We start from the raw sequence: 72089 nt of genomic DNA, 5'->3' as shown, positions 1-72089 counted from the left end.
TATTCAGCTAGCTAAGCCACAGCTCCCAGTTGAGAGGTCAGGGATGTTCTGATCATCTTCACAGCAGTGTAAGGAATTGAATGAGAATATATGTTTATAATGTCAGTGCCGGAACCAATGCTGGGAAATTATAGTTCTATCTCTTAGCAAGATCTTAGCTCCATTTTTTGGCATGCCTGTCTGGAGTATTCAGAAAGTCAAGCTGCTGCCCTGGGGGTGGCACATGACTCAGGGCAGCCCTGACTGGTTTGGTGTTCCCAGCACAAGCCAGACTTTACATTTATTGCTCTATGGGAAGGAACAGGAGATGGTTCTGGATCACTGGCTGGGGAAAGATGTTTCCACCAGGCTAACCCCCAATGAATGAGGCAGTGAGTCCAGGAACTGCTGGAGGGAGACTACTCCCCAGGGAACTCACAGGGGATTTGCAGAGGCCCAGAGAGACTGGGGATCAGTGGTACGGAAGTAACATCCTCCTCAAGGTCACAGGCAGCCCTTAAGGTTCCCTGTGTCACCACAGCTTTGCAGGGAGAACAGGCCACAGCAGCACCTCCCCCTGCCAGTTTTCCTGGTGTTGTGCCTGATGAGCAGAAGGCTCCTATGTCCTCAGCTACTGAAAAGCAGGAACTTTAGAGTTCCAGGACAGGTGGAGCACCAGAGCCTTGAAGTTTATTATTTTCAGAAGCCTTTGGTTCTACTTGAATTTGCAACTAGATAGTGAGCTATTTTCTTTTGGAAGCATCCTTAACTGAGTACCCTCTCACAGCAGAACACAAGCTATATGGCACAGGGCTCCAGAGTACATATGAAAAGTGAGAAACCTACTGCCAATCGAATGACCACAAGCTCGGTGGTCATACAGACTGACTGAAGATGTCAGTCTGTAAAATGACAATATTGCAAATAGACACCTGATGCAAATGAATGGCTATGGGTGAGGTACAAATTAATGTTAGATCATCCACGAATGTCACTGATATAGTTGGTGCAATAGGTGTATTATTAATCTAGCCACAAGACAAGCAAAGACAACAAAATGCAAATTTTCAAGGCTAGAAATTATGAAGAATTAGGGAGCACAAGCTCCAAAGCATATATTTGGGACAGATGGCCATACTGTGGCCATTGTGTTACCGATAAAAGTCACTTAGCTCCAAGGGGCCTCAGCTTTAGAACTGCAATTTAATGAGAAGAATTTTAAACTTAGTTATCATATGGCTCAGGGGTGTTGGTGATAATTTCATTCATTCCACAAATATTTTTACTGCCTACCATGTGCAAAAGTTTTCAAAATAAAATAACTGACACATTCAGGCTAGTGTGGTACACGTAATTTTTCGTCAAAAGATTGAAATCATATGAGGTAAACTGAAGGAGGCAGTTTCCCCTGTGCAATTTCCCCTTTCTTGTTCCAGGGTACCCCCTGCTCCCCGTGTCTCAGACCCATCAGCCTGTATACCAGTCCTTAGTTGCTTACAGTCTCTCCTTCCTGATGCAAGATGAAAACTCTTCCCCGTGTTATCTTTGGTTTATTTCCTCAGTGTCATCTCATGGGAGGAATTGAACCAGGAGGCTTTGTTTCATATTATATTGAGTTATCAAGTTGAAATGTGAATCATTCCAGAAATAGTTGCAATATTAAAAGGTTTATTTGGGAACCCAACACCTTGGCCCAATGAACGGCATTTAATAAGATTTCAGGTACTCAGGAAGATACATCTATTTTTTACTCTGACACCCCCCACCACAAAAAGATGAAAGAAAGAAAGTGAAGACTGTCCAGGAAGAACAATGAGCCAGATCCTGGCTTGCTAGAAGGAAATATGGAAATGAAAACTGAGAGATTTTAAACAGAAAAATGGTAGGGGATTTGGAAAGTGCCAAGACACCCAAAGTTTCTCACTCCAGGGAGGGATTTTCATTACTTTATGATTGTGACATTATCTTGACATCCTTCCCCTCTTTTGAATCACCTGTGCTAGTTGACATGTTGGCTTGCTTCATTTCACTAGGCAATTTTTTTTTTTTTTTGGTGGTGGTACTGGGGATTGAACTCAGACCCTTTGGACTGAGCTACATCCACACCTTCCTTTGTTGGCTTTCTTTTTCTTTTCTTTCTCTCTTTTTATTATATATACATATAATAAAAACCCCATATATATGGGGGTTTTTTGAGGCAAAGTCCCCATAAACTATTGAGTGGCCCAAGTTGTGCTCACACTTTGTGATCTTAGCCTCCAGTGTATACAGTCACTCTGCCTGCCCAGGCAGACTCGAAAAGAGAATTTGTGATTGTGTCAGTCAATACAATGCGTCTGTTTAGTGATCAATCCTTAACTTTGTTTTCCTGACTCCTGGAAACATATCAGGCTGAGTCCTTAAGCCAAATCATGCCAAGAAGGTTTCACAGGTGAACATCAATTTTTATTAGAATGTATTGTTTGCAGTCACAATCTGAAGTCAAAAGATTTTGTTCCTAGGGAAATTACTTTGAAATCATAATGCATATAGCAAGTTTGATTTACTAGAAAATGTTAATTTTATTTACAAATACATAGAAAGGTGCCTAAGGGTAATAATTTGAAGTTGTTTGATAAACATTTTTATAACCCGTGTGAATTAAAATTTAGGAGATCGGATTTCTTTTATGTTAACCTGATGCCCTCTGGAATGTTGAATTTAACATTGGTGTCTTTGAGGGCAGAAGCCAGTGCTCTTGTATATTACCTTCTCTTGACATGAATTCATAGCCATAAACTATTAGGAAAGAATGCTTTAGTGCAGTTACCCATGGCCCGTGGCTGATCATGGTGTCCATAAATTCCCCCAAAATATGTGCTGGAAGCCAAGTAAGTGTGCTTTTCTTTATAAAGAAGTATTGTCGTTTTCATCAGCTTTTCAAAGTTGCATAAATTCTTCGCCATATTAAGAACACAGCTACCTCATTTTGGCAACTGGGGAGCTATCTGCAGGTTCCTCCTGAACTTGAATGGTGAGGCAAGTTACCCCATTCTCTGAAAGTGCCATTTAGGCCTGCCAGACAGACAAGAGCATAAGAGCCATCTCCACAACACCGTGATGCTCTGGGTCTTCCAGGCAAGCAGCAGATACCAAGTTTAGTTTTCAAAATTATGCTGTCACCACCATAAATGGACCCTTGATACTGAGGAGTGGGAACTTTGCAGGGGAAGCACTGCATCTCTGAGCTCATCACCCTAATTTGGCTCTGACCTGTGGCAGGTGCTGCAGTGAGCTGTGTTTCTAGAAAAACACTCTCATACCCAGCCCCGTTTTCTGGAACCTCAAACCCAAGTTCTCTTTCCCTGGGTCTCTTAAAGAGGAGGCATTTGTGTGTCAATGCTGCAGACATTACAGACTGGATAAGATTTCATAGATGAGGAGAGTGAGTGTGAGTGGAAATCTGCAAAGGTTTTTCATCCTCTTCTCCCTACATCGCAGTCTGTCAGTGGCATGATTGCCTGCATACGTAACTACACATTGCAGTCCATCAAAATTAGTGTGAGTGCTCCCGCAATGAATATTTATTTTGCATACACAATGTATAAACTGCTTTGCTTAGGTGAAGGTAAATGACGTTGGCTCTGAAAGGTTAAGCTATTTTCAGTGACTGAGTGATTGTGGTTCCATTCACTGCCAAACCTGGGAAATTCATCCATTGTAGTGCTTCCCTAACAACTTGTTTAATATTCTTAACTCTGGGAATTGACTCAATCATTCTATCTCAGCACATGTGTATTTTTCCCAGTGATTTCTCTTATAAATGGAATTTTCACTTAGATGATTCAGTCTCTTCTTCTCACTATCAGGCAATTTACTGGCTGTCAGAGTGACTGTTAAACATGGCTTGTTTCTTGCTGTTTTAGGTGTTGTTTGGGAGTCAGGACACCTTGCTTCCTTATTTGTGTTGTGAAAGGTTTTGTGTTAAGTCTTCATTTCAGCTCAAGCCAACAGTAGAGTCTGAGCCTTTTCTGTGCACTCCCATTGATTATCCAGAACTCATGGCTGAAGCAAGCAGTCTTTGCTACTAATTTTAACACACAGCAGCAAAACAATTTCATGCTGAAAAAAGCCACTCAATGATATGTTATGACAGCCCAGAGAGCAATTATATTTAGGACCATCAGGAAAATCTCCAGAAAGAGGGATGCATTTGAGCCCAATGTTGTCCATAGCAATCGTTTATTGACTGCTTTCCACCAAGCTTAGAACTTTCATATGGATTTTCTCATTTCATACTCACAAAGATCTACACATTAGACACTGTGATTCTCACTGCTTTACAACCGGGTGAGCCCAGACTTAGAGTTCAAACAATGCTTGCTGCCAAAGGCAGTTCTGGCTGAGTCCAGAATCCGCCTCTCCCCACACCACCACATCTGCTTGCTGGAGTTGGTTTTCAACAGCTCTAGCAGGCAGGAGGTGGATAGCTTTCTAGACTCACTGGATGAGCAATGCAGATTACAGAGCACAGGATGGTAGAAGCCCAGAAGAACTGCAGAGGATGCCTCTCTGCTGCCCGGCTGGTACTGCCGCCCCTCAGACACAGCCATCCCATAACCTGCATAATAATCTTCAGAACTGGGAATTGTTACCCTAATTTTTATAACTGAGGCAGCTCAGATTAAATTTACTTGCTTAATTTTGGAGAAAACAAGACATTATAATAGCTAGTGCCGATTTAGTATCATCTTGTTTTGAAGTCCCATCAAACATGTATTCTTCTGTTTCCATCGGTCTTAAAAGGTTGTATCTTATTGGATTTTATTATATATGACAAGATGAGTAAAAACTTTTACAGCCAAGGAGATGATACAGAAACCATTGTTCATTTTCTGTTAATTGGTTCTAAATACCCTGTAATAATGTCATTCTCTTGAATGGTTTTATAGTGTCTTGATATGTTTGGTGCTACAGTATACAAAGTTATACTCAAAGATTTCAAGGAAAGAGACACTATGGTAACTATTTTTATGTCAGGATATCTTGTGGTGAAACACTCTTTTGCTTAAATGGTTATGTTTTGACATGCGCTGTTCTGTTGTTATGCCCTCTTTTATCTCAATCCCTTTTTTTAAATTATTTACTTTTTTCTTTTGATCTTTTGAATTAAGGGAAAAATAAATAAAAAATAGCAGGATACATTATAGTAACCTACTTTGATTTCCTATTAACTTGATTTGAAATCCTGTATTGCCCTCACCATCTTGTTTTGATTGATTTTCCCCTATTCTGCTTTGCTTGATAGTACCAAGTTCAAAAGTATAGGCAAAACTGTGAAGACAATAAGATTCATTATGACACCCATTCCGGTTGGCTATTACCTTCTTCTAAAGTCCTGTAATGTCTCCAATGCTTTGGTTTTATTCTTTACTGTTTTGTTCAATTTTATTATAACTGGCAATTCTTCTTAAAACAGCAAGAGGCAGTATGGTAACTATTGTTGATCACCTTGTATTTTGTTTTTACATTATCTATTACGTCCATCCTTTTGATTTGATTGACTCTGTTCTGATACGTCGCATTTGGTTTTACTCTCTTCAAAAAAGTAATAAGAACTGTGGGAGTAATAAAACCCAAAATGTATAATTGTCATTGTACAAAAGAAAAGAAAAGAAAGTGCTCTAAAGGTTATAACTGCATATATGTTTAAGTGTATAAGATAGATAACCATATTACTGAGTTTTTTTAGATCATTGAACAAAACTGTTTGCACTCTCACTGTTTGAAAGTCCACTTTATATGCTTCAATTTTGTAACTTGAACAACTATTTCTAAGATGAGAATATGTAATCTATTAGCTAGTGATTTCTCACTGTTTATTTTTTAAATTTTGTATTACTTGTACCCTTTTTCTTCTTTTTTTCTTTTTCTCCTTAAATAAAAAAAATAGGAAAACAAAAAAGAATATTATTGAAGAATAAGTGACTGACATAAAGTCCAGCTGATTTCTTTCCTACTTGTGTAATCCATTACAGAAGGAGAGGACTTGTACAAACTCAATTTAAAGACTTCCTGGATTTTAAAATATAATGATATCTTCACTTCCTTCCTTTCTCCAGCAAGGACTCAAAGGGAGGGGAAGGAAGGAAGGAAGGAAGGAAGGAAGGAAGGAAGGAAGGAGAGAAGGAAGGAAGGAAGGAGAGAAGGAAGGAAGGAAGGAAGGAAGGAAGGAAAAGAAAAGAAAAGAAAAAAAAAGAATCCTAGATCCTTGCCATCAAATTGTCTTTGTGGAATTAGCTGGAATTTAGCAGTTGAATTACAAACTGGCATAAGAATTAAATGGAAGTGCAGTCATTCTCCCTGTGACCTCTCAGGATAAGTAATGCTGCCTACATGTTATAAATTTAAAAAGTTATATTCAGTGAATAAAGAACCTTTGCTAAAATCAGTCAGCAATTAAGCAAAAGAGATAAATGAAACATTGGTTAATAGTCTCAGAGATTACCAATAAGACAACACGTTCTATTCAGATATTGCTTCTGGCCTGCTGTGAATGAGTCTTTTAAAGGATTTAGAGTCAATATTTGTAGATGAGCCTCTGTTCTCAGGCTTTGGATCTGAGGCTGTTGTAGTTGTTATGGAGTTCTGGGGAACCTTGTATTAGGCTTGCCATAGGACAACAAATGCTCCTTTAGCATTTCTTATGAAGTGTCCTGGTCTCCACGCAGGCTGATCCAGAATACTCCATTAAAGAATGCTAAAAAAGCAGTCAATAAATGATTCCTTGTGACTATTTTGGGCAATAAGAGCTCAACTTTGGTATTATTAACCCTTAAAGCTATTTGATCCCATGACTCCAGGTCATGGAGAGACTGCACAAAATGCACTTCCTTCTCCATCCCAGAAAAGTGAAAACTGCCTACTTCTTGGATGCCCATAGCGTGATGCCCAAACCTCTACTGACCAACCTGACCATTATCATTTATAGAGCAGCTCTCAATTACAGTTAACACGCAGAAGAACCACTAACAGCCATGAATGTCACAGAGTTTCTCAGAGGTCACATGTTGCTACTGAGCCATGCAGGTGCTCCTAAATTGCTCAGAGTTTAGCATTCTTCTACAACAGCAACAGTGGCTAGTAAGCATCTATTAGGAGCCAGATCCTCTGCTACAAATCAGCTTGAAGGGTGAATAGCATAATATTTCCACCTCAAGAGACCCTACACTCTAGAAGAAGCTTCTAGAAAGCAAGCCACAAATGCAATAAAGCTTAGGAAGTGGTCTAATAGGAACACTTGGAACAAGGACTCACAGGAAGGGTGCTGTGTTCCTGGAAGGTGAGGTAAGGATGTTAGGACTATCATCCAAGCTGAAGTCTGCAGGTGAATTGGAGTGAGTCAGGCAGATGGGAAAGGAGGACACGAAGTGTGTTCTGTGCTATGGGAAGCTGGACACAGGCCACAAAGGAAGGATGATCATGGAATTTTAGGTACCTGAAAGTATTGAATTATAACCCTAGGGAAGAACCAGGGGCAGACCTCAGAGGAAAGCTCCGCATCCTTCTCAGTAACTGATTCTCCTCCATGACCAATAATTTAATGGTGACTTCAAAGTTTCAGGTTGACTTTGCCAACACTAACAAAGCACTTATTTTTCAAGAATACATTTTGCATATAGAATTTGTGAGTGTTAAGCATTAGAAAGGTCTTCTTGCCTAATTCAATCCTTTTGTTGATCAAACAAGGAAATTGAAGCTTAGAAAGGTTTTGTGATTTATCCAAGATATTCAGCAAGCTTTAATAAATGTTTTTACTTTAATAAATGTATCCCTGAAAATATATACATTATTATACATTATAGAAACATATACATTATACATTATACAATATAGAAATATATACATTATAGAAAAATATACATTATTAAAGAGATGACGTTTTTCCTAATCCAGGTATAGGATTCACACAACTGTAATTAAAGTGGAAACAGTATTATTTGTAAACAATGCAATAAATCACTTTAGGAATTAGTAACATTTTAGTGTCCAAGCCATTTAGAGTGTTTTTATATTTCATAGAAAATTCTAGATTCTCCCTAGCACTTGAGGTTTAATATGTTACATCTCACTTTTAATGAGCATAAAAGCATTTTAAGCATACACTTTCCAGAGGAAATATTCTTATATTTAACCCTATTCATCAGTTTGACAGGTGGCCTGCAAGTTGACTCCAAGCACAGAGACAAGTCTGCACTGAGAGGAAGCCTGCTCAGGCATTGTAGCTATTTGGTGCAAAGCCTTCCACCCCCGCCCCCAAAATACCTGCTGCCCTAGCTCTTCTTTCCAACTGCAATAATAATTAATGCTTATATAAAGTCCTTTATCCTGGAGATTTAAGGGATTTACTAACGTTACAGTGCTTGGTTCCTTTCTGATTAGCCATGGAAAATGTCAGGTCTTACTGTGCAGGAAAGTCTTGCCCTTCCTGTGGAGAGTGCCACACATCCTAGCTTTCCATTCTCCGCTGGGAGAGGGTTATGCCTGTGCCAAAGGGCAAACAGAGGCCTAATGCACCTAGGAGGTGCATTGCCAGGGAGCTAGGGCCTTCTGCTGCTGGGATGGCAGTGTTTATGCAAGGCTTGGACCTCTCGGGTGAGCAGGGTTGGGAATGCACTGTGTGCAGGGAGCCTCTCTCGGACTGCTGTCTCTGGTCTTCAAAGATATGCTTTATTTTACTTTATATTGCAGGTACAAGCCATGGACTTCCTGAAAATCACCTTATGATGCATCATAGGCCTACTGCCAGTGTGTCTGTGTGCATATGTGTGTGTGTATGTGAGAGAGAGAGAGAGAGAGAGAGAGAGAGAGAGAGAGAAAGAGAGAGAGAGAGACTCAGTGGGCTGAGGAATGGCAGAACGTAGCACACCCCTTTTCAGAACTCTGCACTCTCACCTGTAGATATTGATGTAATGAGAGAAAACAGAGTGTTTCTATAGGAAAATAAGCATGTATATCTACTTCTGAACCTTACATCTTCATAATAAGCATATAGTTTTATGATCAGGTGGGATGAGAGGGTGACTTTAGAGTCAGAGTTCTTAAATTCAAATCCCACGACCTTAGAAAATTACCTAATTTTTTCTGTGACACTTTTCTTAATTTTAAAATGTATATATCCCATCTCAGATGATTGTCTTGATGATTAAATATGATAAGGAACAGAAAGACCGTAGGATGGTGTTCAGCATGCAACCATGTGTATGACAACTTTCGATATATCCATAAAGCACTTGCTGTGCTGGATTTGCTCGCTGAATTAAACCGACTACCCATCTGACTTCACCAAAGTGTCAGCAGAGAACTGAATATGGTGGTGCACACCTGTAATCCCAGCTGAGGCTGAACAATCACAAGTTTGAGCCTAGCCTTGGTAATCAAGTGACTTAATGAGAACTTGTTCCCCACCCTCAAAAAGCGGGGCTGGAAATGTTGCTCAGTGTGAAGGACCTAGGTTCAATCCCCGATACTGCTTGGAAAATATCTGTTATGGTAATCAGGATTTTTTTGAAAAACAAGTTCATGAATAGAGGACTTGTGAAACCATATATGCTTTCTTAAGCCCTTTTACACTAATCATTTTCCCATATTCTCTTTTTTTATTTTTCCATAGTCTGTAATTACAGCATTTACATGATTATCAGATTATTTTAACAGATGAGAATTTAATGAGAATTCTCATTAAAATTTGGTTTCAAAACTAAAATCTCTTTATAGCATGTAAAATTAACAGTATTTATCACTTATGCCTGGAATTTTTCAAATATTTTAACTATTTTGACTTATTTAATTTCTCACAATGTATGAGGTTAAAACTGAATTTTCCCATTCTACAGAGGGGGAAACTGAGGCACAGAGACATTAATTAATTTGCTCAGGTGTTACTACTCATTCTTCCAAGATGTGCTTAACAGAGCCTCTAGCAAGGGTTAGGGGTTAAGGCTGCTTTGGGGAGATACAAAACCAAGAAGAAAGAGACTAAGGAGAGGACAGATACGAGGTTTCCATTATTTATTATTTCTAGATTGATGTGTCCTTCTCGCCACCCCAAGGGTTTTCTGACCTCACTGTCAGGGTTTATTTATCGTGATCTCTCAGCTCAGTGACTGCTCCGGAAGCTGCTGCTGCGATAGTCCACCTAGTCCATGCGTGTGCTGGCAGGACGTGGTCACAGAGAGAAGAAGGCAGTGCAGGGAAATTAAACAGCGTGGCAATAACTGAGTCTTGGTGTAATCAGGAGTAACTGTGAGGGTGATTGTCACTACAGTGGCAGAACCCCGAAAAGCCCCAATGAATCTGATTTATAGGGCAACCGTAACAAATTACCACGAACCTGGTGGTGTCACACAACAGAAATGTATTCTGTCACCATTCTGGAGGCCAAAGTCCAATGTCAAGATGTCATCAAGATCATGCTCCCTCCAAATTCTCTAGGCAAGAATCCACCCCAACCTCTTCCTGTCTTCTCGAAGCCCTTGGATTTTTGCCTCGCTCCTGTCTCTGCCTCTGTCCTCTCGTCCTTTCCTGTGTATTTCTGTATGTGCTCTCTTCTTTTTATAAGGACATTGTCAACTAATTGTATTTGGTAAGATCATTATTCTAAATTCTATCTACATTCTTTGTACAGAGAAATTATGGGGGACACTGGCCCAAACTTACTATACCACCAGATTTAGGAAACCATCAGGACTATTGGCTATGGGGAAATAAGTAGCCATTCTTGTCTGAGGGAGCAAGGACCATTAGGTGCTTCCCTAAAACGTCGGGTAGAAATTCCTGAATCCAAAATCTCTCAGTATGTAATGATAATTTGGTATACTGAGCTTTTCAGAGTAAAGTCACCACTATCTATGAAGGATTATCAGTGATAGTGAGTTCCCAGTGGGTTGCCCAGCTGAAATGAGCTGTCTGATTTAATCATACTGTCACACAAATTCATACTTTGATGTAGATTATAAATGCATCTGTATAAATACACATATCTATAAACAGAGGAAGAGATCATAAGTTTTGCATGATATTATTCATGGTGTTATTATATGCATAGAGTCAAAAAGACCATAAGTTTGCATTTTTGTGCAACTAGATGCTTTTCTTTAGTTGAAGCTCTTGGTTACCATGGCTTGCAAAGCATGATACTGCTTGCACTTTTGTCCCTGTGTTCCATGAGTTGCATTTTCCTCCCTGAAGCCATTTCATTTTGGTTATTGCCACGTGATGCACTCTTCACTGTGATCCCTTTCTCTGTAATGTCACTAGCCAGAAGTCCACATTATTTCAAATCTTGCTTCAGTGACTCCTAAAAGCATTCCTGAGGAGAAAGGAAGAGTAGAAAGAGGCTTCGCTCTCTTAATATTGGCCTATTTCAACTCATCCATGAAGAAGAAGATGATCTAGCCTCCATCTGCAGTGCCCCTGTCCCTGAACTGGGCACTGGGGATACCTCAGGGCACACGGCAGGGTGTCCCCTTGCTTTCAGATGGCTCATCATCTAACTCAATGGATAACAGCTGCTGAGCGTCCCTGGGGTCATCTGTCATTGAATGATATGTCAGAAAAATTGCTTTCTGAGCTACTTGTTGATCTGAATGTCATTTCTTAGGAGGCATCAAACATAATTTGCTCCTTGCTCCTGAAAGTAAATAGTACTCAGAGTCAAAAGACTGAATGTGACCTCAGAGGCCATTTGGTCCAGGCTCTTAAAGGAAAGATCAGCCAAATGTACCAGGAACAAAACTGTACCCTAAAGAAACAACGGTGTGTAAAAATTGGCAGAGGACGGGCCCTCAAGGAACTGGTGGTCTAGTGTGTAGAGTCAGATGTAAGCAAATAGCTATACAAATATCTATCAGCTTTGGACGTTGAGGAAGTTTATGCAGAGTTTATGAGATGTGGAATTTTCCAAGTCAGGAAGGTAAAGAAGGCTTCCCAAAACCTGAGATTGAAAGGAGAAGGAAGTTTTCCAAGGCAGTGAGGAAGGACAGATATTTCAGAGAGAGAGAACGGGGTAATTCACTGCATTTCTTACTTTCCAGGCCCTCTAAGAACAGAAATGTTTACGCCTCAAATCAGACCTGCTCCACCAGGGTGACTTTGGAAAGGTTTCCCTGTAAGCATCAGTAATCTTATGAGTAAAGACAAGAGAATACACTGTGCCCCTTAAAGAATATAAAGATGACACTGAAGACAGCAAGTATTAAAGTGTGTGCCACAGTTAGACACACTGCCATAAGCAAACAGGCCAGTGGGATTTTAAGTTTCCTTCACTCAGGAAGGTCCCCAGGTTGACAGGAACTGTTTGGAGCAAGGACCCTCATGCAAGGAAAAATCAGAAAGCTCTGCACATATTTTTTCAAGAAACACATGACTTCTTGAAGAGAAAACATTACAAAGGTCAGTAGCAGTGGGGACATGATGTGCAAATTGACCATTAATTACAGGTTGTCTTGTGGTGAAATACTATGTTGCTTACATTATTCTGTTCTGATCTGCTTTGTTATGTATTCTTTTGTCTTAAACTCTTTAAAATAAAAAAAAAACTTAAAAAAGGTAAACAGCCCAAGCTAATCACATCTGTAGACCACTGGGTCCCCTACCCTCACGGCCTAAAGGGCAGAACAAGGAAATAGAATTCCTGGGGCACACAGAAGCACCCACCTCAGAAGAGGCGCTAGACAACAAAAGCCAGAGTTACATGGGCAAGAACACTGCTGCTGCCTCGTGAGGTGGTGGGCCAAAAAAATAAGGTGAATGTTAAATCATTTTTAATTATTACAGCAAAGGAAACATGGCCCGTGATCTTCCCTCAATAACCCTGCTTACTTTGAATGCACTTATCTCTTCATTCTTGGCTTTTTCTAAAGCAGTCCTGAAATCCTCTTTTGTGTCTTGATTGCATGTCCTGAACTGATTGAAAGCATTCACCTTTCACGGTCAATTTTACTTTAGGGAAGAGCCAGAATTCACACAGCACCAGATTCAGTGAATAAAGTGAGTGAGGATGCATCGTAATCTTTTTATTTGACAGAAATGAAAACTATTGATCAATGACACGTTATTAAAACATATAGTGAATGTTTAAATTAAAAATGCGAGAGTCACATTGCTGTTAACCACCTCAAGATGCACAAAATACCGCCCCACTCTTTGGCACACGTATCTCATTGTTCTTGGCAATGTGTTTTTTACTCTAAGTCTTTTAAAATTTAAACATTCTCCGTATGTTCCCAGTTACCCCTTGTATTATGACCCTCATACTATGACTGCTTTCCTCTTCTTCTTCTTTGTGCTCCCAGTGCCCCCATTGGCCACGCCCAGCGGAGCCACGGGACAAAGAGCAGGTCAAGGGACACATAACGACTCTGGGGGCACCAAGTAAGAAAAAAAGGAGATTCAGAAAATTCAAAGACACCTTAGCCTGCAAAATCACGTAAAATACCTCTTTTTTAAAAAATGGCAGCTCTATTCTAGGCACTGTACATATATTGTATCATTTAATTTTCACAGTAAATTAGAAATATGCACGTGTGTATAAGTGAATGTTTGTATACTTAAGAGCGAGTGGATGCACACATACACACACACACTGCAGGGTTGGAAATGCAGCAGAAATGCTACAGCCTGTTAATACTTCTGTTCAGGTGCAGAAAGCTCACTGACGCAGAGTGGAATTATTTTGGTAGGTGTTAGTAGTACAGCATTTTAAAAAGCTGAGGTAGAAAATAGACGTAATCAGTGTGCTGTGTGCTGAGCTCCCGGCTGCTCACAGGGTGGAGGAGGCTGAGCAGCCGCCTGTGCTGCAGCCCTGATTCTGCTCTGTCACTGTCTGTGTGGGTGGTGTGGGAGCAGAAGGCAGGTGGCCGCTCTGTGAAAATGCAATTGGAGAGCAAAGTCCTGGCTATGGCCAACATGCCAAGGAGCCACAGGGCCACCTGCTCTCTGAACAACAGCTGGAGCACTGGAAGAGGCACCTGCCTGCATCTTCCTCATACTGGGGGGAGAATACAAAATCAGAAATAGTCTTAGCAAAGAAGCATGCATCATCTTATCCTGAGTCCTTTGCAATACATGAAGATCACAGCAGTGCTTATTAAAAAGGCAGATCCAGGACTCCACTTCCAGGATGCCACATCAGTAGGGCTGATCAGGGACCTAGGACTCTGTTTTCAGTGTGTTCCTCCATGATATGATGGATGCAGGTGGTTTGTGGACCTCACATTTGTTCATACTTTTCTTTGTGGTACTGGGGATTGCACCAAGGATCCTTGCTTTGAGGTACATCTCTAACCATTTAAAATTTTTTTTAAAAAAATTTTTGTTTTAAATTTTGTGACACAGTCTTACTCAGTTGTTCAGGTTATAGTAGAACTTGTGATCCTCATGCTTCAGCCGCTCAGAGTACTGGAATTACAGGTATAGACCACCATGCCTTGCTACATGTGTCAATACTTTGGAATGAGTGTGAATTTCCAGAAGTGGCAGACACAATAGGCTTCTCAAGTGACCAAGTCCAACATCAGAAACCCATTGATATGAAGTACAGTGTAAAGGACGCATGAATGTACAGCTACAGGAATGGAAAAATACAAATGCATACGATTAAGGGATACTGAACCTGAGTATGAATCTTAGGTAAAGCTTACATGAGCATAAGTCTTGGTTAAATAACAAACCAGCTGTGAACAGAAGTTGCAGAAAAATCTTTGAGATGATTGAAAGAGTGGAAAGTTACTGTTATAGAGCTCACTTCTCCTCCTGCGTCCTAGAGCCCATCCTTTAAGCACTCTAGGCTGGGTCACTTTGCCTTTTTAAAAGACATGTCCAACAAATCCCAAGAGGGAAAAGACCTCTGAGAGACCAGCAGTCTCCCTGATTGACTGTTGGAGCAAGATGGGCTGCAGATCCTGACGGGGAACTGGGTGGCTTCCAAAGTAGAGACCTTGCCACCCAGCATCCTCTGACTGTACGTCACTCTCTCTCTCAAAACCTGTTTCTAAATTGATGAAATGGAAATAATAAGCTAGTTTTACTGTCACTATTAGTGCAAAGATGAACTGAGATCATGTTGAACACATGAAAGTGGAAAAGAATACTTATTAAATTCCTTCAAGTTGTGGGATTATATCATTTATCTGTTACCCAAATGAAAGACAATGTTATTTTTCATCAGCTTCAGGATTAAACACCTAGAAAGAGGATTCCACATTAGAAAGTTGACCATGGAATCACATAAACAGTTTCAGACTGAATTCTGTTCTCTGTTTTTCTTTGCCCATATTTTATATCCAAATCTCCTCCCCAACAGGGCATTCTTTTAGGTTGTTCTCTAGCAGGTGCGATAGGTGGCACGGTCTCCATTACTCCCCTTCTGAGAACATTCTCCAGATGCCATAGCATTTCCCTTCAGAAGCCTGCATATCTGAGTTTTTTTCATCCTCACACATCCTGAACTACTAGTTGGGCACTGAGACTCAGGGGCTTCCTCCTGTGGGCATCTCAAGCTCATTCGGTTTAGTATCACCCCACCCAAAACCAAATCCTAACTTCAGTTCTGCATAAAGACAGCTCCTCCATCTGCTGAGCCCCTTAAATTCTCCGCACTCAGTGCTCAGCCCTATCCTCTTGCCATTTCTTCCTGAAAATTCATTCTCAAGGACCTCTATCATCAAACCCATTTGCATGACTTTTGGAGCCTCTGAGAGTGGTGAAACCACATTCTTCCAGCTCTGCCCTTTCCCAAGCCTTTTAGTCTCTCATCGGCAAAGCCCCAGTCTAGGGGGACTCATTACATTGATTTGTGAGGGGGTCCACAACTCTAGTTTCTGCTTCTTCTTTGGGGCTACCACAGTTGACAACCCACATTTGAATCATGCCTTACAATTTACAAAGGCTTTGTAAGACTATTATTTGATATGATTCTCACTGTAATCTTGTAGGAAGTAGCAAGCGTTGTGATGAGCACTCATTTTACAGAGGGCAAAACAGAGATAACACATTTTTTTCTAACTCAAAGGTTCTCAACCAGAGATGATTGTGTTCCCCAGGGAACTTGTAGCAATGCATAGAAACACTTAAGATTATCACAAGGAGAGCAGTAGAAAAGCTACCAGCATCTTGTGAATAGAGGCTGGAAATAATGCAGCTTAACATCCTACAATAATAGGATATACTTATACCTGTAATCTGAACATTGAGTGAGGCCAAGGCAAGAGGATCACAAATTTTGAGGTAAAAGAGAAGCAAATTGGACAACAAACTGGGAAAAATATGTCAGGAGTGAGGTCTTGGAGACTCACAGCTAACCAACTGAACGAAATATCACCCCCAAAAAGAGAAGACATGCATGTAACGTGAGACCTCAAAAGATTTAAGGTGTATGGCTCTGGAGCACTGTTTGCTCCATGAGAAGAGCACTTTCTCTAACCCTGCGATTGAATCTGATGATATTCATAGGATTAAGCAGAAGATACTCTCCCCAATCCTTCATTTGTATATGGGCATGAAAAGACATGGTTCCTGATCCTTCATTTACATCTGGTGTTCTGCCAATGAGTTTTTGATAAGACAATTGACCCAATAACATATATGCATGAGATGGAGGCCAATCCAAGTATTTGTGGATACTAAAGGCCCCTTTCCTTTTATCCTTGGGATGGTGGGCCTTCTTCAGCAGCCTGCTCTGAACCTGCAGGATATACTTTTTCCAGCCTTCAATAAATCTATCCCCTCACTACTTTTCTGTGTCTTGTCCAGTTCTTTGCTCTGAGTACCAAGGACCTACAGAGAAGCCCCTAGTACTACATCTGATTACAGTTTGACTCCTGCCAGGACAACTTAATGAGACCCTGTCTTAAAATTTAAAAAAAAAAAACCCTGGGGATGTAACTGAGTGACAAGGTATACCTGGGTTCAATATCTGTACTGAAAAAGAAAGAAAGAAAGAAAGAAAGAAAGAAAGAAAGAAAGAAAGAAAGAAAGAAAGAAAGAAAGAAAGAAAAGAAAGAAAGACAAGCAAAAGACTCCACAGCAAAGAACTTCGGACTCAAAATGTGAATAGTGCCACATTGTAGTCTGATGTTGTATAGCTTACTCACAAGAGTCTGACTCAGATACCTGAATTTTAGGAATCCCTACTCTTCTCAGAACCACCTGTCACTGTTTTGAGGACCTGCTTTGAGTACAAGACACCTGGGGAGATTCGTATATAATCTCCTCACTCGGAGAAAGAAACATGAATTCAAGTCTCTTTGTGCAGAGTACTAGCTTGTGAAAATTGATATGGGTTAAAAGTGATCTGTGAACTATTGTTTCTCAACCACAAAACAGTTATCCTAGAACCGATGGGAGATTAATAGGTCTGTCACACATAGAATGCAGTACGTGGTAGAGTGTGTAGCACGTAACAGTCTCTTCTACCCATCTCAACCTTTTTCTCCTCTTTCCTCAACTTCAGTGCTCAGTAGTTCTCCTACTGTCTCCGTTATGAGCATTTTTAACCTCACTGGTAGTTCTCAAGAGTAACTACAAATGGCATAATTATTGTAAACCTAAATACTATATACAGTCAGAGTTGTCTATTTTTTATTTTTGTGGCTTCTTGAAGGGTTTTATCTATGTTACCCCAAACTCTCATATCAAGTGTACCAGCTTTGGGGAAGGAAGGGTAGAATATAGCTATTTGTTGGAGTGGTCTAGAAACTTTTTTAGGTGGTACACTAATGTTTGCATCTTTCAATAAGTTTATAATCAATAAACTGAAGTCTTTCTCTCCTGTAGATAATAAATATTTTTGGACCATAGCTACCCTTGCAATTACAGTATAAATTACTACTTGGATCTGAGCAACATCATTAAGAAAAATGCTCCACTTACCTTAAAATTCGTCATGCAAGGTCCAGTGGGTTGTCTCCTGGATGGTGGTTTTTGTGCTGTGAAGGTCATGTGTTCTGGCCACATTGAGTGCCAAATACTGTGTACAGTCATCCAAGTACTGTAATTCTCCTTCTAATTTTCCTCACAATCCAAAAAGTTATATTTGCAGTCCTATTGAGATATTATTGGAATCCCAGCAAGTTAATTCCAATCTACCACCACCAATGCAACCCGTGGCAAGAATAAAGACATTAAGACATATTCCAAGTTAAGGGCAGCCAAGGGGTCCTAAGACCAATCCTCATGAGGACATGCGGACAAAGGCCTTGATGCTAGGCCTCGCCCAGAATTTACCTTGTGAAGAAGAGGGGTGCTTCAGTGATAAGTGACAGTAAGGATGGGTGGGAATTACATGAGTAACTTGAGCTGGCTAGCCAGGTGCAAGAATGGCATCTCTGTAAATTGCAGAGATAAAGATATGCAGAATGATCAATTTACATAATCCAATTGAGGTAGCAATGGAATTGTTTTGGGAGGCTGTTCCCTCAGTTTCTGATATGCAAACTCTTGTGCCCAGGGGAGTCATAGCCTCTTTACCTTGAGGCTCATACCCAGTTGACATTTCCCTAGCTAGTGGCTCTAACATCTCAAGTGCATCTCTCTTGTGCAAGAGAACACTATGTGAGGAAACAGGACTTATCTGTTGGCTTTAGAAATTACACACCAGTACCTCAGCTAGCCTTATTTGCAATGCTTAGAGACAACTGAAAAGAGAAGGAAATACCCTAGCCGGCTTTTTACATATCAGTATAAGGAAATGAATCTTTAAATAATCAAAGTCACAGTAATTGTTTTGCAGTCAAAGAGAGTCACTGGAATTGTCTCCCACAGTAATGATGGGTTCCACAAAAGATCTTAAGAAAATAATGAATCATGCATTGACAAACATTCCCCAGATGAACTGTGAAACTGAAAAATAATATTTTGGGAGGGGGAATATGGATAGTTCAGTAGACACTCACCATAGAATTTCTAAAGTACATGTATAAAGATCCTGCAGCTTGACCCTTAGAGCTACTCCCGAGTGTTGACGGTACACACGGGCTGAGAATTTGATGTGCAGAAATGGAACCCCCAAATAACTTTCAACGAGTATTTCAGGCTAAGCCTCTGTTCATCTGGGTCTACAGACTTTATCCAGGCACCAGGATGAGCCTTACCTCATGAGAACACACAGAACACTTCTCCATGGAGCTTGTAGGTCATACCCAGAATGTTTCAATGGATTTAGGTGTGCTTCAGAAAACCCATGGTCTATGCTGCTCTCTCCCAATGCACAACAGGATCAACCCAATTCTGAAAGTATAAAAGTAACTTGGAGGGATGAGTGGATTCCAAGGCCATTTCGGGGGGGGGGGGGGTGTTCTCCATTGAGAATAGATCAAAGCATTAAAAATCGTCCAAGAAGAGCTTGTATGTCTGAGGAAGTTGCCAGACAAAAGTGTATATGGCTTCCAAAAAATATCACCAGAGTGCCTGTGGGTTTCCAAAGCTTCCAGAAGAACCCAAGGCCTAAGAACTAGTGCTGATGAGAATGAGAAGAAGCAAGAACCTAATACACTGTTAATGAGGATTTGCACACTACTTTGGAAAGCTGGTAGCTCCTCGTAAGGTTAAACATAAGGTTGTGATTGGCCCAACAATTCCACTCTTGGATACATACCAAAGAGATGTGAAAATATCTGTGTGAAAATTTGTGCATGAGTGTTCATAACAGCCAAAAGGCAAAAAAGACCCAGAAGCCCTTCAGTTATATGAATGGATAAATACAGTGATACATCCATATTTTATGGCAATAAACAGGAAGACTCAACTTGGGTGAACCTTGAAAACCCTGCAAGAATTCAGTCAAGTGATCCCATTTTGAATGTATTCATTTATCAGAAGTAAACAGAATAGACAAATCCATAGAAACAGTGGATTCAGTAGATGAGTTGTTGCCTAGGGTATAGGATTTCTTGCTGGGCTGTTAAAGTGTTCTAGAACAGATTGTGGTGACAGATACACTACTCCAAATATACTAAAAACGACTGAATTAAATGGTGATTTGTAAGGCAGGTGAATTACATCTCAAAAAATGGTATTTTAAAAAGAGGAGACAGAGGAGATGAAAGAGAAAGGGAGAAAAGAGAAGAACACTCATGCATGTTTTCAAATGCTAGAAACTGAGTCTCTCCAAAGCATCGCAATTCATTAGCTATGTCAGCAAGTAAAAGAAAGCCTCCCTGGGATGGAGGGATTTCACATGGGATTTTGGCTGGATCTGGAAACCAGATTAACATAAGATAGCAGAACAAGAGAAAAGAATACAAGTTTTATGAATTTTTCATGTACAGGGACCTCCAGAAGACAGTAAAATTCGAAGAACTACCCAAAGCAAGATGGTTTTATACATCTTCAGACAACACATAATAAATCTGAGAGCAGCAACAAGGCAAAAGCGAGGAGCTAAATGTGGGGAAACCACAGAAAGTGACTACCTGGAAAGGAGTTAATGGAGCAAGCTTTGCCTGAAGATCCCAGGCTCCTTGCTGAGCTGATAAAAGCTATCTCTAGCAAAGAAGGGTTTATGTCCTGTCTGTAGGAAGGAGGGGGAGAAAGAGAAAGCATTCCTGAATTTTATCTTTCTTCAGTTGGACAAACTTCAGTATTCTAAGGAGAAATATTTCAACGTCCTTCACTGTTAGGTCTGAGAAGAGGGAGGAAGAAGAGGGGAAAGAGGTCCGTGGAAGGAGTGGAGTGGACTGCCGTGAAAGTAGTGGGCGGCGGTGGCTGCAAAGATAAGAAACATAAAATATAAGTAACCTTTATTTCGGGAATGCGGGGAGAGACCCCCCCCACCCGGCCCCCGGGGCGCAGCATCTCCACTGCACCCGGGGCGGTGGTCTCTCTCTGGAACACACTCTCCCTTTCTCCTTCTTCTTCTTCTTCTTCTTCTCCTTCAACACGTGGAGTCAGGCCCGTAAGTAACCTCTGTCTGGGGTGGACCCCAAGGGGCATTAGGGATGCACAGGTATTTCATTGGCACACGTTTGGCGCCAGGGTTACAGGGATGAGGGTATAGGGTTACAGGCAAATCTATAGGGGCGGGGGAGGCAGGAGCCCCCTATCTTGGCTGCGGCTTTTCCTGGTTAAAGTGTCCAGTCTGGGCCAGCAACTCTTTCATTCACCTCCTAGGAAGTGGCAGAGCCGAGGGCTTCCATGTGTGGGCTCTGGAATCACTGCAAATGAGCTGGATCGCACAGACAGGCCTCTGTGCACCGCTATTACTTTCTAGAGGGGACTTCTGAGATTCGGGCAGTGTGCTCTGAGGTATCTTCTAAGCGCTTCTTACTTCAGCTTCCTGAAGTACTTTTTCTTACTTCAGGCCTCCTGAAGTCTTGTTAAAACACCCTTCACTGGATTCCAGTCCTAGAAAGTTTGATTCAGTGGTTCTGGGAAAGTCCAGTGAATCTGCATGTTTAACAAGATTCTAGGCAAAAGCTGACACTGGATCTTAGTACACATGCTCTGAAAGCTGCTGATCTCATACTTCCTCCCAAGGCCTATTGAGCATAATTTGCAAATAATAGCAGAAACCCACAGTGCAAACCGGTTATGTGTGTGATAATGTAAAAACATTGCAAATAGTTTTTGTGTCAGTTTCTAAGTGTTGGTTTATAATCTGTAATGGTGGTTTTGATGGAATGATGGAAAGAATTGCAGAGTAAGATTTAGAATACGTGAAATCATAATCCTTCCTGCTCTAGAAATTTTGGTCAAAATATCCTCTGATCATAGTTTCTTCATCTGTGAAAAATTAATCCAGACAATGTCTCATTAATATATATCATAAAGTTGTGGGGTAAGTAGTCTAACAACCTGCTGAAAATACATGGTAAGCTATGAATGCGTTAAACTTAGATTCTCAGCTTTTGAAAACTTAGATTCTCACCTGCTTTTGAAAACCATTCTCTGTGAATCCTCTGACATCACTCCCTTGGGGCCCCGGCAAGCTCTGGAGCCTGTAGATATTGCACGAGTTAGGTTGCTTTCAGCACTAAGTAACAAGAATCCACATCTAAACGGGCCCAAAGCATAAAGATGCTGACCTTCAAACTACAAAAATAATAGCAGTTCTACTTGTCAAATAAGAGAGGTCTGCAGAAAATAGGGACACCAAGTTGGCTGGATATAGAGGTGATTGTCTGTGATCCCAGCACTCTGGGAGGCTGAGCCCAAAAGGTCAGAAGCCTGCATGCAAACTGGGCAAATTAAGTAATTTAGTGGGACACTGTCTCCAATTTAAATTTAAAAGGACTTGAGGGAGTGGAAAGGGAGGGAAAGGGGATAGGAAAAGGATTAAAAATGGAAGGAAAGCTTTGAAAATGGGAAAGAGACCAAGAAATGGAAAAAGAGAGGGGGGTGGGAGAAGTAGGGAATGGAAAAAGAATTAAGATGTGCTATGTAGGTGTATGGACTTCCCTCGATAAATACAATCTGTATATATTGCAAACATGTACCAATTTTTAAAAACTATATAATATGAATTTTTCTATTTCCCAAGTTCAATTCTAAGTTGAAATTTCCTCATTTAAGCTTATGCCTGTGGCTCACTAAATTTTATCACTCTCAATTGCATCTAATTTCTTAAAAAAATAAATAACAGGCAAAAAGATAAAAGTGGGGCTCAGTGTGAGAAATATAGCTTGCCAGTACTGCAAAAATCAAAAACATACAAAACTCAACCATAGGTATTTACCCAAATGAAATAACTATTCATACAAAAGCTATGCAGAATTATGACAATGTGAGTCATAATTACTTCTATGTAGTTATACATAATAAATTTTCAAAAACTGAAAACAACCCCAACATCTTTCAAATGACATATGCATAAACAGTCTGTGGTACATTCATGTATGGAGTAATACTCAGGCATCACAACAATGAACCATTGACACACAAAACATGAATGAATCACCATATTGCTACGCTAAGTAGAAGTATGCACAAGACTACATTTGATGTTGTTACTGGCTTTTGGGTCCCAAAGAAATTCTTTCCAGGCGCTTGATGTCCTCAACAAAGGATTGGGCAAAATACACAGAAAAGGCAGTGAGGACTTATATTTGGTGGTCTGGGACAGGTGAAACTACAGAAATAGAAAGCAGGTGGCTGGTTACCAGAGACTTATAGAAGACTACATGGACACCTCTTGAATGCAGAATAATTGCTGCAACATTAGTTAAATCAAGTCTGATTTCCATACACTGATATGTACGGAGTTGGCTGTGGCATTTCCTTCTCTCTGCAACTGGCTCTAAGCAATGTAAATAAGGCCAGCTAAAGTACCGACATCTTTCCTCAAATTGTGCTCTCTGTAAAGGATCCTAGCACGATAGTGTGGCAGAGCCACTCAGCTCCAGAAATGTCAGCTGAGTAGGAGCCTCACAAGTTTACATATCAGAAACTGAAGCAATAGCCTCCTAAACTCATTCATATGATATCCCACTCAAATTATGCAGACTGATCTTTCTGCTTATCTTCTTGCATATTGCAAAGATACTTTTCTCCCCACCTGGCTAGCCAGCTCAAGTTATTCACCATCCTCACTGTCACTCATCCTTGAGCCACCCTCTTCATCACAAGATAATAAATTCTGGGAGAGGCCTTCTGTTAGGGCCTTTATCTGCATATCCAGACTTGGATCTGGTCTAAGACCCCTTGGCCACCCTTAAATATGTCTTGATATCTTTACTCTCACTGTGAATTGCATTGGAGGTGGTAGATTACAATTAACTTGCCAGAGTTCAAATGACATTTCAGTTGGATTACAAATATAACTTTCTAAATCATGAGGAAGATTAGAAAAGGGATTATAAAACTTGGATTACAATATTCAATATTTGGATTACAATAAGACTGGGTGTGCAGAAAGATTTCACTATAGGGGAGGATGGATTTGTGAACCTCTTCTGTCTTTATGGTGCTGCTCACAAGCCTGCATGCCAAACACTTAAAAAGATGTTTACCTTTATACATGTAAATTGTACCTCAATCCAAAAGAATATTCAATGTGAAGGCAAAAAACACTGATGCATAAAAAAATGGGCTTGTTCAGATTTAAACCAATATACACCTAAGAGCAGAGCAGTTTGTGGGTGTGGGTAGCTCCAATTTTGGCAGCATAGGCAGATGCATAGGTATGAAAGTAGTGCCCCCATCTCTCCAGAGGCCCACAGTCCTTCTCTATGCAACTGAGAAATTCGCAAAGCAGCCTGCACACTGATACCCCCATGCTTACCACCTGAAGAAAGAAGGGGTTGGGCTGAAAACTTGAAATAAACCAGACAACGAGGTGGACAGGAATGCAAATGACTTTGTGCCTTCTTACTAGTATTTTTGTGTATTTGAAATTACTCTCCAGATACTTGTCCAATCGTAGAAGACTAGGCTGGAGAACAAACACAGGTGTGGGTTGGGGCTGCAGGGTGAAATGCTGAGAGATGAGCATGAGGCTGCAGCTGATCAGTCTTTTTAGACAAATGTTTCTAAGGGGAGAAAAGCAGTTGGCGCTTGTCACTTGCTATAAAGTTGTTTTTTGTCCCAAAAATTTCTTCAATTTACATGTTCCCTGCGTATTCCTAAAATTCCACCTTAAGATGAGTGAATATACTCATGGCCAAATTCTCAGCGTGGAAAAGTTTTGCTTAAGCAGTGACACACTGCATCTGGATCCTTTGCACCCACATCTGGAAACCACATGTTTGCAGCAGCTGTATAAAAGTCAGCCCAGCAAATCTAGAGTAATACTTTTTGCCAAAAGCCAGGCGGCATGAACCTCACTCTTCTCTGGGTGCTTCTGCCACTGCTCACTGTTGCCTGGGGCCAGTATGGTGACTACTACGGGTACCCATACCAGCAATACCACGACTATGGTGATGATGGCTGGGTGAATCTGAACCGTCAGGGCTTCAGCTACCAGTGTCCCCACGGGCAGGTGGTGGTGGCCGTGAGAAGCATCTTCAACAAGAAAGAAGGTTCTGATAGACAATGGAACTATGCCTGCATGCCCACACCCCAGACCCTTGGGGAGCCCACGGAGTGCTGGTGGGAGGAGATCAACAGGGCTGGCATGGAATGGTAAGGAGCAGATGCTGCACTTGGGCTGGGATATCTCTGCACACTCACAGGAGGATGCTCGACTCTCAGGGAATAGCACTGCCTGTAACCGAGGCAAGTCCTACCTGAATGGGATCCTTACACTGCATGCTCTGGGTAGGCAGCAGTCTCACGGGACAAACATTATAGGACAACCCTGGGACCGGGTGTTCATGGCAGAAGGAGTCTTTCCCATTCTGTTTATGCCAGAGGCAGCTCTAGTCTCGGTTTTATCCAGGGGTTAGAGTCGAAAAATGTTTACTGTACTGCAGAAAAGAACAGGTACAGAAATTGAAATTACTTAAGAAATTTTTCAGTAATTCAGCATTGCTGTAACATCAGTGAGACAAGTTCATTTTAAGGTGATTTGTTTGTACTCTGTAACAAAAGTATTAGCCCACAATTGTTTGGGGGAGAATAAACAACTGCGCCCTCAGCAGAGATAATTTGAGAAATATTGATTTAGATAAAGGGAATGGGAGAGAGAACAAAGAAATTGAAGCAAAGGGATCTGAAATTAAATCGTTTTCTGTTGCTCTGATTAACTGTGCTCTCTCAATTATAAGCACCGAGATTCTTTACTCTGAATTCAAAGTGGCTTCTGTGGCTGGAACATAGTTTACTAAAAGCTTTTGGAGAGAGAGGTTCTGTCCCTCCTTGACTGCACTCTTCCATAATCAACAGTGTGAAATGGTTCCGGTTTATGCTTCTCTGTAAGGGGTAACAGTCCCAGCCCTGGTTCTTGGTCAGAGCTTATCCTAGTAACCACTGATTGTCAACCACTTACTCACAGGTACCAAGTGCAGCCTCGACTGCAGTGGGGAGAGGGTGGAGGCCAGTAACACCTGGGAGACACAGAGGAGGAAGGGGGAAGCCCATTTGGTAGGCTGCCACAGGTGCTGATACGGAGCAACTCTGTGAGGTTTTGGCAGTGGCCAAGCACAAAATTGCAGGAGTCCTATCACTGACCGACTGTGAGGAGGCTTCCACTAAGAAAGGAAGCTTGGACCCACCGTACTCATAGAATTATGTTGTGGGCTCACTGAGTCTTGTTGTAGAAAAAGATTTTCCACGTGTGTCAGTAAAAGGCACAAAGGGATCTATTAGGCAGAAATTTGAAAGTACACACACAAAGAAATATAGTACACACCCTTGAGAAGGCAGATTAGAATACAGGGATCTGGGCATATTTATGTGACTGTGGGTGTGTTTTCAGGATGGGTGATCTGGGTTGTGTCTTCACACCGTCCAGCAGGTCAGCCATCTGGCAGACTGTGTCAGGATGTAAACCATCTACATGCGTTTAAAGTTGAAATATGTCACTCCTTAATATTGCTGCTTCCTTGGGGGTACAAGAGGAAGCACAATTCACAGGTGAAAGGGGTTGGTCTATCCAAAGATGATGAGGTCAAATTTCAGGTGAAAGGGAATTGCCTAGGCTTACTGTGTCTTAGGAGGAGAGAAAAAACATTTAAATTAGACTTGAGTAATTTTTGTGTCCTGGTTCTACAGTTTCTCTTAAAAGTGCAATTTTTTTTTGTTTTGTTTTTTTTGTTTTTGAGACAGAGTCTCATTATGTAGCCCAGGCTGGCCTTGAACTAACTATGTAGCCCAGGTTGGCCTGGAACTCACAGTGATCTTTCCGCTTCTGCTACCCAAGGGCTGAAAAGTACAATTTTAAAACTATACTTTTTCTTGCCTTCTTTCTACCTATCTTTATTTTTTCTATCCTACATTGGTCCAATAACTAGAAATCCCAGAATAAAAAAATGCTATTCAGTGAAGGAACTAAGGAAAAGGAGATTTCTCATAAAAACAACTTCTAGTCATTGAGTTTATCCTGTCCAGGTCCCATGCTACACACATACGGATTATCTCATTTAAGGCTCAAAACAAATCACTTTTAGATGGATAAATTGTGGTTTAGAGATCAAGGGTTTGTCCTTGGCTGGAATGCTGGATTCAGATCCAGGAAGTCCTGACTCCAAAGATTACATGCTTAACTACCATGGTTGGGTTCCCAAGAGCCGACTGCCTCAGCCCAGGGCAGGCTCCAAGCCCACAGCTGCATTTCCACCCGCAGAGCCAGGGCCACAGACCAGACTCAAGCTGGGGTTTCATCTTGAAGAATGGGGGAAGGTCCTGCAGGGTCTTTACAGAAGCCCAGTCATGGAGGGAATCAGCTTGTTTACTGTGTCTAAGGAGGGGCCCAGCAGTCAGAAGGGTGGAGGGAGGCTCCTGGAGGTAGCTGCATGTTGGGGACCCAGGCTTCAGAAGCTGCTTGGGACAGCCTTTATTATGCCTCTGTATCTACCCTACTGCCTCTGGCAAGCATATTAAATGATCCCAAACCCCTTCAGACAGATGGCTGACTCAGAGAGCAGGCTGGCCTCAGGACAGACTCCAGTGACTCCCCACAGCCCAGCATGAAGCATGATAATGACCTAGTTACAACTGTCTTGCCAGCCGTCCCCAACCCCATTTCAGCAGACCTTCATGCGGACAAGGCCGCATTCTAACACCCCTTTTTAGAGCCACAGTAAAAGGTCATGCACAGAACCTCCCTCAGACCTAAAGAGGATCCTGCACTGTGAGACAGAAGGCCTGGGTCTAGATCATGACCTTGACCCAGGGCTCAGCTCTCCAGGCTCCCCGCTCATTTGGAAAGTGACTGCCCAGGATGTGTCATTGGGGAAGGCTCCACAGGGCTCCTCTATTCATCCCCATTAGAGAAAGAAGCCAAACGGTGTTTAGTTTCGAACTTGCCAAGTTGTGACTGGTTTATCCAGAAGTTTCAAAATACCTTAAGAAAAGCAAAAGAGAAAGAAGGAGAAATAACACGTTTTTGGTTGGCTCACAGGACTGAAGTGAAGAGTATATTCCTGCCACCTCCTCTTCCTCTGTGTTTGCAGGAGACAGGGTGGAAGCATTTTTTCCTTTCCTCTCTCTCCCCTCTGTTGCCACCTTCTCTCCACCATTAATCACAAATTCACAAACAAGCCAAACTGTTTCTTTAATTTATGGCTCAGCTGCCTCCAAAATGTTCCCAATCCCCTCCCCAAGCATGTTTTTTAGATGGTTATGATTTTGAGTTCAGGCTCCAGTTTTGGTGAAGAATTTGGAACGGAAGAAATTGCTCACAGTCTGGGAGCAATTACATCTTCCATGGCTGCAGCCTCTTAGTCTGTTCTGGGGGAGAGGAGCTGTTGATGGTTCTGTGCAATTTGGCTGCCTTTTATAAGCAAATTAGCTTTCAGGTTTATTTTAAGTGGGAAAGGAATCTGGGAATATAAACTTGACAATAATATGTAGGAACTGCTGAAGAAACTTGCTAATAGGCATCACTGAGTCACCTATAATGCTGCTGTTTGTCACAGTTTCTGTGCTAAAGAGTGTCTCTTCAGATGCTAGGCTCTGAAGCAGGGATGCTGGCCTCCATCACAGCTACTGTCAGGCAACCAACTAGGCTCCCACAAGTGCTTTACCTTTTTGGGGCCTTCCTAGGTTCTCTAACTTGGGTTGGCCAAGGCTGTGGAATTATAGGCCTTGTGTGGAACAAGATGAAGCTGGAATATTCTAGCAAGGCTGTGCTATCCAATGGGGAAGCAGTGCTGGCCTGGGTATCAGGAAACTAGTGTTCATAGCTCTGGGTTGTGATTTGTGACTGCTGTGGTTTTAACAACTCAGCTCTCCATCCTGATAAAAAGACAAGAAGTGTGACCCATCTCACCAGCCACTAGAACTGTTCGTGTGATGCTTATAGAAAAGCGTTGAAAACCCTAAGGCAAATCTAACCCCACAACAATGTTTATCCTAAGAATAAACAGTCAATAAAGACAGAGCATGTGGAATTTGGTGAGGCTCATGTTGGGCAAGAAGTTTTTCATGGAGCTGTGTTTGGAGGAAGAGGGCTCTGTATATTTGCAACTTTCCCCCTCCTGTGCTACAGAGAATCCCACTAAGCCATTTTAAAGCATTGGTTTGTCTTAGAGCTGAATTTATTAATTCCTCAGTGACAATCTACATGATATGGAGAGAAAAAAAACTATTCTAAGAGCTTTATCAGCATTAAGGCAAATTTAAAGCTGGATCTGTTGGGCAGGAAATCAGTTTTCCAGAACCTAATGTAGTTAAGACCAGTGCTTTCTAAACTACAGAGCAATCGCCCCAATGCATGGTTCTGAGTATTTAGTACACACTGCACCCATCTCTTCTCAACCAACCTCTCCCACTCTCTACATGCTTTGTTTCCTGCACATCTTGCATCACTTTGTTTGTAGTTTGTCAAAATGTAAGTTTCATGAACAGAGGAACTTTGTCTCATTCAGCACTGTGTTTCCAATGACTAGGATAGACTTGACGTATAACAGGCCCTCGGTAAATATGTAGTGAAGGGTGGATCAGTCTTGGTCATTGTGTCAAATCCCAACCAATGTACCTGCCACGCTCAACAAAGAAACCTACGGGTTTTCCCACAGGGGAAGCCACCTTTTTATATCTTTGATTCTCAATATTCTGATATCTATTACACGGAGCCCCAACCCTATTGCTTACACTTCATTTTGTCTTGTTGCATTTCTCTGCATGCAGGGTGGTTTTTGAGATTTATTGAGTGTTTCTAAAGTATGCATGAGGGATGACCAGTATGCTGTTATTGAAAGATGTGTTCCTTATGAAGTTCATGTCTGCTCAATAACCTTAGTGTCTCAACACACCTAAACAACAGAATAGTAAAGCCTTGATTTCAGAGGTCATAAAGACTAAATGCTACAAGGTGTCCTGGTTTAGAACTGGTTTCTCTATAAAGACTGGTGAAATCCAAATAAAACATAGAGTTTAGTGTATTGCTGTGTTAACTCCGCAGTGGACACTCCTGAACACTCCTGAATTGTGAATGCTAGCACTAGGGTAAACATGAATTTTATTTATTTATGTTTTGCTTTTGTTTGGTTGTTTTTTTGAGGGAAAGTCTCACGATATAGTTTAGGCTAGCCTCACTAGGTAACCCACGTTAGCCTCAAAATCACAGCAGTCCTCCTACTTCAGCCTCTCAAGTGCCGAGACTACAGCTGTAAACCACTATATCCAGCTCTATACATGAATTCTCTGTTTTTAGAATTCATCAAAATTAAAATAATCAAGAGTGAAACAGCTATCTCTATACAAACTATATATTTCCAAGTTTGTTGTGTAACGAAGTGAAAGAATGTAATTGAAGACATTAAAAAGGACATTAGGCGAGTATTTAAGTAAAAACAGGAAAAATAGCTCCTTGTGGGTATCAAGAAGGGGTTTTGGAAAGTGGGGTACCATGTGGTGCATCTGTCCAGAGCTTCTTACAGGGAAGAGGAACTTGGGAATTGTTCAATTATTTAGTGGCCATGTATCACAGGCAACTCTATGAATTTAAAATGACCAATTGGAATTCATTTTCTCTAGCCTGTACTCAGCATGCAGAGTTCAAAAGAATCTGAGGTTTTGAAGAAAAAACAGTTATGCTGCATTTTATGTGCCTCAAAACTCAGGAACTTACTAAGGAGCGATGAGACCTCCCTTAGGAAAAAGAGTTGCATTCCATGTTGCTTGAAGAAGTCTTTTATTGGTTAAAGTCTCAGCCTACTGCTAATTACTTTAATTCTTACCAATGTAGTGTATCACCCAACTCTATCACAGGTCGCTTTTTAGCTAGCTGAGCAACCAAACTGTCTTTTATGATACAATATGTATATGTACTAATTCCCTGAGATTAGTATAGTTATTCTGCATCTCAAACATACACTAATAAAATTTTTTAACAACATAAGAATGCAGGCTGACAGAGACTGTACTGGGAATTTAAAAGACAAGTGGAGCATAACAAAATCCAAGAATTCCAGTACTGGAAAGGGCTTTAGGTGTAACGTAGAACATCTTACATCGTAGAATAACCCAGAGAGAGACAGGACTGAAAAAAATCAATGAAATTATCACAGTAAGTACAAGTTCTATGACCCTAAAATTTATGTGGTGATTCGTGGTTAATAAAGTATCCCTCATTTATATCCATGTGTGCTCACTTATTCACTACTATGTGCTTATCACCTGCCACAAACTGCCAGACTGCAGGAACATAAAGATTAATAACACACAGTCGGTGCCCTTGAGTTACTCATAACCCAATAACACCAAGAAGCAAGTATTATTACCTATTGTACACATGATGAGACCATGACCCTAAAGCATCAGGAGTCCTGCCCACTCATTGCCAATGAATGGCAGAGTGGCTGTCTGATGCCACAGTGCCACAGGTGGATATGAAATGTTCAGGTTATGTTTCTCTTAGATGAAGCCCCAGTGAGTGTTGAGCTGAACAAGATATCAAATCCACATAGTAATGAATTCTGAGGGGCAGTAAACAAAGTGGGAGCAGGATTACGGCAGATCTAGGATTCTTGTCAATTTTTCATCTGGGTCATTCTCTTATATACTAGGAATCAATTGTCTAGGGGAATTTGAGCTATGCCAAAAGTATCTGTAGGTTGTTCTTGTAAGGATGACAAAATTCACTCCTTCAGCATAGAGATATGCTTCTGTCTGGGTACCTGCCAGATGTAATCTTCCCAATGTAAAAGACAGTTCCACAGAATTGGAGTAGCATCCTGTGGGTGTGTGGCAGTTTCTGAAATTCTATGAATATTCAAATTGGCCAGAGAACTAAGGAGGAACATGGGAAATGAAAGGAAGGAAAAAGAAAAAAAGAGAAAAGAGAGAGAAAGCTTTTGTAAATAAGGAGAGGAAGAGGGGCTGAAGGGAAGGGAGGAGAATGGGGAAAAAAGGAAGCATAGACACATGTCACATACAGAAACAAATTTCCTAGGATGCATGGGATCATTATGTATGTCTAAAATGCACCAACAAATTAATTAATTTTTAAAATGTAAACTTTGGAATCAGACAAAATAATTCTTAAAATGCAACCTCTGTTCAATCTTTTCCCAAGTAATGCCAAATCTTGAATCCTGTTTCTACAATGCTGCAAAAACAATTCTCTAGGATTGTAGAATGAAATGAGGTAGTATATGGGTTTTATTGGATGTGTCTCATTAGAGAAATTACCTAGGTGCTCTCAACTTTGCATTACTGTATATATAAGATGATGGTGGTGGAACCAACATGGTGGAAGACCATATTGGTGGTGGGAAGCTTATTTCAAATAATTCTCTTGATGATTGAAATACTTAATGCATGTATAATGTTTGGCACAGTGCCTGGCAAATGATAAGATGTACCTAAAATTTACTTATGTTAGCATGGCTATTCTATAGGGATTAACTCCCTTGGAGATAAATATCAAACAGTTGACAAGTAACAGAGTGAAGCAGAGAACCAAGTTGCTAGGTTCCAAGCTTCTGATATATACCATTTTGTTTTGGAAGTATATTATTCAATCACAAATCATAAACTTTCAGTGTATATTATGAGTATATTGTTACAGTTTAATATATATCAGACCTTTTTGTTAATAATAATTGGTAGTCCTGGACCCCCATAATTAAACCTGCAATTCCTCGACAGCCTGAATTCACTTTCAAAATGTAAATACATCTCATAAAATTATCTCCATCTTCTCAAAGGCCTTTGATGTAGGTTCTACTGCCTGTACTTTCCCCAATGGGTGAAGGCTTTGGGTTTTGAAAATTTTTCTACCTCTGTTCAGTGGTAGGCTTTTCTACGTGGAGATGCTGTTTGATAAGCCATTTCAGCTTAGCATCTTAATAACTGGTAGACAGAGAGTAGGCTTAAACCCACAGGTGTGGACTGCAGAACTCTACCCAGTTGCTGGTAGGAGGACAGCAGACTGTGCACAGCTAAGTTTTCCTTATAGTCTGCTGGTGTTCCCACCACTGGGCCAGGAGGATGGACAGTAGGTGATGTAGCACCTACCTTCAAAAAGCTTGCAGAGTGGCACCGTGAGAGTGTTCAGTGAAAAACATGTTAGGTGAGAAATGTGATAGCAACGTCGGTGTATCACAAGGAAAAAAGGCCAGTAGGAGTTGGAATTGTCAATGAAGGAAGAATTCTTGGAGAAGAGGAGGCTGGAGATGACACTTGATATTCTGTTCTCTGATAGCTACTTCCTGAAGCTCGTCTCACTTTTTCCACTGAGGCATTGAACTCCACAATTCCTGACATAGGCCCTGGGGCTTCCATAAAGTGGTATTTGGAGACTAGTATGTAGGTTTTCTTTTTATTAAATTATATATATTTGTGATCATAGTAATAATAACTAGAATTTCTGCCTTTTAATAATGGTCCAGGCACTGATGTGAAGCATCTCTTTCCCCTTCAGATAATGTGGCAGGCTACGAATTGTCACCCTCATTTCATGGAAATAGGTACACACATCAGAAGGGTTAGATGGTTCATGGAGTCACTCATTTTGTTCAGCCTTAATGGAGAAATCCAGACATTTAAAGCTCCTTTGCATAACCTTGTCTGTCACACAGGCTTGTCTCTGCCCCTTACCAATTTCTGCCTGCCTGTTCCCACCTGCTCTGTTCTCTGTTCCTGTCTTTGGTACCAGTCTCCTTGTCCAGTGTCAATGTCGTCATAGGGTCTGATTGTCAGTACCAGTCTTTCAGAGAGAATTCCAGATCAAGTACGACACCAAGCAGAGAGTAAATTCCAATGACTATTTATTGAGAGACTTAAAGACCATTCTAAAATTCTGTGGACTGTGTTGGAAATGTCTGATAGAAACTCAAAGAGTTATCTGAAGGCAAACAGAATTTACAAAAGTCAAAGCCTCATTCCAAAAGAATGAAACTCTTGGTAAAATTGAAGCTCTTATCCACGGTGGTGGAATGGTAAGAAATTTTAGGGAGTAAAGGCAGTTATGCAACACGGTTTCCAAAAAATAGGAAGTTTGTCACTGGCCTGGCTCATAGGTAGAGCTCTCATAGCCTTTGAAACACATCAGTGATTGTAGAGGTACAAAGAAAACACTGTACAGTCTATTCATTCTGTAAAACTTAACAGCTATTGACTGAGATGACCCTGTGTCTGTTTATCCTGTTCTAGGTCCAATTGAGCCCCAGGTATGGAAAGAAGTAGGGTATGGAAAGACTTCAGACTTTCTACAAGTGTGAACTGAGACCAGCAGGAGGCAGGAGGAGAGACAAAAATGCCATAAAGGAGTTTATAGACACCATCAGATGCTCACACACCTCCTGTTCTGGCTTCTATCATTTTCTTGTCAAACAGCCCTGAACTTGATGAAGAATAGAGGCAACAAGGAAAAACCCCACTAGATACGGATCAGATAGAGAGAGACTATGTAGATGCTAGTTTTGTGATCCCTTAGAGCTCATGAATATGAACTTTGACCTAAAATTATCTGAATTTGGATCTTGGCGCTCATACTGTCATGGCCAAGAGTTCTGTGGGTGTTGTTTCATGGAGTCCTCCTGATGGCCTAGGTGAGGCTTTCCAGACATGTGATGGAAAGCCAGATCCAGGACTAGAAGCCCTGGCTTCTGATGCTGTAGTTTAGGCTCCTCACATGTAGCTTGCTGTTTCTGTTTTCTATGGCAGATGCAGAAGGTCTGCTGTGCTGCCAGGGTGATGGCCCTGAGATGAATCCATTGCAAAAAGGCCATTTTCTCAGAGCAGGTCTAAAGATGTTGTCTAAGAAAAAACAATCACTGCAGTTCTCCCTCTAATGTTCCTAATGTTAAGCAGGGCATATCTAATATTGCTGTAGTGTATGAAACTGAAATTGCATTTGAGTCTTCCTTGTGTGGTAAAAAAGAGGAGAGAGAGAGAGAGAGAGAGAAAGAGAGAGAGAGAGAGAGAGAGAGAGAGAGAGAGAGAGAGAGAGAGAAGGGAGAGAGAGAACTCGGGAACAGGGCACTGGGTCCTTGTACCTCACAGGACTGTCCTTGTGCAGTCTCTGCTGGGGAAATATGGTAAATCACCAAGACAGCTGCAGTCTTGGCCCATACATTGATCTGCTGAGCATTCAGGAGCAAAAATAGCTGGTGTGCAGCGAATCAGCACCTGCCTCTGGCGTGTCTTTAGATGCCTCGCTATTTCTTTTCAAATGGACTTAGAGTCACGTTAACAGTGCCAGCCCTTCTAGTTCCCCCAGCCCTGACAGTAGCCCTCACACCTCTTCCCACCTGCCCAGATCCTGTCTTCCATCCTGTAGCTATAGCCTGCATTCAGGTGACACTTGTTATACAAGGAGTTTTTCAAAAGGCGACCAAGAGGGAGAGAAATGGAACAGAGAAGAGGAATGTGCAAAGCTATATTCATTTTGCACCCTCATCTTTTTTTAAATTTTTATTTAAAGAAAGACTAAACAAAACAGAAAATAGGTAGAAATAGTACATACGTTCAGAGAAAAAAATAAACAGTAAGAAATCACTAGTTGATGTTGTCGTTTTACAAATAGTTGTTCAAGGTACAAAAATGGAACATGTAAAGTGGGAATTCAAACAGAGAGACTGCAAAAAGTTCTAATCAACTGTCCAACAAAAACTTAGTAACATGGTTGTCAATCCTATACATTTAAACATACATGCAGTTATCCATATCTTCATTTATGTTTAGATTAAACAAACTAAAGCAGGTTAAAATCATTCTGAACAAAGAATAATAGTACTGCTGGATTTCACATCATGACACTCCGTGATCAGCACTGATTACTGTAGTGTCTTCTTTTTAAAACTGAATTTAAAGAAAAACTGAATTTAAACAAAACAGAAAACAGGTAAAAATAACACATAATTTCAAAGAAAAAAATAAACAGTAAGAAATCACTAGTTGATTACAGATTGTCTTCTTACAAATAGTTATTCAAGATGCTAAAAGTGGAGCATATAAAGTGGGGATTCAAACAGTGAGACTGCAACCAGTTCTGTTCAACTATCCAACAAAAACTTAGAAATATGGCTATCAATCCTATACATTGAAACATACATGCAGTTACCCATATCTTCAATTATGTTGACATTGAATAAACCCAAGCAGGCTAATATCACTCTTCAGACTGTTCACAAAAATAATAATATTGCTGGGTTTCACATTATGACCCTCCAGGATCAGCACTAGGTATTTTAGTGTCTCTTTTTCTTCAAAGTATCTGTTCATTTCATCATGTGTCATAAGATCAGTTCTCATAAACTGTTTATAGATTCTACACATGCATGAGTCTTAATATGTATTTCTTTTTTTTTAATTTTGAAAGTAGTAAAAATACAACAGCACAAGACAGAACAAAGTCAATCAAGACAATGCAGTGAAATTGGTACAGGATTCCATAGTAGGATACTGGGATAGTAGTAATAAGTACTATGGTATATCTCTTTAACTTAACAATAGTTGTCCAGTCAATTAAGTATTGAAAAATCAAACCAAAAATAGAACATTATAAAACCAATTGAGAATACTGAATAGAGCAAAAGAAATATAACAAAAAGTGAAAACAACCTATGCCTTCGAACAGAAGGTAGAAGGAAATCCCCCATATTTGCTATACTGCATATGATCATCCTCCCAAGAGATGTTGAAACATCTATCCCTAGTAGCTATGGGCAGGCGGGAGAAGGGTGCTTGATTTTCAGCCTGTGTGGCGGTAGGCTCACAGGTAACAAGAGGGCGGGTGAATTAGCTGCCTGAGTCCCTCCATGGCTGGATCTTGAGAGTCAATTCTCCATCTGACCCCCGCTACAGGTGTTTACCAAGAGGGCGGGTGAATAAGCTGCCTGAGTCCCTCCATGGTCAGATCTCGGGAGTTGATTCTCTTCCTGGCCCAAGCTGCACCCTCATCTTCTAGTTCCTGAGGGGCAGGGAGGTGGAAGCAGGAAGGCAGAGCGCTCACTTTCCACAGAACTGGTTGGAGTGAGTCTCAGGGTCTTTCATGGCCTTGAAGGATGGGCTCCTCCAAGTCAATTTGTATGTTCATTCTTCCATTAAACATTTGCTGGACAAGTGTCAGGTATTATGAGAGGCACATAATAAAGATTAAATGACTTTCTCCCTCAAGGACTGTATTGCAGATGAAAACATATTGAAGCCTCTATCTTCAGGAGTGGCTGGCTAAAACATCCGACACACTGAGCTTTCAGCAGCTCTGACAACACACACGAATCCACTGGCATTTTACAGACTTGAGACACAGAGTCATGGGTGACCTCACAAAGGATATTCCCACTTACCATGTAGACTACATGAATGTGTAGTGGTAATCCTAAGAAATACACAGTGGTAATTTAATTCTTTCCAGGATTCTGGTCCAGAATTCATTCCACAATTCTGGTGGGATATGTTTGCAATTAATTTGCAACTAGAATTCGTGGAAAAAATTAAGCTAATGGACTGAAGTACCACTGTACTAGGCATTGCAAGATCACTATCTTAGGACTTCAGTATACATTGTGTTACTTGGTTTTTGCAATAATTTGAATAAGCATGTGATATTACTTTGTCCACTTTACAGTTGAAGAGATGAAGGCTATTCAGTAGAGGGAGAGGGCCCATCCTAGGGGTCCTAGGGGAGCACTGGTCCCACAGTATAGCCCCTGCCCTTACCTACTCTGCTACACTGCTCTCCACACTGGGGATGTGACTGGGGATGTGTACATTTATAAACTCCAGTTCTGGAACCAGTGGTCCCACACTACCAGATTCCTAAGTATGCTCACTCTACAGAAACAATGAAGGCTATCAAACTGTAGCAAGGGCAGAGGCTGACCATTGGTTATCTGTCATAGAATTTTCTTAGGCTTGGAACCTGAGATGGTGAGGGAACAAGTGACATGGAGCCGGCTGCCTGATGGTAGGTGGAGAATTCACAAACTTGGGCTGCCTTCAGAAAAGGTACTCTATTGGACAGATTTCCCTTTTTTCCTATTTTATTTTTACTTAAGGGAACTTAACCACCATGGGAAGCCTGCTCGCCATAGAGTCAGAGTGCCCAAGACAAGCCAACACAGCATTGTAATAGCTCCAGGGAAACCACAGCCCAACTCAGCACCAAAAGGAAGAAGGCTGTATCTTAAGGCAGGAAGTCACATCCAGTACCACTGTGCTGCCACCTCTTTCTTGGGATGTATGAGAGCTTTGTTTATGACCCTTAGAGCACATACCAAAGTGACTCTCATTCATAATGCTTGGAAGCAGGATAAATAGACCTTCCTGGAAGGTCAGTCCCTAAAGCGACTTTTCCACCACACTATGACCCTCCCAGTTCATTTCAATCATGTGACTTTCCAAAATGGGCCAAGTATTTACAAAGTGCTACTCCTAACAAGATGTGAGCCATGATATAGTAAAAAAGGCCAGATCCTAAAAGGTCCATGGTTCTCAATTTGTAGCTTAAATTGATTACTGATCTCCCATATCTGAGTGCTCTGGTATATCGTAATTTCCTATATAGCACGATTGATCAAGTACCAAGTCTGTGTCCCAGGGCTTCTCTTGACACAGTATAAGTGACTGATACAAAATAGTATCAGAGTATAAGTTTTTGAATGGACAGATGAATAAATAAATGCATATTCAAGTGAACGTACGTGTGCAGATGTGTAGATTACTAATAAGTGCAGAAAACAGAGATATTCCAGCTAGAGACAAGCAATATATTTAATATCTTATTTTGCTAGATCTTCATTTCCAGCAGTATAAAAGAATAAAATGAAATGTATCTCCTGATAGTGTTATTGTTCACATGTCTGCAAGTGCTCTCAGTAATCAACAGGGTAATTATTTTTACTTTATCTGCTGTATTTTTTGGAAATGAACCTTTGCCTGTGAACATAAACAACCACTGCCTGATCCTTCCACTCAAGGGAGAGAGCAGATCAGTGGCTGAGATGGGTGGGATATGCAGAAAAACAGAGATAGAAAACCTATCTTAAAGAGAGGCTTGTGCTGCAATTTGAGTTTGTTCATCAAAATTCATGTGTTGGAAACTTAATTCTCAAGTTTGAGTGTAGATGGGTGGTCCTGGGGTGGGGGGTGATTAGGAAGACATGAGGTCACAAAAGCATTAGTGCCTAACACTGGTGTCTTTATGAGAAGAGAAAGAGTGGTCCAAACTAGCACAATTTCTCTGTCTTGCCCTGCAATATCTTCCACCATGTTATGCAGCCAGAAGGCCCTCAACAGATGCCAGCAGCATGCTCTTGGGCTTCTGAGCCTCCAGCACCAGGGAGCAAACTAAGGCATTTTGTGGTATTGCATTCTGTATAGAGTGGGAACCCATCTTGTCCAAGTAGAAAACACAAGTTCCCATCCTGGAAGAAAGTGTCAAACCTTACTATGGAATTTAGAGAATCGGAGACAGAAGTACTGGTGATGAAAGAAAGCAAGAAATGATTGTACTGTTCCAAGCCAACACTTCCTTAGCAAAGTGCTAAGTGAAAGGGGCCAGTTCTTACACTACCAGCAGCAGCATAGGAAGGATGAAGATGAAACTTCCTTCTGGATGGTGGACTGGAGAGGGGAAGAGACTGTATTTGGGGTTTAGCTGGAGTTCTAGCAAGAAAGGGACTCTTGGAGGGAGCTTGAGTTCAGCTTGCCTCTTCCTATTCTGTTCCATATAGCAGCGCCTTCTACAGGTGCTGGGGACAGTGCTCTAAGAATCCGTGGAGCCTATACCCTGACGAGTGGTAGGAAGGTTCCTGGTACGTGGTGAGAACCTGGAGTGGGGCACCAGCTTTCCCAGTCGGTTCTGGAAAAGTCACTGTTCTCACTTTGGTTTCATGGACTCTATAGCAGGAGAGTGAAATGGTTATCTGACTTTCACCAATGTATAGTATTTCCCTTTGTCCTCTTTTCATTTTAAATTCAAATAAAATCCTTACATTGCTTTGCTTTAGTTTATTTTTTGTTTGTTTGGGTTTTTTGTTGTTGTTTTTTGTTTTTTGAGACAAGTTTTCACTATTCAGCTCAGGCTGGCCTTGAACTTATAGCAGTCCTCCTGCCTCAGCCTCTTGACCCCTGGGGTAACAGACCTGCATGACTATACCCAGCTATTGTATTATTTGAAATGGCATGAAAAACTTGGGCTCCTATATTTGTAATACTCATAAACACCTATTTATATATTCTTTCATCTAACTATATATTCATTGAAGTATATCAAGAACAGTGTTCCCCAAATTTCCCTCTGTTGAAAGATTCTGGCTCACTTATCCAAATTTTAATAATAAGCATATGTCATTTCCACAATTGTAACAAAGTCCATTGTTTGAATATTAAAATGCAATCAAATGCTATTAGTGATCTAGGTAGGGGGAAGAGTGTGACTGTGGCAGGTGAGGGTCTGTTATCTATTGCTGTCTCAGGTTTCTGGGTGCCATCCTTTTCTCTGCAGGTACCAGACGTGCTCCAGCAACGGACTGGTGGCGGGATTCCAGAGCCGGTACTTCGAGTCAGTGTTGGACCGGGAATGGCAATTTTACTGCTGTCGTTACAGCAAGAGGTGCCCATATTCCTGCTGGTGAGTCTGAGAGTCAAATCCAATCTCTGGCGACCCATGATGCTAGAGTTGGCTGAGTGTAGCTAACTTGTTCAGGCTGAACTCAAACTTATGACCCTTCTGCCTCAGCCTCCTTGAGGGCCCGGGTTACAGGCATGTGCCACTGTGCCCAGCTTGGGGTGCCAAGTTCTGAGCTGAGCCTCTGAATCCTTATGCTTTTTCTCTATGTAATGGAATTTTCTCATTACAGCCAAGGCTACAAGACCTGTTTGAGACTTATCATTCTGCAGTCCCTCTGGAAGAAGCGTGGCTAGAGTTTAGTTTAGTTACAGAGAAAAAGATGCTTCCATTTCTTCATGAATTTGCCATCAGCCCCTATGCTTTGCTGCTTTTCTCCCTATGGCTTCTACCAACTTCCTCCTCTCCAGCTTCCTAGTTGAATATGAGAGTGTATATATATTTATTTACCATGATAACTCATAACATGACTTGTTTCAAGTCCTTTGGTGAGGCAAACAAGTCAGGCATGTCTGTCAACCTCTGAAGATTGGCTCACCCAAGTGATTTATCTCTGCCCAATTTAATTCTTGTTCTCTACAGCCAATGTCCCTGCACAAAACCCCAAAAGGCCCACACTGCCCCTAGGGAAGCACTGTTTCTTCAAAAGTCACAACAAATAGTAAACTCCAAGCTCAAGGTCAGCTGGTACTGTAGCTTCAGGAGGGAGCAAGACTTTCATACAGGAGACTTTACTCCATTGTAGGAAGTGAGCAGGCGTGGCTAGGGTGGATGATCAAATTGTGATAGGTCCTGGGTCAAAGACCTAAAAGTCTACCTGGGTGAGTAGGGGGAAGAAGGCTGGTGTGGGAGGAAAACATTCATGAATTTCTGTCTGCACTGGCAGCTCCTTACAACCTTCTCCTTCTGTTTTCCCTTCCTCCAGAACCTTCTGTAGCCACGACCTCTAGCAAACACTTTCTGCCTCCAGACTCTCAGTTTATCACTGAAAATGAGAGCTGCTTTCTAAATTTTACAAATTCTGATAAACCATTGGCCTTTTCTCCAGGGGGGAATGTACTTAGCATGCTCATGCAAAGTTTACTGAAGGTGACGAGAGTCTTCCAGCTCCCCAAGGTGGTTCATGGACACACTATTAAGGATCCTTGCACAGCTCAGATTGAAACCTGCAGGACCGTTAGATCCTTGGGGTGCTGTGAGTTCCTGAAATGTCTCCACTCCAGAGATGGCTTCGCAAAGGGCCATGCAGAGGAGGAGATGGGTTTCAAAGATGAGAGGGCAGGAGCCTGACTGCCTGCTGTGGCGTGAAGGATCTTCCCCCTCGCCCCGCTGAGCATCTGCCACCAGAAGGGCACTTCCTGTAATGAAATAGCTCCCTAGCAGGGCTCTGATGCCAGTGAAAATGTCAATAAAAGAGCAGGCAAAAACTAGCACTCAAGATGTTCCTGCAAACGGCACACTATTGAGTTTTCTCGTTGTGAAACAAGAGCACATCAGGATTGGGGCCCGTGTGGCCCAGAGCAGTGAGTTCAGGAGCAGGAGGAAGGGTAAGCAGACAGAAGGAAGCTCTGCGGGTCACAAAGGGGAGGGTGGAGGATCAGCAGCCTCAGGCACAGGAGGAACCGGTGTACGAAGCCTGTGCCCGTCCCTGGTCTCGCACACACACACACACTCACACACACACACACACACACATACCCAGAACAGCATTTCCACTGCACTTGAATTCTCATCCATGGCTTCCTCTCTCTACCTGGACTGCCAGTATCTTGAGGTAGGAGCACCAACCTTGGTATTGCTAATGCCTAAGACAGTACGTGGAACACAGTGTTGCTAATAATGTGCAGTTAAATAACCCTAGAGGGCATGCAGCATACAGTGAGATGTCCCAAGGAATATGGTTTTTTAAATTTCTTTAAATTCCACTCCCCCATCTACCTACCTCTGCTCTATAATATCAGCCCTACAGAAGCAGCGATCTTCATACTAATGTATTCAAAGCTCTTCCAGTAATGTAAGACACACAGCAGAACATTTGTTAAGTGAATGAAAGACTTCAAATTGCTGGTTGGGTTTTGAGAATTATGTGAGATACCTGCCTGGCACTGCCAATGGTAAAATGGAGCTGCTCAGTCTTAAAGCAATGTATCAGTCCAATTTCCATTGCTGAAACAAAATACCTGACATTCACAATTTAAAGGAGGTGCAGCTTATGTTTAACTCATGGTTTCAGAAGATTTAGTCCATGGTCAGCAGGTTCCAAGGCAGGTACATTGTGACAAAAGGGCATGGTGGCACAAAGCCACTCACATTATGGTGGTCAGGAAGCAGAGCACATAGGAATAATGCTAGAGAAGAAGGAGCTGGGGCCAGACATAGTCTTCAGGGTCAACCCCAGACCAGCCAGAAGTATTTTACTAATCTGCTAGGAGTTTGCCCAGCTAATCCAGTTGAAAACCAGAATTAACCTTCATAGTGTCCCTCCAATTGAGGAAGAGACCAACCTCTACACCAGAGAACAAGATTTCCAAGGGTAAATTGTGCCCAGGAACAGGTCAGATCCTGGCCCTGTAGGGAGCAAAACTTATCACTGGAATTGGATATGCAGAGATACAACGAGTGGGTCACCTCAGAAAGTCTGTTAGGGTACACTGACTATTCTTCCCCAGGCAAAGGAGGAGGATCTGGGAAGCCACACTCCGCATTACTAAAGCCAAAGATCTCTGTGAGGATGAATGAGAGTCTGCCAAGCAGAATGACAATGGGGAGCAGGCCTATGGCTTTGGGTGATCAGTCAGACAGGAACCTAAGGCTCGCTGATTTAAAGAAAGCTGTCAGACTACAGAGGTACAGAGTAGAGGGAACTAAGGGTAGCACTAAGGAGAGACACCCAAATCTTCTTTTCCTCCTATGTTCAGCAGATCTCTGTGATCTGTGTTAAAACTCCAAGCATTTTTCTTGAAGTTTACTCTGTTTACTTGGATGCCAAGACCTGAAATGGATAGGTCTTTATGTCTCAATTTCCACTATTGTTCTAGTGATGCTCCAGACTCATTAGACCGTGTTCAGTAGTCACCTGGGGCTGGTTCCGGCTTATCACAAATGCTAGATGCCCTTCCTCTCACATAATTTAGAAAGGACTATGCCATCTCCCTTAGATACAGCTTATGCATTAAGATGCTAAGAATTTCATGAGTGTGCCGTCTTAGTTACTTTTCACTCATTGCTGAGACAAAATAACTAATGCCCAAAGTTAGGGGAAAAGGTCTATTTCTTACAGTTCTTGGAGGTTTCAGTACACAGTTGGCTCCAAGGCAACGTGGTAGAGCAATCATTCATGGCTGCTGCAAACAGCAAAGGAGAAACTGGCAAAAGAGAGAGGCAAACCTTCTTCCCACCATTACAGACTATCCTGGCTCCACCCCTAGGCAGATGTAGCACTCACACCACCAATCAGAGCGCCAGACAATGAACCAATCACAAATGCATGATTACATGAGGCTTGGGACACTGCCATAAATCATGACATTCCACCCCTGGGCCCAAAAGACTCACATCACTTATACAAAAGACATTTAGTCCATCTCCAAGAATTGCCAAAGTCCTAACAGTTTCAGCCTTGCTGAGAAGGCCAAGTCCCAAGGATTGGGAGCCACTGACATAAACCATGACATATGCAGGTTTAAGACTTTGTAGGAACAAAGTCTTACTGCTAACAGTTGACAAATAGCCTCAAATCCTTCCTCTTCTCCCACTAAACCCCATGCTTAGACACACCGTTGTTTGTCAGAACCATCAGATAGAGGAGAGAACTGCTTGGAAAGGCATGGCAACTCACTTCTAACACAAACCCCACTAACCTTTGCTTCAGTTTGGTTGGCTTTATTTTTGACAGCTTCATGTTAGAGCCAAGAGATACCAGGGTGGCGAAAGCAAATGGGGCTTTTTCAAAAAGAAAAGGCAAAAATAAAAGAATGTGGAATACGCACTAAGCACCACAGCGCAGTGTATGACTCACCATCCCACAGGTGTCTAGACATTTTAGTGGCATCCTTAAATTTCCTGAGTCCTGTTACTTTATGTCTTTCTAAATTGAATGAAGCCTCCAGGGCATAAATTAGGTCTTCCTCTTTCAACATCTGTACATATTGCCTGCTACAAAACAGACCCCTAATAAATTTGCAAATACCTGCACATTTCAAACCCCCTAGGAACAGGAAGAATGGTGAAACCTGCTTTTGCTCTGATGATGTTTTGTAGGTTATAAACATTTATTTGCTCCACATTATTTTATTTGATCTTTTAAAAATCCCTACAGATTGAAGTGAGAACTCTTTCCAACACCTTCCCGGATTGAAGGTGCTGATTATATTCTTATTTGAAACTCTTCCTTCCATCACTTTAACTGGCTTGAATTACCTGCCAGGGAACTGACACTCCTGGGTAGGAACCACTCTTTTCCTCCTCCATTTTGGAAGATGCTCTGCAGCACTGTTGTGAGCTAGTTTAAGGATTCTGAAATATTAAAATGATGGGCTGGAAAAACCAAATCACCAACCAACTCCCAAGTGAGAATAGGATTTATTTGTTTGTTGGGAACCAAGATACTGCTTCATTTCAGTGTGAGTAGCTCCCTGGTGGCTATGATAGCATCACTTCATTCTGGCAGGAAAGTGAATTCCTGTTAGATGCGGACACACTGTCCCCACTGGATTAGACGACTATGTAAATTTTACACATATTTATTTATACAAGAAAATTTCAAATTCTTAGTCTAGTAGTCTGTAAACCACAAACACATGTCAGTGGAGGAGCCAAAGTCCTTCAGAGATGAAGTACTTGTCCCTCTCCAAGGAGCTTCAGCTCTTACACAGTGTATTAGTTTGTCTCTTGAATGGCACAGGCGTGTGTCCCAGGAATCAAGAGTTTTCAATTGAGCAACCCCTTCTTCCCCTAAATTATATTTCTTCCAATCCTTGATCATTCATTAGGGTCACTAGACAATGCATTTTGGAAGACAAAATATGCATAAGCTGAGATCACCTTTACATTTTCATTCATCTTATAAATTCTATGATTCTCAGACTTTCTATCCACCACTGCCTACCTCTCTTCTCTCTGTGCCCAAACCCTATGCCAGAGAGTGATTGCTCTTAGTTCCTGAATAATTTGAATTAACAACAACACAATCACACTCAAAGCATCCCATCAGAGTTAATCTCTCATTCCTGTCCTCTTCATTCAGATCTGAGTACAAGGTGGGGTGCGTTTGCAAGACCACTCCCTGTGAAACACTGTCTCGAGGAAGAGCCCCAGGCCTTTCCGTCATGGTGCCTGCCTCCCCTGACCCTTCCTGGTCAGCCTCTTCCAGCACATTTCCCAGAGACTTCTCCCTGGTGAGAAGGGCAGTTTCTGCATTGACTGCTCCTGGCAAATTAGAAGTTATTACGAAGATGGTGTTAACCATACTTTAGAAGATAGGGATGGAGCATTAGGTTGTATGTGACTTCCATTAGGATGAAATACTTCTGTGCCCTCCAACAAGCACTGGAGAGCATCCCTCTGGCAGAAAACAGCCCCTTGGAGCTTGAGCAAAATCAATCACCCCTCTCATTAGCTAGAGTGGCTGTCATAATTACTGAGCTGTATTTATAACTCAGATATGTATTTCCTGTCTTCGTATGGGTAACTCACTCGTCCCCATGCTCAGACATCAAAAGCAGACATTCCAGAGATGCGACTGATTGAGACCTGGTTAACCCAAGCCTGGCCCTGCTAGCTGCTTAGAACAAAACATACCTCTCAGATACAGACTAAATCTGTTTCTTTATTCTACCTAGTCTTCTCCTGCTACAGGATCCTAAAGCAAATCATCATTTCTCTATTCATTAATTAATTTAATCAGCCCGTCAGTGAATGTGAATGGGTATAAAATAAGTACAATTCATAGATTTTTATTGAGTCCCTAATGATGATGTCTTTTATTGAATGATATCTATTCTGCGATCATATTAACTCACTTAATCCCTACACACAGAAATTATACTACTATTCTACAGATGAGGGAGCTGAGAAGTAGAAGTTGTAACTTGATTCAAATAGGTCTATTAGTCTCCAAACCCCAGATTTCAGTCTCAGTGGAAGGACTAAGACCTACACAGGCAAAACACTGGGAAACAATACAATAGGTATCTTGTAGCAAAAACAGAAAAGAAAGTGTTATTTTAATTGGAGAGGAGATGATGGAATGGAGGTGTCTCTACTTGATGCTTAGGCCCAGGATGGTCATGATGTAATATGGTCAACAAAAGTCAAAGTGAGTCAGAACACATGTGCTGCTGACCAGCACTACGCTTGGACAGAGAGCTAGAAACATCCTGCAAAAGAGCATCTGAAAACTGCTCAAGAGTGTTCCTCTTCTAATTTAAGCCATAGATATCTCTGAAACTATATTCCCTTGTGTCATGATATGTATCTTAAATGTTTGAAATATGAACCTCCCAAATGTCACATGAGGACATGAACATTTGACATTCTTTCTTACATCCCCAGAGCCACGGGGTTCAGGCTGTTTGTGCAGAGGACACTTAGGTGACTGCAAGTCCTAGTCATTTGATCCCATTTGGCCATTCTCCAACTCCTTGGTAAGGGAACAAGGATACTTGCTCTTTTGGGGGTGGATTTTGTTCTGTCTTTGAAAAATAATTCAGTCAGCTTCTGCTGCAACACCTGATAAGGATGCCAGGGCATTAACATCATCTAAATCAAAATATTCTCATTCCTTGTAGCTTACCTGAAAAATTATTGTGCTAGAGGGTTAATCATGAACTGATTGCATTTACTAAAGAAAAATTATCAATAATCTGCCTGTCAGAAAGGCCCGTCTTATTTTTAGCTAACAATGGAACAAAGAGCAACTGAAATACATCAGATTCACACACACTGAGTTTCTCTCTCATGCCTTCTTCAGCATTAATCAAAATGATGCGTAGGATGGCATACACCAATGACTTATCAAAGCACTCACTATGTTCGTCATTTGTATGAGATAATGCTGGTGTTTTCTCATTTTCACTGTGAAGAATCTGTGGTTTCCCCTGAAGAGTAGAATAGGATCAAGGAGGCAATTCTTGCTGACTTGAGGCCATCACAAAAGACTACATTTCTTAACACGAATATTAATAGGAGCAAATGTCCCAAAGGGAATCCTCCAGGACAAATCCTCTGAATGACCTATATGCCCCAACTGTCTGCAAGCCAGGCAGCTGTAATAGGCAGATCTCAGAGCTGTATATTGGACATTAGAGGCATTCACTCCATAACCAGTAAGGTCTAGTGGATATAGATTTCCACACAATCTTTTTTAAAGTTTGTTGGTACATTTTAGATATAATGATCATGTTCTTCATAGAGAATTTGTACCCATACATAATATACTGTGATTCTGCTTTCTTTTCCTAATACATCAAGCTACCTCATGTTGAAGAATAAACTGAAACCCAGTTCCCACCCAAACTTCTGACAAAGAGTAAAATTGGTCACCTTATGGAAATACATTGTAGCTCTCTACCCCTTTTCAGAATGATTTTGCAACAGCTCATTCTGTGACATTGTATCAGTGAGCACATATTCATTGAGTAGAGTTAAATCTGTTGATAATGTTAGCGCTTAAAAAATCTTAGATGAGAGAATCCTATACAGTGTTGAAACATCTTTCAGTTGGGACTGGCTTTCTTCAACTCATAAGTTAGTCTTTCTTTCTGGTCTTCATCCCATTTGACACAGATGCTGTACATGTAGTCCTGTGTGATCACACTGTCTCCTCCTTGTGACTCTGGCAAAACCCTGTTTCTTGTTTTGCCTGGAGACAAGAGGAAAAGAATTGAGGAGTGAGAAATGGTAACCCAATAGACCTGGCATGACTTGGGCATGAATACACACACACACACACACACACACACACAGTTTTTGAAAGGGGATAAGAATGGTTCCCTGTAGGAGTACTTTAAACATAGACTTATTTCAATAAGTTGAATGAAGACACCTTCCTGATCTATCCTACCACTCGTCTTCCAAGCCAAAGACTTCTCTGGTTGTTTTAATAGATCTAGAAAAGTGTAGTAATGCTTAATAGAAAGTGATTTTGCCAAAAAGCTGCCTAGATTGACCTAGTAATTCACAAGAAAGCTGGAACCATACTGAACTTTTTCCCAGTGCCAGAGCCAATGGAACTCTAGCCAGTCTGCTTCCTTGTAGCCTCTTTTTAATTTCCTGGTAAATCTCTGTGCCCTGTCTCAGTGTCTAGCTAGGAAAGTTTAATTTTTTTCTCACAGGAGATATGACAGGGATTTTTTTTTAAAGTTGTGCGTGCGTGCATGCATGCATGTGTGTGATGTCACCAACAGCTAACTGAAGACACATTTGTCTGGTTCAAAAATACAGACTCTTGGGCCATATTGAGACAAAAGTTCTTGCTATACATGGTGTTTAGGAGAGTCACTTTCTACTAATTGTTGGGGCCATTCCTCCCTCTACATTTTTAGTTTTCCAAAGTAGCAGTGATTTCCATCAGTATCTAACCTTCTTCATCATCTTCCTTACCCTAGAGTTCTGTAAAGTAGGATGAATTCCATCTCATGGTTTTATGATAAAAGCAAAATAGTGACAATCAAAAACTTAAAAAGCAAGCCTGAAAGAGACCAAGATATAAAAGTACCAGTGAGAATCAACCTACTTTCTCCAGCCCATTCTAGATAGCCACCCTCAAACAGGCTTCCCAGTAAAACTGTCCAACTGGGCTGGCAGTTCCAGTCTGTTCACTACCAAAGATAAAGTCCTAGAGAATCCTTATCAAAGAAAATACTGGATGGCTATTTTCCTACTGCTGGAGCTTAAAACATTATTATTTGTTTAAAAATTCAAGTTGTCTGTTCCTATTTTATTCCAAATGTATTTAGCTATCCAAGTGATTTGGGGACAGATCAAAGTGTAAACTCTCAAAAAATTAAAACCTGGCATGATAATTTCCAAATTGTTTTGGCAACTGAATTTAGCCTAATGCACTATCACCAAAAACAGATAGTACCTTAGCAGAAATAAAATATTTTTGTAATTAACTTTCATACATTATATCTAAACAGTGCTTCCAAAGTTCTGGAAAATATTTTATGTTCCCTAAAGTAAAAACCTCCCCTCCAACAATTCCCTTTCTTTGGATAAATTTAGTGCAGTTCTTGTCAGAATGATCATAGATAACAAACCAATGGGTTCCAAAACCTAATTAGATCCACTTATGAGCCAGTTAACTGACTGACTTTTTCATCAAGAAAGTCTGGCCTCTTGAGAAGCACAAAATAGGTTTCTGAAGTAGCAAAACCTCATTTCCCTTCAAAAGCAATTACACATAGGTCGGAGCTTGGCATGTGATTAAGCACAATTGCATTTTAAGAAAAGACAAATCAGAGAATAAGAAAATGGACTAATGTGGGAATAAAAATGGCTATGAGCCAAGAGAGCAAAGATTCAGGTTCTCACTGACTCCCAGGGATCTGGTCTGACCATTGACCTTGCAGTACCCAAGCACAGAGATCCTTCTTCCCAGGAGTCCTGACAGCTTATATATCAGGCTTCTCAGGATCTCATGACAATCTTCACATTCTTGAGAAACAGATCACCATTCTGGATAGGACAAGACCCTCCTGTCATCAATGCACAATGATCTGGGAAATACAGATTAAATTAAATTACTGGCACTCAATAACTAGATGCTTTGGGCTGGGGATTTAGCTCAGCGATGTAAGTGCCTGACTTGCAAGCGCATGGTCGTGAGTTCAATCCCCAGTACCGGAAAAAAATAAATAAATAAATAACTAGATGTTTGCTGAGCAGACTTGGGAGTCCAGATAAGCTTTGAAAGGGGCAATGATCCCTAGCAACAAAGCCTTCATGAAACTATAGTAGATTTATTCTACTACAGAACATACAACATATGATTGAAACATATGGTGAATGTTTAAATTTAGTAGATTTACTATGATAAAACACACGTTACCATTAACGTCCCTCAAAATATTCTCGATTGACTCAAAAACACTCATCCCATTGTTCTTTCCACTTTCCGAAGCAGTTCTGGAGGTCCTTTTTTGTGAGGGTCTCTAGTTGCATTGTATGGCTGCCATGTCCTGAATCCATTCAAGACATTTAACTTTCATGGTCACTTTGACTTTGAGAAAGAGCTAGAAGCTGGACAGTGCTAGGTCCAGTGAATAAGGTGGATGAGGACATGCCATAATAGTTTTAAGAGCCTGTCTTTCTGTGGGAAGGCACTTGGCCACAGCAGTTACTGTAATTTTTTATACCTCATAAAGACAAAAATATAATTATGGGTAAGGAAAAAAAACCCTCCACCTTTGTGGATATTGCATTTTAGTTAAATATTTTTGAACATTTCTTTGACTATGACTCATGATAGGAAATAAATATTTAACTCGCACATGTTATATCATATGAGTACACACACATACATTTGACACAATACTTTTACACACACAAATGAGCCTATCTTTTATACACACAGCATATTCTCTGATATTCTGTTGTATTTTATTTCTTCTTTGTTAAAGTTGGTCATAACCAATTCAACTGATTTTGTGATCTAACAATGAGTCATAATCCACAGTTGGCAAACACTGTGCTACCTGAGTTGAAAAGAATGGAACTAACATTGATATTATTCAGTGTTACTTCAAAGCTGGAAGACTACATTATGTCTTTGTCAGTGTAAAGTTTAAAAGGAGGATGAAAAGGGACCGAAGAGCTCTGTCGTTTTGCAGCTTGGAGTGGATTTTTGAAGATGGACTAACTTCAGTTTTGATCTCCCAAAGGGTCCAAACTTCACCTCTTTGTAATATGCCTTTGGTTTGCTCCCAGCAATAATAATGTATTGAAAAAAAAAAAACACACAACTTTTCCCTCTAATCCTTTGTTGTCTCCATGTAGGCTGACCACAGAGTATCCAGGCCATTACGGAGAGGAAATGGACATGGTTTCCTACAACTATGATTACTATATCCGAGGAGCCACAACCACTTTCTCTGCAGTGGAAAGGTGAGAACAATGGCTGTTTCTTCGTGGGCTGGGACTCACAGGGAGTGGAGGCTAACTCCATGCAAGGACTATGTTTGCAGGAATTTTGGTCTGGGATTTTCCTATTTTAGTTTCTTCTTTAAGAATTAACTAAGGGTTTGGCTGTTGGTCAGGAAAAAATGAGAAATGAGTTATCCTCTGGAACTCAGTTCATCATGGTGCCCTGATGATGGATTCCAGCTTGCCTGAGAAAGGAGTCCTAAACACGGTGTCCCTGTATGCTTTAAATTCTTCCCATCGCTGAATTCAAGGAGAATTTTTGTCACTAAGCATGAAAAGAGAAAGACAAAAATGATTAAAGAAGCATCTGCTGTCAATCAGGACCCTTTCTTGTCCAGCGCCTCTATCTGATCACATTTTAGGCTGTTGGAAAGGAGAGAAAAGGGAGAGAGATGAGGCAGAAGGACCATGCAAGACCTACTGTCTGTGCCTGTTTTGGTGGCTCTTATACAAAACATTGGGCTGGAATATTTCTAAACAATATAAATTTAACTCTTAAAAGAGCAGGATGAATGCCTGGCCATAAAACCTTGTTTATCTTTGCCTTTTAGTACATAGATACCTAAAACCTTGCTGCAGTAATGAAATTCATTTGGTAAACACACATGCCAGCTGTTTGCTGAAGTCCTAAAACAAGTTATGGCCACTGTTGACATTTGCAGGAGCAAATGCCAATAAAAAGCCCATCACCCAGTCCCTAGAAAACCTGTCCTGGGGTTTCTGTTCCCCATTGCTCTACAACAAAAAGTCTGGAGCAGCCTGTAGGAACAATAAAGCCTCCTTAATCTGTAGGGACAGAGGGCACTGCCCCTCACAGCACTGCCAGCGGTCAGCCCCCCTGCCAGTCAGCTGAGCTAATAGCAGGCCTGGCATCAAAGTGAAACTGAACTGGAAAGAGCCCTGAGTTTAAAATAAAGAAAAGGACATCATCATGCTTTGAAAAGATTTTCATGATTAGATGCAGAGAAATTCTTTGCTTTTGCCCTTTATTAGGACCATGTAAAGGGCATGAGAGTCACATCCTGAGGTGCTATGGGCACCTCGTTAGGGAGACAGAGCAGTTCTTCAAATTGAAAACCCAGATCTGAGTCTAAGATGTGGACTCCGCCATCATCACCAATTCCCTGTGTCCCCTTGGAGAAATTCACTTGTTTCTCTGAACCTGCTGCTTCAGGGAAACAATGGATCACTGTGAAAATTATTGAGGAAACATGTTGAACTCAGTACAATGCTGGAAATATTGAAGTGCACATTGCATAATAGTTGTAATTGTGATTCTCGTTATTCAATGCCGTTCGGCCACAGGAGTGCCAGGCCTAATAGATTTTACTAAATGGCTGAATGAAGAGCATTACTTTGTCCCTAGCAAAGAACATTCCTTGGCACATACCCAGACCATGTTTTTCAAAACCGGACAATCCTGTTCTCTAAGATTCGTCTCCACCACTTTAACAATAAGCAGCTCCATTTCTGATGGGCCAGAATAGCTGGCATTCTCTTTCTCGCTTTGAGGAGTTCTTGGTTGCTTTCCCTTTCCCTTCTTTTCTCTGTGATGGTACTCTCTGAAAAAGAAGGCTACCCTCGGAGGTCTGGAACCCAGCACAGGTGAGTGCTCTGTGAAAGGAACAATGAGAAGAGAGACTGATGACCTTTTAAGATGCTTCACAGTGGAATAGATTTCATGTTAAGCAAGCGTTTTTGCTCCAAGCTGTTAGCCTAGAGCCCCTTGAGGTACTGTGGGAGCAACATGGAGAGCAACCACCAGCAACCCCCGAGAGCCTCCCCATGGCCAGTACCCACGCTGGTCCCCATTAAGGGTCATTCTGCCCTTGAAGACCTGTTGGTTCAGTAGAGAAGGCTTCTAACAGCAAAACTGAGGTTATGTATCCTTCTGTTTCTGAGACCCTGCAAATATCCTTCTTTATTCCCCTCCACTCCAGGTGTGGTTTTTCCTACAGCAGGTAACTGTTCTCATTGACATTAATTTTTTGACTCTCCCAACAGGGATCGCCAGTGGAAGTTCATAATGTGCCGGATGACTGATTACGACTGTGAATTTGCAAGTGTTTAGATTTGTCATCCACTAAAGCTGGGTACAGGGAGAGGGGCCGGGTGTCCTGAGGGTGTCGCATATGTTTAACATCGGTTGGAACTCCTGTAGCTGTCTCTACTGCTCTCTTTTTTCCTCTTGGAGCTGGAAGCTTCAGTGCCAGCTTCCTGGGCTGCTTGCCTAGGGTCACATTTACAATGAAATTGTGCTTTTCACTTTTAACACACTCCATGGCAACGGTCTTCCATGACTGGGGATGGCTTTCTTACATACCACAGGTACATATAGCAAGCACGCTTCCAGCCCACCTCCTGGAGCACAGCCTTGTGACTGCTGTCACTGTAAAATTAGCTTCAAGCGCAGCATGGTGAACCTGGATGACGGGAGGGCCACAGCTTACGGAGGGGTACAATGAAGGCACCTAAGTCTACTCAACTGATGACCAGGGTCCTCACTAAGTTCAGCCTTCAGCCTTAAGGGGACATGTATCCTCTTTCCCTCTCACAGGAACAGTGTGTGTTGCCAAATCCAAGTGCGGAGCTCTGTGCTCCAGAAGTGAAAGAGGGAGGTGGAAAGGTTTGAGGGCAGAGCTGAATGAAAGACTTAGGGTAGGAAGAAGTTCTTCAATTTAATGATGAGTGCTACCAAACCCAGAGATGAAAATGACTATGGGGACAGTGGTGCCTATGTGAAACCGCCAGGAAGGTAAAAGTAATGAAAAGAGAAATGTCAGAGAATGGGGCTCAGATTGGAACCCTGGGGAGATGAGAGTGGCCAAGTGGCTTTAGAGTCATCAGTAACTAGAGACTAGAGGCTGCCCAGGACTCCTGGGCAGGTTGACATGTGCCTGGTCACCTTGGAGTACCACTGAAAATCTACCTGGACTGGTCCAGGTGGGAAGGCTGCCCTGAGGATCCAATTCTACTTGTGGTATCTCAGAAATGTCTTCTGCAGAGGTGGTCCTAGCTCTTTTGCTCCTCTGATGCTTCTTTCCCCAGCCATTTATATTCTCCCTTCATAACAAAAATAAAAAAATAAATACATGAATAGTTGGCAAATTTCAAGAGTCTTTTTTTTTTTTTTTTTTTTTTTTTTTTTTTTTTTTTTTTTTTGCTTTCTAGTGTTCTAAAAATACTATTTAACATTGTGGTTTATACCAAAACACCAGGAATGACAATGGCAGGGCATGGTTGAGAGTGATCAAGTATTTAAAACAAAGTTGTAAATCTTTACTTAAGGTTGAACAAAAGATAGAAACACGTCTCTCTGATTTTCAGTCTAGCTGTTGAGTCTTTCCTTAGTATCCTTCAGCTCTCCACATCCCAACGTGTGACATACAATTGTAACCATAAGAAGTCCCTCTTTCCTTTGTCCACAGTTTGCTTTCCTCTTCTGATCTCTGTTGCCTTCCCTCATTCTCTTTCCAGGGTGCCCAAGAAAAAACCCAGCTGAGCAGAAACGAGGGATGCGCTTTGCTAAACCCTGAGATGGTCGGGATAGTGAACCCAGCCAGTGGCGGCATTTCTCACTGCTGGATCCCAGCATCATGATGCCAGGAGGCAGCTGAGGGGGTCCTTTTTCTTTGCTCTGAAACACTTTTTCCTCTCGCAGTCTTTTTTGTCTCTTCCATTTCACTGTTTCTGCCTTTCTGGCAACTTCAACTCACCATAAGAAGCTTTCTGGTGTTATTTTTCACAAAGGGAGCCATTAATATTTTAGCAACTGCAGCACTCGTTCGGGATGACAGCTCAGAAGTGGCCTCAGTTGTGTGTAGAGAGAGCCGGTGGGAGAGAGATGAACCGTGCTGATTGGCTGACTGGGTGGCCAATCAGTGGGCTGGGGGCTTTGAGGGAGGATGGCATGGAGAGGCTACACTTAGAGGAGATGGCGGGTGTCTGCAGAGAACACAAGTCAAGAAAAAAGTGGCAAGGCAACCCAGTAAGAGGAGCCTTTGCCAGATGGAGTAAATGAAGTTTTTACAGAGAAAAGCTATTCTTTGTGCGTAAGCCAAGGACAATGACAGGAAGACACTACTAACTTGGTTTGTATATGAATAATTTATACTTACTATTATATTTCAGAGAGCAAGAACTAAGTATCAGAGTCAGGACTGAATTCCAAATATGACTACATGTTCTTCCTCTGTTCTATTTGCACAATTGTTCTACCTGCTTTTGTTACAGTCTTAGATAACTCACCCCTCTTTTCTAGGCCTGCTGTCTAAAAAGCCTAGATAATCATGTGTTTATAGTTAGGACTCATGTGTGGTTTGTTTTGTAGGAGGGGATGGATGGAGCTGCAGTTCCAGAATTCTATGAACTCTTGTCTGCTCTGAATTGTGTGTTAAAGGATTTGCCAAGGCATTTTCTTCCAGGGAAAAAGGCTAACACTGTAGATGCACAGTGATAGGAAAAGATCATAAAATAGATGAGACTTACGTTTGACTCTCATTCATTCGTGTGTTCATTTGTTCAGTCACAAAAGCAATAAGTTATTCAGTGATATGATATACCAACCACTGAACTCAGCATGGTTCTTGCACTACAAAGAACTACAAAATTGAAGAGTCAGACTGTAGTAAAGTTTGAGGTATTTCATAGAGGGTGATTGATAAGGGATGAGGATGAGAAAGTTATATTTCAGGCAATGAAAACAATATTAAGGTAGACATAAAATAATGTGTGGGGTTAAGTTTTCTCAAGAGACAGGTCTCTCCAAGTGCATCTGAAAAGCCCAACGTGCAGCTGTACAGCCCTAGGGAGATCCACAGGAGATAGTGTTATTTTTACATCTTAATCATGATGTATCACACTTATCTGGAGATCAGCTATAATCTGAGATCCCCTGAAACTAGAAATCTAAAGAGGGGGACTTCATCACACACATACACACACACACACACACACACACACACATCGCCCTGGACTGGCAATATCCTTTCTTCGTCTTACTTCTCATTCACACAAACACCCTTTTGCTCCACTTCTTGTATAAAGCCTTGAAATCAATACATATGTTAGTTCTTTCAAAAGAACACATTCTCACAAAATCATTGGTGAATACACAAACTGGTTTTAAAAAGAACAAATCAAAATAAAATACAAAGAAGCCTTCAAATTCTAGACATTTCCATCTTCCAAGTATTTTCTTACTCACCCTGAAATTGGGGGCTTTCTTCCCCAGCTGGCCCTTATCCAGCTGGCTCCAAACCTACTCAAGCCTCTTCCCCTCCTGTGGATCAGAGAATGTGCTGCTCAGTGTGGCCTCACACCCAACTCCCGTGCTTGTCATAGTGGCCAAGAGAACAGCGGTCCTATGGTCAGCAGCATGGCTTTCCTTACAGAGCTTCAAACAGATGCAATTACAGCACACTCTTGGGTTCTATTGCATTGTTCACGAGTAACACCAGATCCTGGCTCCCTTTCTGGAATTCCCAGTCAGTGCTATGTGGTAAGTGGAATCTTATACAAGGTGCCCAGCCTGCACGGGTGGGTCATCCCACCTGTGGTAACTTGCTATTCTCTGCTATGCAATCCATTCCTTTGTAAGCCAAGGACAGGAAAACACATTTGCCTCAAAATTCAGCTGAAGGTATAATAATAATATATTCACACCAGTTCAGATTTTCTAGGAGGCTACAAATTTTCACTGCATGGAATAACCCAAAAAACTGAAAATCAACCAAAACCCCGTTACTCTTAAAGTGTATTTTGGGAAATCTCTAGGCCTAGCTTAGTGCTTGAACCTACCCTTCCTGCCTGTCTTCACCTAATGAAGGCCTGTGTCCTAGGAGGAAACCCCTCATCAATTTATGAATGAATCTCTGTTTCAGAAACAAATGCTAAATAGACATATTATGAAATGCAAATGACGTTTCCTGGATCACAGCATTACTGGGTATTTATTTCTTTGTCCCTCTTTATACATTCTATCATCCTCAATTTGAAAAAAAAAAAAGCTGCCATTGTGTTTACAGTCAATCAGAAAAGAGAAGTAATTTCAATCTTATGAGCAAAAGCAGTCATTGGCTGAGCAATCCAGCCCTGGGATGGTGTTCCAGCTGAAAGGTGACCATATGGTTACTTCATGGACAGAATGAGATTATAATGCCAGATTCTTTCATCTAACTTGCTGCCTAGTGGGTTGTAATTTAATATGCAGAATTACCTGCTCTTTCCAACATCTCTCACCATCCCCAGAGACAGCAGAACAGATGTTGTCTGTCATATGGTTAATGAGAAACTAACATTTAAGACAAGAGCTGGAAATTTCCACCTTCATCCCCTCTTCCAAGTCCTATTTTGGGACTGAGCCTAGACTCTGCTCCTTCAGGACACTCTCCCACAGGTCCCCAGGCTGAGTCCTTCTTGGCTCCAGCAGCATTCTGTCCATCATCTCACTTCTCTGATAGCAGGAGCCTACTTAGTGGGCCTCCAAGATACATGCTCCAGAATTCATCTAGATTTTTGGTTGCTTCTTAGAAGTTATGAAGAAGACCTACCAGAACTCTAAGCAATCAATAATTGAAATATGTGGAAAACCACTTGGAAAATTTTGAGGTTCTATTAAGAGACAAGACATTATGATGATGCTGTGGTTTTGAAAGGGATTAATCCACTTCTTACTGTCTTTCTCCAACATCATTATGTAATTGTCAACTTCATCCTTTACAGAGCCATTTACTAATGATAGGTGAGTTGGAAAGCACAGTGATCAGTCCACACTTGTCACCCATTCAAAAGAGTGTGTCATCACTGGACACTGAATGTCAATTTTGGTGTTTTATGAACTGCACTGAAATGAATGCCTGAGCAGCTAGTATAGGACCAGATACTTGGTGGAGATGAGAGAAAACCTCATTGACTCAACCTTGAGTAGACTGGAAACAGAAAGTTGAAGAGACAGAGTCAGGTTGGTATAATAGGCAGCATGTAATGAACAGGCTTCAGTGCTCACTTTGGAAGCATATATACTAAAAAAAATTGAACAGGCTTCAAAACTTTAACTGAGGGAGAAATGACACCAAAGAATACATCAAAGTATAACAATAGCCCATAGGAAGAAGCCAAGGAATCTGGAGCAGGTGTGTGTGTGTGTGTGTGTGTGTGTGTGTGTGTGTGTGTGTGCATGCACTTGTGTGTCTTACTGACAACTGAGTCCAGAGTCTACACTGAGATACATCCCAGTCCTTTTTCATTTTGAGAAAAGGTCTCAAAGTCACTAAGCTGTTGGACTTGAACTTGTGATTCTTCTGCCTCAGCCTCCCAGAGTGCTAAGATTAGAGGTATGTGTTACTATATCCAGCCCAGAATGGAGCTGATGTCCAGCTGATCCTGAAAAAGTTCAGAGTACATGGTACTGTGCACATGGAGAGCAGTGGAAAGGATTTCCCCACCTAGAGGACTCACCACAATTATTAGCAATCTCAGTTACCATGTTATATGCATTTGATTTGCCCAACACAGTTCAAGATGAATCATATCCATTGATCCTCTTTAATCCTGCTTACAATCTCAAGGGTAACTCTTCATGTATCAAATAAGTAAGTAAATAAATAAATAATGCTCTTGAAGGTGAAGTGACTTGTTCTAGGTGCCTGGGTTGGCTGAAAGTTTCCTGGCTTAAAACCACTACCAGATATAACCTCCACCTCACATCTGTGATGTGAAAAGCCCCATCCAAATAAGCACATCAATCAGTCTGTTCATTTTGGTCTCTGTGAGTCTCTTTTGCTGGCAGACTCTAAGGTGAGCTCATTAGCCATCGCCCCATGGAAAGATGTTCTTGGAAGCCAAACATGCTCAGAGTCACTCCTGCCAGCACATACAAGAGAACATGTCATGCAGATTACTTCTGTGCATAGGCTTCGAGGAGTCTGAACTGAAACCTCTCACAGTCTGAATTTCCACAGCCTATGTTGGAGAAGGACCTCACACAAATTCCAAGTGAAGGCAGTCGCTTGGTGCCCTTTATGCAAAGGTAAGCTCAGGAAAATTCGCAGGACTCACAGTAGAAAATATTGGGGAAAAAAACCAGGGGATCTACGGACTTGACCCTTCCAAAACCAGCATCATTTCTGGATCTAAATTGATAATCTCACATGGCTGTGATTATGTACCAGGCATGATCAAAATATAGAATGTTTCAATTTTAAAAGTTTATTATAGTAAAACATTGCCATTAATACATCTCAAAATACACTGCCACTCTTACATGTTGAATACATGTATTCCATTCTTCTTGCCACTTTTTGAAGCAGTTCTGGAAATTCTCTTCCATGAGTATCTTTAAAAGATGTGATCAAAATTATGGTGTATGTTGCTGCCAAGAGCCACCTAATGAAAGTCAGGCTCATAAAAGCATCACAGTGTGCCCTCATCCACCTTATTCACCAGATCTCACACCTTGGACTTCCAGCTCTTCCCAAAGTCAAAATGACCATGCAAAGTACCTGTTTTGAGCTGATTCAGGACACAGGCAGTCATGACAAACTCATGAATGAGGCTTCCAGAACTGCTTCCGAAAGAGGCAGGATAAGTGTATTTAAAGCAATGTGAGAGTGTCTTAAGGGCATCAATAGCAATGTGACTTTTACAATATTAGTTGTAAGATTAAACATTCACCATAGTTTTCAGCCACACCCCATACACACAATACTGACTGTGACTTCAACTGTTATCAAACATCTACTACTGTTTGTACCGGGTACAAACAGAAAGAGTCCAAGAAGCTTTAAAAAGCACACTTCACACTCTTTCTCAGAAAGGTTGTATATGCCCAAGTATATGATGAGTAGTGTACACAGGGAATCTGCTGTTTGAGAGGTAGGATATTCACTGTGGAGGCCAGGAGATATTAGAACAGGCAAAGGAAGAAGGAAAGGCACACTGGTAGCACAGACTTCTTAGCAAACTCCCAGGAGAAAGGATGCTCTTGGTCTCTTGCCTCCTGTTCTCAAGGGTGAGTCCAGGAAGGCAAATGACTTACCCATGGAATACCCTACATGTAAGTGAGGGAGACAGATCAGACCTCAAAACTCTGGGATCTTACTCGGGTATTATACTCTGCCAAGATCCTGTCCAGTGGTTTGTAGAGTGAAAGGAAAGAAAGAAAATGCATTGTAGACTCGCACTTAGTGACCTACTGGAATCGTCATTTAACACTGGACAGGAGGATTTACTGTCACCTTATAGATAAGGACCAACACTTCCAAAATACTAGGTAACTAGTATGTTGTGACTTGTTCAAAATCACATAGCTAGTAGAAGTGGACTTTAAACCCAAGTCTAGCTATCTTCAGAACCCAGCTCTCTCTATGATACCAACATGGAATCAAATTCTTCTCTTTGGAGTAAAGAGAGGAAATATTTTTAATTTCTGCCTTTTATAACTCCACAGTTGAATACTACACAATAGGAGGAAGTGATTCACAGATTTTCCCAATACTTTAATGTTTGTCTCGGGGTGAGAGGTGGCACCATACAGTGCCCTAGAGAATGCTGCCAAATGAGTGGATCAAAAATCATAATGTTGTAGACCTCACCCATTTTAATAAAACATACACAGGCTTAGCAGCTCCTACAGTCATGATACTCTCATTGTCTGCCTTCTAACATCATTGCTAAGTAACAAATCCTCAATTCCATAAACTCAGTTTAACACAAAGAAGCAAATTACTCTGACAATTGAGACAATAATTGCCTTTTCTCTATCCCTCAGCCTGCACAAGCGTTTCGACTCCACGCAGACTCAGAGCCTGTTTATCTTCACTGTGTGTTCTGGGAAGCTTTCTGCCTAGAGAATCAGTGCGCTTTATAAGCACCACTGTTCTCATCAGTTGATTAAGCTCCGGGACACTCAGTCCATTAGCGGGAATGAGCTGGGCTGATAGCAAAGCCCCAGCCTGTCTCGTTTCCTGATGCTCTTTTTCAGCAGTATCTTAGCATGCACAGGCTATCTGCACCATAAACCAAACCGCTTACTGGAATTAGGTAGTTGTAACAGATTCTAGACATACAAATTATTTTTCATTTGCTTTAATTTTCAGTGAAAGAATGTGAACATTTGATCTAAGGAAGTGAAATAGTATGGGCCTGCTCTATTGGACATTGTAGAGATCCCACTAAGAAATAAAAAGTTAAGGAAACTTACAGTAGTGTCAACCTGGATACCCTTCCCTATGAAGTCACTACATGGCCATTAAGGCAACTTCCTTGAAAACTGAGAGGTAACTTGGATCCTCACCCGCCTCGGTGAATTCATAGCAGGTCTTCAACTTCTGAGATACAGTGTCTGATTCTGCTGAGCACTAAATATGTACATCAAATGATGATGAATACATTAATTTTTTGTGCATAGTTGGATGTAGGCCTTTACCCAGCAATGTATCCTGCTGTCAGTTGAATGCTAATATAGACTTCCAAATAGCTATCATCATCCTCATTTTATAAATGAGAAAACTTATAGTCAGAGACACTGAGTTACTTTCCCTACACACTGGAACAGAATTCAAACTCAGGCCTGGATGAGTCCAGAGCACGAATGTTCTAGTATATTTATCCTGGAACTCCAGTATAGATTGTGTTATGCTGCATTCTTTAAAGTAGACTGTGCCGTAGACCACTAATGTAGACTTATCTCTCACCACCTGGAACTCTACCAGCCCAGCAGCAAATTAACTCACCACTCAAGCTCACTTGAAACCCATATCCAGTCAGTCCTTCCCTGCTAAATATGATTCATTATCGCATCCTCAATACCTAGCAGAATGCCTCAGATACTATTAGTGCTTAATAAATATTCATCAGGGAGTAGAGGAATAGCTCAGTTATAACATGCACAAGGCCCTGGGTTCAGTCCCCAGCACCACACACACACACACACACACACACACACACACATCTGTCCAATGAATAATGAATGGTCCATTTATTGAGTTGATTATTCTTGGTAAATGTTCTAGGTAGCAGCCCCTTGACTCACATATTCTGTCTCATGCTCTGTGTTTATATTCTTTCAGTCCATACCTAGTGCTCTCACCCTCTTATCCTCCAAACATTTACACTGTCCGTACCCTTAGAATGTCTAGCCCATGGCTCAAACAAAAAGAACAGCCTCTTGCCTTGTTTCTCCCATCTTTTAAGATTTGGGCTTCACCGCCTCACAATAGCAGAACTTGGCTCCTCTGTAGACCTCCTGAGTGCAGCTGGACATTTAAATATGTTCTTCCAAGGGTTCTGGAATTCCTTCTGATAACCTTCACCTCCTGAATCTTGGACTTGAGCTCTTTTATCAATTATCCTTCTACTGCCTTTATTCAAACCCTCACTATGACTTCCCAGTCTCCTTATGACCAGTCTTTTCTTCAAAAAATCCATCCATTTGTAGGGGAAAGAGCTCCAAACCATAAAACTAACAGAAAATATCCTGGATTAAAATCCTCCTGTGGTTTACTTTCCAAGCAAAGTGCACACTCTTCAACAGCACCTGTCTGTGCTCAAGCAAACTTGGTCATAGTTCCCTGTTCAGACCACATTCCATTGTGCCTCAGTGCCTTTGCATACTTTCTGCTGTAAGCCAGGGGTCTGCTCCTGGTCTCCCCACTTTTGCCTTGTTCTCTGAACAGACCACATCCCTTTGTGCCTCTGTGTCTTATCACATCTTCTGCTGCATGCCAAGGGTCTGCTTCTGATCTCCCCAGTTTTGCCTTCCTTCAATCTCTCCAAGGCTGGCGTAGGACTTCGTGGGGAACCTCACTATGTTACACACAGAAACATTGCTGTCATTGCCACAGTACTTAATGACAGCGGCTTCAAATTATATTCTTGTTGCTAGAGAGTAAATTCCTTGAGTACAAAGATTGCTTCGTGCTTATCTTTGAACCCCTGGAAGGCTATCCCTAGTAATTTCTGGTCCCTAGTAGGTGTTCTGTAAGATACAGAATTAATTAATAGCATATAATAAGACATGATAGTGGACTGGCAGAAGAAATACAACAAAATATTACAAAGAAAAGCAACCTTGTGGATGAAGATCAAGTCTAACACACTTTAAACTCAATGTGTTACTGAATGTTAGGGGATTTACATTTCTCACTAGAGATTTTCAACTAAGGACAATATTTCACAAGTGCTTTTTGGCACAAATCAATATCTGATGACATTGTAAAAGCCAATTAGAAAAATAAAAATTCAAATTAACTCCATAAAATTCAGGTAATTCCAAAGCAAGAATTTTCTGATACGTATCATCAAATCTAATGATGCACAATATTAACACAATTGCATTTATTGCTATAAAACACACCAGTTAATTGCATTCCATCTCATTAATCAGCATGTTATGTATCCTATCACCAGGCAAGAGTTCAGTCAAATGGTGAACAAATGTTTATTGAAAACACCTTGGGACAGCACCAAACAGGTTGCAGTAGGAAATAATGAATTAACAGATTTCTGATACTTGAGCAATCTTGCTTTGTAAAGAGACTAACCAAGAGCAAAAAAAAAATCAACTATGAATAAAAAGCTCTAAAGCTAACCACTGCAGATCTGCTGAGATAAAGGCTTATGAGATACAGGCTGTTGGGTAGTTGGAAATAGAAGCCTTTTACAGAATTTGAGAGAAAACATGTGTTTCATCCATCACTTCATGCAGTTACCAAATATACACTCAAGCTGAGAGCCCAATACAAATTCCTCTCCATTTCCAATGGTGCAACATATCTCTGTAGTTCATATTATCAGTCTCTTACAAATGAGGAAATACACTCTGTAGTTCATATTATCAGTCTCTTACAAATGAGGAAATACACTCCTGTCCATATTTACAAAGCTATACAAAGCAGGACTAAGACTTCAATCAAAGTCTTCTGAAATCCAAACCCAGAGTCTTTGCACAACCAAGCAAGAGACAAAAGCCAAATTTTGTCCAAAAATACTATCAGTCTTCCAAATTCCCTCCTGCATGGGATGGGAAAGATTAGCTCTGTTAAGGCATATTTGGTTACCTGTATTAGAGTAAGAATTCTATAAAACATCTTCTCATTTGAGAAAGACATAAACCTCTCCAGTCTGTATTTGTGGACATCATCAGTTCTGCTATAGCTGAATTATGGGTTCAGCCATTATGATTAAATTACTCCACCAAGCAACTGATCAGAGCAATGAAAAAAACCAGACAATACATCTTGACTTATTTAATCATAAGATTTAAGCACATTAGATAAATTACTGAAGAGCAAAACAAAACTATTCTTACTCAAGTTTAATATTACCTCATCCTTCAGTGTTATCAGATTTAGCATGCCAAATCCCTGTTTATAAACAACATCATGTTCTCATTAAAACTGCATTTTGTCTGTAAGAAGTTCTACTAAAATTTATTTAGATGACTCAAAAATATTCATTAGTCTTTTTTGGTGTCCTTCATACCTCTGTACTCTTACACAAAATTATTTTTTTCAGTGTTATTGAATAACTAAGTATAATTATTTTTGTTACAATTTGAGCATCACATACACCAAGTGTCGACAAACTTCCCTTCCTGTTAATCTGTATCCTTATGAAGAAAATTTTCATCTTTCAGAAATGTTTAAAGCAGATTTTCAACTTTCAGCCATCTCCCATCTGGTCATTCAATTCTCCAGAGTAAATCCTGAGAACATAGAGAATGGGGTTCACTTTCTCAAATTGCTATTAATGAGACCAGTTTTCAAGTACAGCAGGACAGCCTACTCATGTGCAGCTCAGGAAGCCACCTCATTTGCCCTCACTCCTGTGTAAGGCTACAGTTTCTCCAAGATCCACCTGTACCTGCAGGCTACATCTCACCTGGTCCCAACTTCTAAGTCTAGGCACCTGGCGCCATCACTGACTTCCAAGACACACATCATTTCTGAAGGGTAACATTGTAATACAAACAGTTTTCTCCTAATCCAGATCACAAGATTTATGTAAAATTAATGCAGCAAAGAAAACCAAGAATTTGTCAATCAGATGCATGAGACTGAAAAATTTGTCTCTCATATTTGTACTAAAACCAAAAATTAAAATTAAAACAGCATATTAGCAAAAAATTGTTCTGATAAGTGAAATTGTGCAGATTAATATGTATGAGTCCAATTTATGTGGTCTGACACTTTTCTTTACAGTAACATTCTGTGTTTTGGGTCTGCGTGCCAAGAGACGACATGAAGTAGAAACCAGATCAATGTGGTTATGCTGTACACGCTGGAAACTGATGAGATACAGTGCATCAATACAGAGTTAATGGTCAAACCAGAATAAACTTTTACTTATAAATAGATAACAAAGTTTGGGCAGATGAGTCACCAATAATTTCCAAATAATTGATACCTTCTTGCATATTTCAGGACAGAAATTGTAAGTATCAACCACAGAATGAGCCAAAATTCCAGCAGTAGTCATTTTCTCTGTGACTTGCATTGGCCTAAGAACAGAGGATGAGGTCACAGTTTCAAGGAAATGCTGGGTTGTGGGGAGGCAAGGTTGTTTTCAAAGAGAAATCTATGACAATTTTCTCTACAGGAAAACTGCTAGTAAGTGAAATAACATTTACCCATAAGAACTCATCACAATTGAAAATTTTGACCTACATGGACAGAGTTATTGAATCGACCCAACATTTTTTTTGCTAATGCATGACTGTTTTCTCTGTGAATTGGGATATATCTTTCATTATTCTATTTGAGTGGTGGAGCACAGCAGTGACCAATGTAGTTGTGGAGTGTGAACACTGCTCTGTAGAACTTGATTTGTAAATCTTTGCTAAGCAAATTAAAACTTTGGAAAAAGACAGAAGCATGGATTTTTTACTATTATCAAGAACATTTCCAGTAGGAAATTAGTTGGCTTTCTCCAGAGCTTTTGCAACATGAAGGTCTGGGATATCAGACAGCATCAGGAAAAGGACTATTGGGCTTTGTGAGATTTAGTCACCATTAAGGACAGCTGGGTACATACAGTTTTAACCATCCCAACTTCTCAAAACATTACCCTGAGTTCTAGCTGGTAGCTCAGGATATTTCTGCCTCTGTTCTCACCACCAAACTGAAAGCCATCTCGAAGGCCGCAGCTGGGAGCTCCGCCCAGCCTGCGGGAACTTTTGCCCTGTGGGACCCAGGCCAGTTCCCCACCAGACCCGGGGACCAAGCCAGTTCAGAGACTGTAGCAGCTGCGGCTGGGAGCTCCTCCCAGCCTGTGGGAACTTTCTCCCTGACTTGGGGGAGCAGACCGGCTCCCCACCAGACCAGAGACCAGGCTGGAAGGGTGAGAGTAACAGCGGCAGCTGGGAGCTCTGCCTAGCCTGTGGGAACTTTCGCCCTGACCTGGGGACCCAGGCTGGTTCCCCACCGGACTCGGGGACCAAACCAGACCAGAGACTGTGGCAGCGGCAGCTGGGAGCTCCAGCCACCCTGAAGAGACACTCTTCCTGGCGTGAGGAGCAAGCCATAGTTCCCTGCTGGGTCCAGTGAGTGGGGCCCTCGCAAGATACCCCATCCCAGGCTGGTGGATCTCTCTCCCACACCTGGAACAACACTTGAAGCTCCCAAATACAGGAAAATGACAAAACGAAAGTCCAAAATGCAATCTCAAACATCCAGCTCATCCCAAGAAAGCCCAGGAGCCATGTGCATAGAAGAAAACACATGCCACATGACTGAAATACCTGAAATAATGGTAACTGAAATAAAGAAGCAAGTATGGGAAGCCTTAAAGGAATTCAAACTAGAAATATTCTCTCAGATGAAAGAAGAATTGATAAAAGAAATGAAGCAGATGCTAAACATAGCTAAAGAAGAGGCAGTGAAAAAATTACAGGAACTAAACAAAAAGATAGAATCCCTGGATGAACAATATAAGAAACAAACAGAATACATAAAACAGATGCAAAGAGATATACAGGAAATCAAATACTCCATTGAAAGTTGTAAAAACCACCTCAATGAATGTGAAGATAGAATGTCAGACCTTGAAGACAAGATTGCAACAAGTGAACAGGAAAGAAAAGATCTTTTAAAAATAACAAGAAATCAGGAAATAACAATCCAACACCTACAGGATGACGCAAAGAGAAACAATATAAGGTTGATAGGGATAAATGAAAAAGAAGGGGACAACATAAAGGATGTCAAGAGAATATTTAGAGAAGTAATAGCTGAAAATTTCCCAAACATGAGATTGGAAACTGATATCAAGATCAATGAAGCATATAGATCTCCAAATAGTCACAACCAAAATAAATCTACACCCAGACATATAATAATCACCATCTCAGAAATTGAACAAAAGAATAGAATATTAAAGACTGTCAGAGAGAAAAGACAGATCACCTATAAAGGAAAACCTATCAGAATTACAGCAGACTTCTCAGCACAAACAATAAAGTCAAGAAGAGCATGGAGTGATGTATTTCAGATCCTAAAGGAAAATGATTTCCAACCTAGGCTGATGTACCCTGAAAAACTGTCCTTCAAATTTGATGGAGAAACAAGATACTTCCATGACAAAGATCAGCTGAAAAACTTCATGATCAGCAAGCCAACCCTGCAAAGAATACTGAAAGACAGCCTAGATACATTTAGGAAAAAACCACTGAACAAAGCAGACAGTTGAACAGAGCAGAAAGATAAACATGCAATAGCAGAAAGATAGTATGTCAAAAATAAACCAATTTATAACAGTTCTTACTATTAATGTAAATGGTCTCAATACACCAATTAAAAGAAACAGACTGGCAGAATGGATCAAGAAACAAAATCCAACCATATGCTGTCTACAAGAAACCCACCTAACTCAAAAGGATATTCACAGACTCAAAGTCAAAGGATGGAAAACAACACTCCATGCAACAGGAACCCAAAAAAAAAAAGCAGGGGTAGCTATTCTATTTGCAGACAAAGTCAACTTCAAGCCAATAATGATTAGAAAGGATAAAGAAGGTCACTACATACTGGTTAGGGGAAAACTCCAAGAGGAAGAGGTAACTATATTAAATATATATGCAACAAACTCCAGAGCACCCAGTTTTATAAAACAAGTATTAACAGAAATGAAAAACCAAATCAGCAGTAACACAATTCTGACAGGAGATCTTAACACACCATTGACACCAATGGACAGATCAAACAGAAAATCAACAAAGAAATAAAAGAAATGCACCTGTGAACAAATGGACCTAATAGACATATACAGAGTATTCCACCCAACAACAACAGAATACACATTCTTCTCAGCAGTACATGGGTCATTCTCTAAAATAGACCATATATTAACTCACAGAACATATTTAAATAAATGCAAAAGAGTTGAAATTATCCCTTGCATGCTATCAGACCATAGCGCCATGAAATTAGTAATTAACGATAAAAGATACTGCAAAAATCCCACAAACACATGGAAACTGAATAACACACTCCTGAGTAATCAGTGGGTCACAGAGGAAATTCAAAAAGAAATTAAGCAATACCTACAAACAAATGAAAATACAGATACAACTTATTGGAATCTATGGGATGCAATGAAAGCCATCCTCAGAGGAAAATTTATTGCACTGACCTCCCACATCAGGAAAACAGAATGAATACCAATAAACAACATGATGCTACACAACAAACAGCTAGAAAAAGAAGAGCAAGTCAAGCCCAAAGCCAAAAGAAGAGAGGAAATTATAAAAATCAGAGCAGAAATCAATGTAATAGAGACTAAGAAAACAATTCAAAGAATCAATGAATCAAAAAGTTGGTTCTTTGAAAGAATAAATAAAAGTCGATAAGCCCCTAGCCAACCTTATTAAAAAAAAGGGAAGAAAGAGCTCAAATCCATGCAATAAGAAATTAAAAAGGTGAAGTCACTACAGACTCAATAGAAATACGGAAGATCATCAACACCTATTTCAAAAACCTCTACCCTCAAAGGTTTGATAACACAGAAGAAATATACAGATTCTTAGAAACATATGAAGTACCAAAGCTAGATCAATAGGATGTACAACTGCTGAATAACCCAATCTCTATCAATGAAATTGAACATGTAATTAATTCCTTCTTACAAAGAAGAGCCCAGGCCCAGACGGATTCACTGCAGAATTCTACAAGAAATACAAACACTCCTCAAACTCTTCAATGAAATTGAAAGGGAAGCAATCCTTCCTAAGTAATTCCTGGAAGCAAATATTACTCTAGTACCAAAACCTGGGAAAGACCCAACCAAAAAAGAGAATTACAGACCAATCTCCCTAATGAACACAGATGCAAAAATCCTCAATAAAATATTGGCAAATAGGATGCAGCAAATCATCAAGAAGATTATACACCATGACCAAGTGGGATTCATCCCAGGCATGCAGGGATGGTGCAACATATGTAAATCAATAAATGTAATCCACCATATCAATAAAGCCAAAAGTAAGAATCACATGATCGTTTCCATAGAGGCAGAAAAAACCTTCAATAAGGTCCAACATTCATTCATGATAAGAACTTTACAGAAAATTGGAATAGATGGTCTTTACCTCAACATAATAAAGGCTGTCTATGACAAACCAACAGCCAGTATCATACTAAATGGCCAAAAATTGAAAGCCTTTACTTTAAAATCAGGCTCAAGACAAGGATGTCCTTTATCACCTCTCCTATTTAATATAGTACTGGAAGTACTAGCCAGAGCAATTAGACAAGAGAGAAAAATAAAATGGGTAAAGATAGGAAAAGAAGAAGTTAAATTGTCATTATTTGCAGATGACATGATACTCTACATAGAAGACCCCCTAAACTCTATTGAAAGACTCTTAGATATAATAAATAAATTCAGTAATGTAGCTGGGTACAAAATCAATACTCAGAAATCAATAGCATTTTAATACACTAACAACAAAATCACAGAGAGAGAAATAAGAGAAGCCACACTCTTCACACTAGCAAGCAAAAAAAAAATGAAATATTTAGGAATTACTCTTACAAAAGAAGTGAAAGACCTATACAGGGAAAATTATAATACACTGAAGGAAGAAGTTGAAGATGATCTCAGAAAATGGAAAGACATCCCATGTTCATGGATAGGAAGAATAAACATTGTGACAATGGCCATTCTCCCAAAACTGTTATACAGATTCAATGCAATCCCAATAAAAATATCATCAACATACCTTATAGATCTAGAGAAATCACTCCTAAGGTTCATCTGGAACCAGAAGAGACCTAGAATATCAAAGGCAATTCTAAGCAACAAAGGCAAGGCAGGAGGCATCACAATCCCTGACTTGAAGTTATACTACAAAGCAACAGTAGTAAAATAACATGGTACGGGAATCAAAACAGAGCAGAGGATCAATGGAATATATTAGAAGATACAACCACAACTACAAACACACTCAACCACCTTATCTTCAATAAAGGAGCCAAGCAGGTTCACTGGAAAAACGACAGTCTTTTTAATAAATGTTGTTGGAAAAACTGGCTCTCCCTTTGCCGAAAACTAAAACTCAACTCAAGCCTATCACAATGTACTAAATTAAAATCTAAATGGATCAAAGATCTGAATATTAAAACAGAAACGCTAAATCTATTGGAAGACAAATTAGGTAGAAACCTTGAAGACATAGGGGTAGGTAGAGAATTCATGAACAGGACTCAAACTGCATGGGAAATACTTCCCAGAATCAATAACTGGGACCACCTCTTATTAAAAAGTTTCTGTAAGTCAAAAAAATCTCCAGCATAGTGAAAAGAAAACCCAGAAATTTGGAAAAGATCTTACTGAACTCCCCCTCAGACAAAGGACTTTTGTCTAAAATATATAAAGAATTAAAAAAAAATCAGACCCCCAAAATTCAAAGACCCAATCCAAAAATGGGCATCTGAAATGAATACATGCTTCTCAGAAGAAGAAACACAAATGGCAAATAAATACATGAAAAAATGTTCATCATCATTGCTTATTAGGGAAATGCAAATTAAAACCACACTGAGATTCCATCTCACTCCTGAAAGGATGGCCAAGATCATGAAAACCAACAACAAATGCTCGAGAGGCTGTGGAGAAAAAGGAACTCTCCTGTACTGTTGGTGGGAGTGTAGACTGGTACAACCTTTGTGGAGGTCAGTCTGGAGATTTCTCAAAAAGCTGGGATTGGAAGTCCCATTTGTTCCAGCTATTCCACTTCTAGGCATCTTCCCAGAAGAACTGAAAGCATCATACCACAGTGATATATGCACATCTATGTTTATAGCAGCACAATTTGTAATCGCCAGATCTTGGAAACAACCCAACTGTCCATCAACTGAGGAATGGGTAAAAA

General features: G+C 40.9%; 1 protein-coding gene across 1 annotated transcript; it reads left to right on the top strand.

Moving 5' to 3' along the window:
• The first annotated feature begins 24720 nt into the window (after positions 1 to 24720).
• On the top strand, positions 24721 to 54829 carry Dpt (dermatopontin). Its single transcript, XM_003468713.4, has 4 exons — positions 24721 to 25074; positions 40454 to 40579; positions 51575 to 51682; positions 53726 to 54829. The coding sequence occupies exons 1-4, from the start codon at positions 24767 to 24769 to the stop codon at positions 53790 to 53792; spliced, it is 609 nt and encodes a 202-aa protein (XP_003468761.1). The 5' UTR covers positions 24721 to 24766; the 3' UTR covers positions 53793 to 54829.
• Positions 54830 to 72089: the final 17260 nt, after the last annotated feature.

This window comes from Cavia porcellus, unplaced genomic scaffold, assembly GCF_034190915.1.
Source record: "Cavia porcellus strain 051 isolate PalLab524CR breed Dunkin Hartley unplaced genomic scaffold, mCavPor4.1 scaffold_7, whole genome shotgun sequence".
In the NCBI taxonomy this organism is placed as follows: domain Eukaryota; kingdom Metazoa; phylum Chordata; class Mammalia; order Rodentia; family Caviidae; genus Cavia; species Cavia porcellus.
The sequence above is the reverse complement of the archived record's forward strand: the minus strand, read 5'-3'. Positions and strand labels throughout refer to the sequence as shown.

Excerpts from the sequence above, each read along its gene's own strand:
- Dpt (XM_003468713.4), top strand. The coding sequence starts at position 24,767 with ATGAACCTCACTCTTCTCTGGGTGCTTCTGCCACTGCTCACTGTTGCC. Across the intron at positions 40,580-51,574 it reads AGGTGCCCATATTCCTGCTG|GCTGACCACAGAGTATCCAG; the intron begins GTGAGTCTGAGA and ends GTCTCCATGTAG. Across the intron at positions 51,683-53,725 it reads ACTTTCTCTGCAGTGGAAAG|GGATCGCCAGTGGAAGTTCA; the intron begins GTGAGAACAATG and ends CTCTCCCAACAG.